General features: G+C 38.4%; 3 protein-coding genes and 1 long non-coding RNA gene across 4 annotated transcripts; 3 read left to right on the top strand and 1 right to left on the bottom strand.

Annotated features, from left to right (window-relative positions):
* The first annotated feature begins 5292 nt into the window (after positions 1-5292).
* LOC124159550 (mucin-13-like) lies at positions 5293-15321 on the top strand. Its single transcript, XM_046535429.1, has 3 exons — positions 5293-5644; positions 8445-9348; positions 13923-15321. The coding sequence occupies exons 2-3, from the start codon at positions 8761-8763 to the stop codon at positions 14088-14090; spliced, it is 756 nt and encodes a 251-aa protein (XP_046391385.1). The 5' UTR covers positions 5293-5644; positions 8445-8760; the 3' UTR covers positions 14091-15321.
* Positions 15322-26411: 11090 nt separating this feature from the next.
* LOC124159779 (mucin-2-like) lies at positions 26412-29463 on the top strand. The gene is made up of 3 exons (XM_046535697.1): positions 26412-26443; positions 27633-28640; positions 29343-29463. Exons 1-3 carry the CDS (start codon positions 26412-26414, stop codon positions 29461-29463), a joined length of 1161 nt encoding a protein of 386 aa, XP_046391653.1.
* Positions 29464-38799: 9336 nt separating this feature from the next.
* On the bottom strand, positions 38800-54722 carry LOC124159551 (acetyl-coenzyme A transporter 1). The gene is made up of 9 exons (XM_046535431.1): positions 54510-54722; positions 53851-54164; positions 53423-53719; positions 51785-51939; positions 49857-50071; positions 47422-47606; positions 45551-45668; positions 41242-41472; positions 38800-39640 (listed from the first exon to the last, which is right to left on the bottom strand). Exons 2-9 carry the CDS (start codon positions 54096-54098, stop codon positions 39470-39472), a joined length of 1620 nt encoding a protein of 539 aa, XP_046391387.1. The 5' UTR covers positions 54099-54164; positions 54510-54722; the 3' UTR covers positions 38800-39469.
* Positions 54723-57209: 2487 nt separating this feature from the next.
* On the top strand, positions 57210-58239 carry LOC124159889. The gene is made up of 2 exons (XR_006865053.1): positions 57210-57343; positions 57889-58239. It is a non-coding gene; the product is annotated as an uncharacterized LOC124159889 (long non-coding RNA).
* Positions 58240-72089: the final 13850 nt, after the last annotated feature.

Below are 72089 nucleotides of genomic sequence, written 5' to 3' on the forward strand. Positions count from 1 at the left end.
GGTATCTCAAATGGGAAATTTCACGAAATTTATGGAAAAATACGTGCGAATTCGCGATTTTTGCAATCCATTACATTATTTTTGATAGTTTGTCTAGCCGGAGGATTTCATACATTCGTTGATAGTGACACGTGAGTTTCGAAACCTCAAGTTTACTAGCTAAGTTTTGATCTATTCGTTTGACTTATTTACCATCTAGCCTTATGATGTCGCATAATCATCCCACTAGGGTGGAACTGTGAGGGCCCAATTTTAGTACGGAGTGTTTATTTTATACAAGGTAATGGGCGCATTCATTATTTCTAAGCATTTTCTTGGGATATATTATTTTCCTGCATTTTTCTGTATGTCTTATCACGCGAGAAATAAAAAATACTAATGTGCGCTGAAGTTTTATGTTTACTTCGGTATGGTATTTATTCCAGTCGTTACTAATATATACCTACGTAAATTGGGGAGTAACTGCATTTTTCAATGGCAAACATTGAATAATTACTGAAAATCCTTCGCCGCCGACAAGGGTGAACGCGAGCATGGATGGTAGCCGTGGCGCAGACGACAATCTTAACTCTGTCGTATATATTTACCTATTTTTCACGAGGCGGTGTGGAGAAAAAGATGTTGTTGCAGAATGATCGAAATGATCCGAAAATTTTATTCGTACTACATGTGCTGAATAAATTTACCAAACGACTCGGATGCTTCTTTCTCTTCCTCGTACGATGGGTTACTCGACGGAAAAATCCTTAAATTCTTCTCCGCTCTCTTCGATGGTGGAATTGTTTGGCTGCGGAGGGTGGGGTTAACGGGACCTTGCTGGATTTGAATCGTGCTTTGGGCTCTTGGTGAGGGTTAAAGTAGTCAAGTTGCACCATTTGCACAACACGATCAAGTCAAATCGATCCCCAGAGGACAAGGAACACGTAAGAAATATGCAGAGGTCAACTTCGGAGCATAACGGAGACGGCTGCGCCGGGTATGTGGACCGACTTTTGAAAGTGACTGTACATCATAAGCATGAGCAGGGTAGGGCTTTGACTTCATTTATCAAGTATATCCTTAGCAACTGCAAACTCCTGCACTGATTAGAAAATTCATTTCAAAGCTTAAAGTTTGGAGAACACCGTAAATTAGATGGTTTTGCAATGATAGATAAAAGTAAATCAGCAGGAAAGGCACTTTTCTCGTCTCATTATGTTTCACTTTCCATACTAAATTTTCTAATTACATCATTAAAATTTAATTATGATACAAAAATTGAACCATAGACTTAACCATAACCAAGAACTCAAACACCATAGGATGGTGATCAATCGACAAAAAATACCTTCAATTATCTGGTCATAGATATCACAACAGGATAGGCGGGAAAAAACTTTTGAAAAAAACGACTACTTAGCGATTAAGATCACCTCCTAACTGTGCTTATCAACAAGTTGACAGTTTACAGCCAGGTGACAGCATCGTACGGTAAAAATATAGTTTGTATGTCAACTAAGAGGTCCGATGTCGATTTTAGCACACTTCCTCAATTGTACCCAAGAGATTATCGAATTTTGGAGAATTCATTTTAAATGACTTGCTGCATTACGAATTCACTCTGTTTATCCATTTTGCTGTGTGGACCGACCTTTGAAAGTGACTGTACGTTAAAAATGTAGTGGGAAATGTACCTAGCACAATATGTAAACAGCTCAATTTACCTGCACTCCTCACCTTAAAAATGTAAAGCAGCAACGAAACCATGGTCGGACAAATAATAACTGGCATGTGGAAAAAGCAAAGTTTTTATTTCTTCAACTCCAACACTAAAGTATGTAAAAGATACAGTGTCCGGCGTGATACGATGGGAATCTTTGATATTCAGCTTATTAAAACAACTTTTCTGTTTCCACACACTTTTATTTTCACCGACCATGGCTTCGGCAACTTGTACCATTATCAAAGTACCCTTGATAGGCCAACCTTGATAATGGCACAAGTTGCCGAAACCATGGTCGGTGTAAATAAAAGAGTGTGGAAACAGACAAATTGTTTTAATAAGCCGAATGAATGCCTGCATACTGAAATAACCAAGTCTGTATTTAAATGCAACAATATAGAACAAGTAACACAATATACGTATCTCGGTATCATAATAGATCAGACATTCAAATTTAGGGAACACTGTGAGAAGATATGTAGTAAATTACGAAAGGCTAGTTATCAAATGTATCATATGAGATTTTTATTGCATATTAAAGTTAAAAAGATGTTGTATTTCGCAACAGCTGAATCAATATTAAGATATGTTGATAATATTTGGGGTAAAACCAGTAGGGTACATAAAATAAAACTATACAGTACACAAAACCGGATCATCAAAGCGATTGCTTACAACAAAAAAAACTATAATAACTTGTCAGCGAACTCAGACTCTCACGATACAAATAATTTCTATAAAAGAATACTACCACTCGAAAAACTTCTAACCTATATTTTAATAATAGATAATTTTTTTTCCAATAAATGTAAAACACTGAAAGACAATTTTCATAAAATGGAAAAGAGGAATCTATACCAATATAAAATCCCCAAATGCTTCAATCAATACGGTGAAAAAAAATGGTGGTTACCGTTCCTAAATTGTTTAACAAATTACCAAAAGAAATGCATGGTTTAACCACATATTCGGCTGTCAAAAGTAAACTTTTGAAGTATCTACTTGAGGACTTTAATTTTAAGGCAATATAAGTTTTTTATCGTTTCTTTTATTGTTTTTAGAAGTTTTTAACCTCTTGCAAATGAATTATGGAGAACCTGCTGATGAGCCTGTTTTGGCTCAGAAGGTCTCCTAATTGTAAAAATATTTTTTATTCTAAAATATTGTAATATCAGGGTTTTTTCTCTTTTATCTTTTCTTGCCCAATAAGTCAAAATATGTGTTGGTAATATAGTGAAAAGCGTGTTGAGAATTTGTAAAGGGAATGTTTTAAATGTATTATATGTATTTTAATATTTGAGCTATGTATTTTAATGTGTTTATAAACAATAATAAATTATTAATAGTAATGGAAAAAAACAATAATAAAGTATCTCCACCTAAACAAGCTTGATACTATTACTTATAATGAAATTTGATTAATGTAAAGAAATGTATTTGAGTTATCGCTGTAGAACTGCACTAGTTTCTATAATATGGTCTTATGGAATAATTCTGAAGACCTGGCTGCAAGGCACGTTAACCCGTGCGAATAAATGCCTTAATTCATGAACGGTTTTGGTGAACCGGAATGGAAAATGATGCGATTGCAATCAGAATTGGTTCTAATTTTTGTATTTTATATAATATATCCATAGACTATTTTTTTGAGATGCGGTAATTGAGCACCGTGTGCTTGCTATTGAGAAATTTTAATAATATCCTTTAATAATTTATTCATTAATAGCCATTATTGAATAATTGAATTAGAAAATTCTACTGACTTTCATATTTAATTTTCAAATTTTGCCGTCCCCTGAAATCTGCCGCCCGGGGCACGTGCCCCCTCTTCCCCGCCTTAGTTGCGGGCCTACAGTCGGCATAAAATGATGCGCTTTGGCAAATTGATGACTTTGCAAATTTATGTTAGAAATAAAAAATACATTGCTATATTCCACACTTTATTTCAAATAGTACGACCAGGGTTTCTGCATATCATGCTATTACCAGACCTGATGACGGCATGATATGCAGAAACCAGGGTCGTACAATTTGAAATAAAGTGTTTAAAATAATAAAGTATTTTTTAATTTTAACATGAAACAGTTCCACAAAGTAACTCCGGAGACCGTGTTTTACATTGCAAATTTATGTCTGGGCTTCAGTGCATGCATTCTATAAAAATGAATAATTCATCATTTTAAAGGAAATTTAATTATCATTTCTGATTAATTTTTTTGTTCTATAAAAAATTCAAAAATGTAGACACGCCGGAGCAATAAATGACCTCGCGCACCGTAAAATTAGCCGGTTTTATCAACTTCATGAACTTTGTAACTCGTCCTTGGGAAAACTACTGCGTCCACAGCATTCACCTTCCACAGAAAGTGGCAAACATTAATGTAGATGCTTGTGATGGCTTTTGCATATATTTAGAAAGCATATTTTATTGTTAATTAACGGAAATGTTAAAAAATTTCCGTAGTGCCGGACCTGGGGCCGTATTCAGTATCTTCAAACCGATCGGTGCGGCACCGATTCGTCGGGTGCGACGTCACACCGACTCCAGGCAAGCAGTGGTGCGATTTTGTACGAACCCGATCGGTGCGGCACCGACGTGAGGACGGGATATCGTCGGTAGCCGTACCGACAGCAAAAAGGTGTCGGTGCGGCCACCGACTAGTGGGTTTCATGAACTCCTCGGTGCGCATTGTACGTTTTATTTTGTTTTCACCTCATCACCGAGTAAATAATGAGGTTTGCTGCAATGTTATCTTTTTCTCCCCCTTCGAATAGGCCACTATAATTCACTGCGTCATCATCTATATTGATTACCTTGACAGACTTCTTTACAGACAGAATTTCTTTACTTCCTCGTCATTACACTTCTTTTGATTACACCCAGCTCCATATTTTTATAACAATTTCCTAACTTGTTCCTCTAATATATCATTTACATTTGCTTTTGAATCCTTCGTTCACGTTCCATGGTATGAGATTTTCGTCTGCTACGATGCCAATGGCATAACCTTCCGTTGATAACGGATAGACGGAACTTACTTAATGACAACTATATTACCAAATCATGAATAAATAGCGATATACGGAACCAATACATAAAAATAGAAACTACGATCTCTCGGATAGTTTCAATAATTCATTCCAGCAACAACAATCTCCATCACATACAAACTTTATTGTGATGTTGTAATATTGTTTCCTTCGATTCTGTATGTACAGCATCACTACCACACATTATATAAGCTTTGTTAACAACTTATCCAATATCGATTATCTTAATCTAACAATAAGTCGTAATTTCCAGAAATAAAAAGATATAAAACGACGACAACAAACTTTGCCAATGAGTCTTCACCTGTTTTTACCCTTCTTTCATTGGTGAAGGCACGTTAGATGACTTCTAACTTCGGATATATTCGGATTTTCCCTATTTGGGAAGGAGTGGGAAGCGTACCGACTGGTTTGAAACCGGACACCTTACAGAATCGCTGAAAGTGCCGTCGTCGGTACGGAAACCGTTGTCGGTACGGAATGATGTCCATTCGGTGGGCTTGGAAGGGAAACCGATCGGTGCGGTACCGACGAAATACAGAATACGGCCCCTGGTGTGCCGTGTGACCAAGCCTTGAAAATCACAAACTTTGAGAGCCCCCTCTTTAGTGAGCCATTGCATTTCAGTGGTTGCTTATGCTTTTATGCAATTACTTCTCAGGCGCTGATTGCTGCTGCACTATTTGCGAGCCTTCTGGGTGGTGCGTTGTCTCAGTTCCAGTGTTCCAGGAGCGGAAGGCAGTGCAGCGGATGCCATCTGGTGGAAGAATGCGCGGAACGGCGGGGACACCTCGCAATTAAACAGTCCTCGCCCGTAGAAAGATGCGTCGGAAGCGAAGTGTGCGATGCTTCCGCAGAAGAGCCGAGGTGCGAAAGTGGCGCCACCTGCAGGTGAGATGGGAAATGCATTTCTCAATTGCCGCGATTTCTCGATTGCCGACGCCGGTGAAAGGCAACAGTTATTTCCACAGGAAAAAAGTGATATTGTGCGATTAAAGTCATCCATGGCACATACCCACCCCTAGCTTATTAAAATAATGAAAATTGTTCACTTAACTTGGAAGGAGGAGTTTAGCAGTATGTTAGTCAATTAGTATGTTAGCCTTGCAGGAAATCATAAATATCGTCCTTGGTATTCAACAAGCTTTGCGTTTTGGAACTACAAGAATTTATGGAACGAATCTTTTAAGCTGGCTATTATTTCCAGGTAACAAGATTTTGAGATTAACCAACCAAAATCTCATATTTTGTAAGAATTTTAATTTTTTAACCCGAGTTCAAATTCGTAATCACCGGCTTTAAACAACCTACAAATACTTCACTGTTTATTTTATTATTTATCTTCATCGCCCCGAAAACAGCATTTTTTGGCCTTTATTTCGCGTAGTTTACAATAATTAACAATGGACAACCCTAAAAACCATGACCTAATTAGAAGTAATCTATCCAGGCGGGACTCGAACCCGCGACCATCATTGTTGCAGGCAGGTATTGTACCCCGCCGCCACCGACACCGTTACTTAGGTGCCGAACTTGTACACACAAAGTCTCTCTTAAACCCGGCCTCAGGAGTGTATCCTTGCTGGATCCTGGAAGGATATTATACCCTTAGTCATATTCTGCGTACATATACCGCGTGCCGGCAATATCTATAGGGACGGAAATGAAAAAAAATGTAAAGAAATAGATAATGTAAACCAATGATTGGTAAAGAAATCACCGCTGGTCCTCAAAAACTCTATTTTTTCTGTGGACTCAGAGTACACCATTACCCGTTCAATGGAGAGTTCTATCCAAGTCTATTACCTATTAATGTTTTTTACTGCAAGATTCAAAAGTGCTTTTCTCCTGGTGATATCGTGTGTGCTTAATTTCCTCCAAGTGATTACTTATTTGTGGTTATACTAACTTAAATACTTTAAAATATAATTGGAACAAGTTATTAGTATTATAACAATTCAAAATATACTAAATATCTTCAAGCTATCAAGAGTTACTTAAATGTGTTCCACTTTGTAAATACTGTTTGAACACTATTTTTGCTAGCCACAAACCCGGTTTTATATACCTACCTCTAATTTTTGCCTAGAATATCGCGTGCTAGCCATAAAATATGAATATGATATTATTTATAAATCATTTTTGTGATAAACGATTTAAGTTTTTCCTGGTGAGTACTTATGACGAATATTTCTCGGGTTTGCATCCAGGTTAAAGCTTTTATGCAAGCCGACGTTTCGGAAGACGACTTGTCTTCCATCCTCAAGGCAGTGTTACTTTATCGAAGTTCCATTTCAAATTTGTGATAGTCATAACCGAAAAAGATGAAAGTCCTAGTCTTTAGCTATGGTTAGCCACGGAGTCATAATATCAAAACAATAATGTGTAAATGCCGTAATAATTCGCATCATTACAATTGATTGTGAAATGCTATTTTATTCAAGACTCTCCAATATCTTCCATTAATAATTCTTATCTTAGAAATCCGAGGATATGAACGCATTTATTCTTATCTTTAAACTCCCAAGAGTTCACAGCAATTACTCCTATCTTCTTATTACAAGTACCTCTTACCATAACATTTTAAACGCTTTCACCCAAGAGGAATATCATTGATCTCGGTAAAGATTAAATGTATGGCATTAATGAGATATACAATCAAAATATAACCATTACCGCTGTTTTTGAACTTAAACATATTTTTGACTCGTAGATATCACACCAAATATTAATTAGTTAGACTAATGTACTATCACTTCCAAACGGCAAGTCTATGATTCACGGCAAGATCTAACGAATCACGCTTGAAAAGAGCATGAAGAAATTGGCAAGGCAAAAACGTAATTTTTTAAACTTTTGGTGATTTTCGAGGAAGAGCAGTTACTGCTTCTTTAATGTAGAAATTTTGAAACTTCGATTTTAATAGCGTGGCCTTCCTCAAAAATGTTTTTGCTCAGACACTACAGAATAATACAAGTCTTGTTTCCGAATTGGGAGTTTGTTTTCTTTCTGTCTGCATTCCAGAGATACTTCTGTTTTGCTTATAAATTCTTCTTTAATGTAAACGTTAATATCTTTGTGAAGTGTAAAACCATGAAAAACTACCTTCTTAGTGAAATATGATTTGATTCTTTCCCGGCGAATTATGTGGGTAAACTATTCTCGGGATTCCCACCGGGTTAGTTCTTTCATGGTGTTTTTTAATGAAAGTCAAGGTTTTACAAGACGATTAAGTAGTTCATTGTTATTTTCGTCTCAATATTTCCTAAAGGATGCCATTTATGGAAGAAAATGTTTATTATTCTCATTCTATTTCGATAGGACAAATGGAGCAAAAACCAGTGCTGTGTTGCGTATCTACATCATCTCATCAAAAGGTTGCGTTTGCTTAGGTATCATCTAATAACCCATCATAGTACCACGCGCCTCGGTATAATTGCCATGGTAATTAAAGAACCTGGATAGCGTAGTGGACCGTGCATCGGCCCGGAAGTCCGTGGTTCGATTCCCGATCCAGGGGAATTTTTTCTCATTGCAAATTCTTGTATATTTCACCGCCGTTCACGCGGCAGGTTTACAAATATCACACAAAATTATTACAGTTTCATTCGTATGACAGCTCAGAGTACATTTATTCATTTGTTGATATTTAAATTTGTTTAAGACCATGTACACGTCGATTCTCCCGCAGGTATAAGCAGTTCTCGTGTCCAGCGGATTCGGATGGAGAGGAGATTTTCCCCGACCCGTACTCCTGCGTGGAATACCACGTGTGCAAGGACGGCCACGCCGCGCATCTCACGTGTGGGCTCGGGCAAGTGTTCGACCCGAAGGCCAGACGATGCGTGGCGGACAAGGAGGGCGTGGGGTGCCCAACTTGGCCGGTGCCTCCTTGCCGGGAGGTCGGTGACGCGTGGTCCATCCCGGCCACTGACTACGCGTTCGTCTGCTTCGAGGAGTTGGGCGACTACCGCGTCCTGTTCCCGCGGGTGATCCCCAAGACGAGGATGCAACATCTGGCGGATGAGCCATCGAGCACTTCGGACGCACCGTCTTCATCATCGGTGGCGACTAGTGGAGCAACCGGAGCGACTTCGGAAGGTACTCCAGCAACCGGAGCGACTTCGGAAGGTTCTACGGCATCTGGATCGACTTCGGAAGGTACTCCAGCAACTGGATCGACTTCGGAAGGAACTGCAGCAACTGGATCGACTTCGGAAGGAACTGCAGCAACTGGATCGACTTCGGAAGGTACTCCAGCGACTGGACCGACTACTACAGAAACAGGTTCTACGGAGGTCACGACGACCGCTACACCAGGCACGACGACACCGATGCCATCGCCTTGCACGAGCGGTGCGGGCGCTTACCCTGTCACCGGAGACTGTCGTAAGTACTACTTGTGTTACTTGCAGCCCGACGGCACGATGGGCCACCGGGAGATGAGGTGCCGCGACGGGTCGCACTTCGACGGAGGGGCGCGGCGTTGCGTGGCTGGGGCTTGCACCGACTTCCCGTCCACGGCATCCACCGAATCCACGTCACCCACTCCAACGCCCATCTCATGCACCTCGGACGGCGCCGTGGCGGACGAGGTAACTAAACACCATCTACTACATCGCGTACCCATGCATAACCGGATTTTCTTGCTCCCGGTTAACATTTGATCCATTTTTTTGTGTGTTAATCATTATTACAGTTGTAGTTTCTACCTTAGACTTATGAAAATAGCTAATTATCTTAGTAGCAATATAGAGTCAAAATTATATTTAAACTCCTTGGCGGATGAGGTACCTAATCACCCTCTAGTAGTTCGCGTACACTTTCTTACCCGGACTTCCTAGCTTCCGGTTAACATTTAATCTATTTGTTGTGTGTTAATCACTATTACAGTTGTAGTTTCTACCTTAGATTTACGAAAATATCTAACTATCTTAGTAGCAACATAGAGTGAAAATTATATTTAAACTCCTTGGCGGATGAGGTACCTAATCACCCTCTAGTAGTTCGCGTACACTTTCTTACCCGGACTTCCTAGCTTCCGGTTAACATTTAATCTATTTGTTGTGAGTTAATCACTATTACAGTTGTAGTTTCTACCTTAGATTTATGAAAATATCTAACTATCTTAGTAGCAACATATAGTGAAAATTATATCTAAACTTCACGGTGGACGAGGTATCTAACCACCATCTAGTAGTTCGCTTACCCTTGCAAAACCAGATTTTCTTGCTTCCGGGTGATATTTCATTCATTTTTCTGGGTTTCAATCAATACTACTGGTTTATAGCCAAGCCAGTTATCCCATGACAGGTAATAATGTTCCAGGAGGGTTAGGAGCAAGGTTGCCAGGCCAGCAATGTAAAAATCTACGGTCAGATATAAACAAAAGGCTTAGCAAAAAAGTCTTAGACGGATGGGGCGGATCCAGGATTTTTTCTAGGGGGGGCGCAAGGGTCTGACTGGCAAACGGTCCTCTCAAATTTGAGATTAAAGACAGCATACAACAATTAATTTGTAGCATATTCTCTTTATTTTAATATGAAAGCTATCCATAGGAAAATATTAATAAGTTGCATCTATAGTAACGACAGTTTTCGAACCACTTTCCCGCTTGAGCGATGCTTTTTTTGTCGAGCGCTGACAAGCGAATGACAAAATGAACAAATGACTGGCCCGAATCGTCCCGACCTTGCCGAGAAATGAAAATCTCGTCTCGACCGCCGAGACGAGACGCTCGCTCAGCACTACTTATCACCCGCTTATTGACATAGTTAGTTAGTTTTTATTTTTGGGGTGCGTCGACAGCAAAGGTCATTTTGCACCACAACCGTCCTTACGTAAAACAAATTTCAAGGCTGTTATGGCACATTATGAAGGGCATTAATATTAAAAATAAAAAAATTGCAAGCATCTGTTTAAATCACTTTACATTTTGTTGAAAACGTTGATATCCTTCAAAAAGGCAAACCCTCCGAGGAATCACCGAGGATATGATTAAGGACACAGCTCATCTCGTGCTTGTCTCGAGGGGATCGATATTTATTAAACTCCGTCATTATGTGTTTCACACTCAAATAAGAATCGCATTCTTCACACCAAGGTGGGTTCTTCTCTTCAGTGAAGAGGTATGAGTGTGTGAGGGCAGTGTGGCCTATCCTCAGGCGTGTGATTACGACCTCTTCTCTCCGGTTACTCCTGATGGAAGAGGGCCACGCTGATTATGCCGCTTTTATAGCTCGGAGATTATTGCTATTAGTCTCATCCCACGGATTTTTCCACTTTTTGACTATGACCCTTCGAAACATTGCCTTAAGGTACGCACCATGTCCCATTTTATTTCGGCTAAATCTAGTGCGTCTTTCGCCGCCTTATCTGCGCACTCGTTGCCAGGTATACCCGTATGTTCAGATACCCACATGAAAGAGATCTTAATTTCCTTCTTTAAGATATCGCTTCTACTGATATTCTTCCGTAAGATATTGACCTTGAATTGATATTTTGATTTCAGCCGTATCGATGTCTCGAATTGTTATTAAATCCACTTTATTTTAGATTCCATCTTCTACCATTCACTGTCAGAACTTTAAAAAAAACACGGAAGTAAAGCGCATTACCCTGCGCGCTCCGAAGTATCCGAAGTTAATTCCAGCCCTTGGACTCACCCCTGACCTCCACGTCATATCCTCCTGCACAACCCCTCTTCTCTGCCTCTCTTCCCCTGCCATTTAAACGTAGGCATATTAATGACGACCAACCATGAGAAAAAAGGTTGTATTTCCTCTAAAAAAATGACACGGAAGTGTTGAAACCGGTGGAGGTGTACCAAATATAAGTGTGTAGACTTGACAAAGTTATCAAATTTTATAATGAACTATGAGCGAATTCCTCAAATCCATCTCACGTACACCTTATGTTATTTTGTCAAATTAAAGTTCGAGGGAGCGTAAAATTGTAGAAGTTTTAGATTTAAAGTACACAAAAATGTTGTCAAATTTCTATTCTAAAATATTCTGAATTCTAAAATATTTCATTGTAGGTATACTGAAAATTTCAAGGAGAGATAGCATCAGTTTGAAAGGAGCAATACGTCTCGTTAATGGGAAAAAATTCGACCGGTCGGCGGAGTGAAGCTCATATTAGACACTTATATTTGGTACATCTCCACCGGTTTGAACACTTCCGTGTCATTTTTTTAAAGGCTCTTAACATCCCCATCCTGCTTAGTACGTAGTCGCGCCATTCATTCCCTCTGTCTCCACGCCGCAACTCGTCTTTGAATTCGTTCCTGGAAATCGCCAGAAATCGCGACCGCGTGCGCGATAATTAAGTCATGAATCGCACTCCACTCTGAAAAATTATCGCAAAGTATAAAGCGTAATTTGTGATTTTTATTACAATTTTGAATTCTAATCGTGATTTTATGAAAGAGTCTAAACACGAGGGAGTTATGTCAACTAGTTATTTCAGTCTCAGTGGTTGTAAAATATTATATTTTGCTTTTTAAAATAGCCCGCTCAAATTAGTCCTAAAAACAGGGGTACCCTTGCGTAAACTCCCAACAATCTGAAAAATTGAAGGAACGTTAGGAATGCCACTTTCATGAAATCCTGAAAAGTCCCCATCGATCCCGTATGTGAAAAAAAACGATTTCCGTATATCCAGCTCTAAAGCATTGATCTTTATGTGTCCGTACGTGCGCAAGCTAAAACGTTGTGTGAACCCAGAAAAATGTTTAAATAAATAAAAGATCGTAGTACTTTTCCAAAAAGTGCCACGATCTTCTATATTATTTCTACTGTATAGATACCTTTTCCTCAACTTATACGCAACCAAACTCTACAAATGAGGCACCAAAATGCACAGAATTTATCAGAGAACATGCGACGGCATATCTTACTTCCTAAATATTGCTACTGTTTCCTAAAATTGGTTTTTAAATAATAAAAAAAAAACAAAAACCGATAAATATTCCTGACGTTATCGGCGCACAAACTGATACATTTGTTCATTTGCAACAATATCTCGCATTCTTTAAATAACTTTTATCAAAATGCGGCTGATTCTACATTCAAGTCTCCTGTTGATACGTAAGTATGAGTCATCATGTGCGTTTAACAGAGGATAGTGTAATTACTTCCAGTACTGTGTTTAAAGAGGTCCTCTGACCTCAATTTGTACATGAACATTTCAATTAAATTTTTACATAAGACCCTGTCTTTTTTTCTGCATTTTAGAATTAGAAACGCGCATATCCCTCTGTGGACCTGCATTGAAAAGAGCGGGGGAAGCCCGCTGGGAGCGGGCGCAGCACGCTCGTCTTTTATTTATTTAAATATGTCTAACTTCCACCAATTGAAGCCTGAATCTGTTGAACCTAACCAGAAAAAAGGGTTTGAGCCTATAAAGTTTGAGCCTAGAGTTATAGTTTGATCGTGTCGCGGGGTGAGACTAACCGGCAGGATGTCCAACCACATAAGTTGTGTGACGTGACATGACGTGACAAACGGTAATGAGAAAACGACACGAAGGACGCACGGACGAAGGAAGTAGCACGACTTATTTGCCGAAACAGGTAAAAGACAGTGCATAACAGGAAATATTTAAGAAAAGAATTGTCACCCACCTACTTTCTGGCTATCCATGAGCACTGATCATGTAATTTAATTATCATTTATCAGCTCATTGATTAGATTAATTGCTGTGTTAGAAGTAGTAACATAGTTCTTGTTTCATTTGTTAAGCTAAATTTCCTTTTTTAAAGTTGTGTTATTTATTTCTTGGTATGTTTAATGTTCGCTTTTCTCTTAGAAAAAGAAATTATTCTTTTCCAGTTTCACTATGTTAATTCCAGTGTATTATTTTAATTGCACTGCTCACCACTTTAACAATTTCTGCGTTCCAAAGGAGTTAAAACTCCTAGAGCAATTAATGAGTTTATTATTATTATATTATTAAGAGTTTTAGGAGCATGAGATGCACCTATGTATTAACTTTGGTTGACATCCGTGCAGCCGTATGGGAATGAATATCGGACATACAAACAGACATTCTCCGTTACATATATACAATATATTTGGATGCTGGTTACCCCAAAAGCCTTTACTATTGGCGAACGTGGATCGCGAAAGCTTTAACAATCAGACAATTTTTCACCTCGTTTTTCCAGGGGTGTTGCAAGTGCTACTACATCTGCTACAACGTGGGTGGCTCCCTCAACTACGTGCACAAGTGCTGCCGCCAAGGGTCTCACTTTGACGGCTCGATGAGGAGGTGCGTGGCCGGAGACAAATGCACCCCAACCACCACCTGCGCCGCCAACCGGGATGAAATATAATCATAATTCCTCCTCTCTTGACCTATGCTTTTCTGCTTTACCTTTTATTTATTGAAGATTTAAGTTTTTTTAACATACAAAACATAAAGGAGTATGGCTACATCTTTTAAATTTTTGTACAGTGTTTTCTTGAACGGCAGTATTATCTACCGCCGGTGAAACAAAATTTTTATCACGAACTTTATATATGTGCACGTATACGATGTATACGATTGTCGCTGTTTTCCAGCACTAAGATTCCATGTCTCTATGTCACGACATTCCTCTCATTACTCCCATTGTACTCCCTGTCTCCAAGTCACTCATGGCCTTTACGGCTCTTTTTGGGCTCTTTTCGTTCCTAGAGGTCTCCATTCCAATATTTGATTGGAATTTTCTGGTGTGATCCAGCCTGTTATCATGGACGAAATTACCCGGTTCAGGGGAATTTTTTCTCGTGCCAATTCATGTATATTTCACCACCGTTCGCGTGGCAGACTTCGAAACATTACATGGCAAAAACCAGGATTAAATAATTCCTTTCTTCCTCATTGCCTGTATCCTTTCCCTGTTCCATCATCTCCATCATTGTTTCACCTTATCCAGCCTACTGTCACCGAAACTGTAACGGAGTTACGTAGGAAGGAAATTATAAAATGAAGAACGTACTTGAACGTCAACCATGTTTATTAGAGATACTCTCTACACTTATTAGAAGGCTTCACTCCGTTAAACCCTCTGCGGACACCTGCACGTTCGGAAATGGTATGGGAGTCGGGTTTTCTGTAGCTTTTTTTAAGTTATAAGCTAACACCTTCTGGATTTCGGTAAAGAGCAGAGTAGAAAATTCAGTCGGGCATATTCCAAACAAATTTTTAACTCGTATTACTCAGTTATAAGTTTTTAAATAATTTTTTAAACATTGTAGCATGCTGAATTGCCTAACTGATTTGAGGCCCTTATTCGCCCATTCAAGTCTCCGAAAGTTTTTGGGTTTAAACTTAAACTTTGGAGGGTTTTTCAGAAACACTAATGTAAGAGTAATTTATGAAATTTTTATCAATTGAGTATACAAATAGTTGATACAATTTGGTCTAAAATCGATAATTTTGTGGGAATTGAATTACTGGAAATATGTATGAATTTAATTGCGGTCCTTAAATATACTGGAATGCACCTTGTGAAATCGAAATCTCTCCCAAGGAGCTCTCAGGTATGAAAAATTCCTTTCTGATAAGTTTTCAGAACAAAATGTGCCAAAAAATTGAACTCTAAGATTAATTAAATTTAGATTTGAGATGAATAATGGTGTGACTGTAAGTATGAGCTGAACGCCAGGAATGTCTGTTGGAGTGATTTCATGCTTCTGATAGAGAACCCTACCTTACCGCTGAAGAGTGGTAATTTAATAAAATCTATGCATTTGTGCACCTAAATATTAAACTAAAAATATCAAATACCCATTATAGTTACGCTAGTTGTTTCAAATGGCATATTTCTATTTAAATTCATTATTTCCAATGTCAATTGAAATATTAACAAATATCTATCATTAATGTGTATTACTCAGGCCCATAGTGTATAATTAATTTAAACCAATAAAATAATTGTATCAAAATATCATATTATTATTTTCTCATGACTCCTCTCCTTCTATTTATGCGGTCGAAATGTATATTGATCCTTCAATTTTAAGTAAAAAAAATAAGGTAAATAAATGCGAATATGTGTTAAAAAAATAACGGGCATTTTTAACTTTCTCACGAGCTAATAGAGCCCAATTGTTAATTTTTTTATTATGTTGGTACACATTCCCTGGAGTATGACAAAAATGTCAGCAGTATTTATAGTTAACTTCGTCTGTGGCAGACTCTAAGGTTAGACGTGTTTTAATGAGCTAGGAAATATTTGGCTCACACTTCATTGCTTGCTTGTGAATATTTGGCTAAACATTTACTGTATACACCGCCCCCTATCTTCGCCAGACTTGGCTCCGTGTGACTCTTTCCTATTTCCAAAAATAAAGGGAACCGTAATGGCTGAAATAGCTGAAGGCTATCCCATAGATTGCGTCTGAGTAGCGCTTCGAGGATTTGAAGGAGCGGTGGCACAAGGGCATAATATCTAATGGGGAATATTTTGAAGCCAAAACTCTGAATGCAGACGAATAAATAAATAATTTTGTTTTATAAAACTTAAATTCCCGTTATTTTCTGAACGCACTTCGTATATTAAGGAAAGTCAACCACCGTCGTGTTTGGCCGTTGATAATACTAATAACGTAATAATATTACTCTTGGCCCCGGCTTGCAGTAATAAGCGCATTGAGGTTTGGGGGCTTTATATTGGACTCACCTTTTGTTTATTGCGCTGCCTCATCAAGCGCTCTGTGTGTACCAAACTTCGCATTTACCTTGACCAACAGAAACTTAAATGCAGCACCCTATTCCAGTGCACGAGGCCAAGATTGAAATGGCGAAAACGTAATTTCAAGACGAGAATTTTCCGGGAAGCCTTGAAACTTAAAAAGCATAGGAACGACTTCAATTAAAATATCGGACAGAATATTAGCGAAACATGGCTTCCAGTCAAGTGAAAGAGGGAAAAACGTCCAGAAAACTCCCTGCCAGCACCCACCAAAATTATATTGATGATCTATAAAGGCGATACAGTCATTAGCCCTGATGATATCTCCGGCATGGCATAGGATACGTTGGTCGTTTTAATATCTTGACGCGGGGTTCTCCAAAAGCCAATAGTATTGACGAATTTGATATATTTTCTATGCTATGCTCCCCTCGCTTCTGTACATACTCCATTGCAAACATTGACAGATAATGGATCGCTATGCACTAACCGCCACGCTGCGGACGTTTTTGCAAACAGAGTAAAATGCGCCCCGAATGTCGACATAAATCAAGCTTATACAGTACGGACTAAGGACTCCTGAATGCAATGCCTCTAAGGTTCTTGCCAGCTGACGACTGATTTCGTTCCTCTTTTGCCTCGTCTGCTATCCAGTTCACTTGTGAACCGGTGGGGACGCCGCGCCCTTGTCATTTTTTCGTCTCACTCCCACGTCGAAGTCTGTGATTGCAGCATTCGTTTGCTATTTTTTTCAACCCACTGTGTGCTACACAATTCTCCTTCGCGACCTGTCTTTTTTGTTACGGATTACTCGCTAAAAACGTAAGCTATCATCTTCAAATCTTCAGTGTATTTAAAGTAGACAGTTTTCAGCCTTTGACTGTCTCAAATTTTAAAATATTTACTTTTTAATTACTCACTTTCATGGCCACTTATATCCTAGTTGACATTTAGCCGCAGCAACAATTTCCTTCTTCTCTTTCTGTCCGTATTTTCCTGTTCTGAAGCTCCAACCCTCTCTAAATAAGATTTTATTTCCTCCTACCACCTCTTTCTTGGGCTTCCTCTACGTCTCCGTCCATTTGGATTTGCTTTTATGACTTCCTTCTTCCCATTTTCGTCTTATTTTCTCAATCTCAACCTATTGATTATTTTTTCATCCATATTCTCTCATGATCGAGACACTGGGAAATGTTGAAAAGGGAATGTCCATTTTCCCTGACAATTTCAAGGTGATATCGTAAGTTTTACGCCAGCAATCCGTCACCAATATATACCGGTTGAGAGGAAAGCATGCGTCCTCGTCAGTGAGAAAATTCTAATCAGGGATTCGGAACATTTACCTCGACCGAACCCGGATCCTTAGAACTCGCGTCCTGCTGCTTTTGACTATCAAGGAATATTATCTCCTCCGTGGGTGATTCTGTTAAGCTCAGCCGCTGTGCTATTCCGCGATTGTTTCCTTGAATATGGCTGGAACATCCGTGCTTGTTCCATCTGCTCGGCCGTCGCTACGTGAGCTGAGGTTGCCCTCGTCTCGAAGAATTCCATGATGACCAGCTGTTGACCTCCACCTGCGGAGACTGCAGTTCCTGATCCAGTGGGGCCTCTCCGCTGATTTGTGGTATGTCACTAACTTTTTGAAGTAGGTTATTTAATCCTTAATAATTTTCGTGCTCTTGAATGAAATGAACATTTTCACTTTTTTTAATAATTTAACGAAAAAACAATGTAACATAAAGAAATTACATATTTCTACTTCCACACCCCTATTTCGATCGACATAGGTTTCGGCACACAATGCCATTTTCAAGCTTCTATCGTTTTCAAGAGTATTTAGACAACAACGAGTCCCACTTAACTGATGGGACCGGGTCGGTAAGGACTTGGAAGGTTGGCGCATGAAGCAACCTGCATCCTTTGCCTTCACGGAACCAAGAGCCGACGAGGACGGGCGCGGACGCGACTGATCAGCCGAAGCTGGAGTCAAACTCAAGGAGCAAAGCCCTATCGGAATTAGGATTAGTGAATAGAATGCCCTGAGGAAACTCACGCACACGTTGGGCCTACCGAAGTTTTTCTTTCGGGATCCGTGGCGATATTTTCCTTTCTTTCGATTCATATTTGGACTCACCGTTTATAAAGGCCTGTTTGCACGGTACATTAACACGCACGGGTTAATGTCTAAATGTATGAACGCGAGAATGAACGCCAAAAGGCACCGTGTAACCACCCAACTTGTGCGAATGCATTCACAGAAAATAGAACCCGTTCTAATTTGGCTCATGCATTCGTACATGTTCCGTTCCGGTCCACCAAAATCATTCACGCAAACGTACAGTCACTTTCAAAAGTCGGTCCCCACGGCCAGCACGAGAAACTACGTTATCCGCCGCGCTCGAACTTCGGGTATTGCTTATGCCTTCTGTGCCTTGAATGGGCCAGTTTGACTTACTCTCACCATCCGCAAAATCTTACCGAGGCATTCTTCTCTATTCCTAAATTCTTCGCCACTTCCCTAACTCCCGGTGCCAGAACACATGGCAAAGCTTAAGTTCTCAGTCACGCGATTCTCTCCGTGATAGTATTCTGAGACAGATGGTCTGTAGTCTGGCTTGTACTCTAAAATACCGAGACGTATCTGCGTCGCAACGCACATATGGAAGAAACGAAAATCGGAATTTACGTATGAAAGAGTATTCTAAAAGTTGCCTCCAAAATAACATTCTAGATGACACATTTAACACATTATTACCAAACACGATCGATGCATATTGTTCTATATATTAGTATTTTAGAAGCACTGATAGGCGCATTCTTCATTCCTAAGCATTTTCTTGGGATATATATTATCCCACAGATTTATACGCGTCTCGTCATACGAGAAATAAAAATACTTATGTGCGCCAAATTATTACGTTTAATTCGTTATGATATTTATTCCAGTCGTTACTAACATTTCCCTAAGAAAATGATTAAATAATGCTTAATTTATTCCAGGTATCAGTAAGTAATTAACACATTCCTTCGTGTTCATCAAAAGTAGGAATGTCTAAATAGTTATCATAAATATATTTCCGATAGATAAAAAACCTTCGGAAACATTAATTACATGACTTGTTTGCCTCTTTCTTACCATTTTAAGGCACATTTAGTGTATGTTTTATCTTTCACCCTTTCACTGAGAGGTCAAACTAAGTCTTTCCCGTTTTTTGTTTGTTTTTTTCAGCTAGAGTCAGTCGTAATTGGCGCCTGGTGATATCATGCATGTCAATGTCCTCTACATTATTATGTATAAGTGGTTTCGCACCAATAATAGAACTTACACTCACGTAATGAATACCTTGTGGCAGTCTTACGGGTGAACAAATACTGATCATTATGCTACAAACAAAAAACTACGCATGCATAGTTTTCGTCCGATAATAATATACTCTGTCGGGTACCTGATGACTATTCTGCGCATTAATAAAAACGATATGTATTATTTAGCTACCAAATATAAAGCTTGTGATGTAGCAATTTACGGTGCGGAAACTTAGACGACGGCGAAAGAGGGACAAGAAAAGAATGAAGGCAACCGAGATGTGAGCATAAAAAAACAACGGGAAAGGTGAGATGCACGGAGAGGAAAAGATATGAAGAAGTGCCATCCTTAGAGGAGAGATTTGAGGTACGGGGGGAGGAGAAGGATGAAGGTAATGATATAGATAGAATGAATGGGCCCTAGTACGAATGGCCGTTACTGTTAATTTTAGTGGTAAGTTCAAGTTGGGAGGGGCGCAGGCGGGGTGATTCGTAAATTCTTTCATGTACTCCAACATTATCAAGGTACCTTTCATAATAATCAAACATACTCCCTTTTTCATTTCAGAAGGGCAGGCAAATTTTGTTTTTTCACGACCACCGTAAATGGTTGACTCACAATCATAATGCCAGGCTGACGTGGCTTGCATTATTTTTCTTAAAAAAAAATACCGAACAATACTAATGTACGAGTATTCCGCAAAAAGAAAAGGACAACATTTCCTACGACGCATTGCGGCGTGAAAGCTTGCCATTTTTCTCAATACCCATAAATATCTCGCTACATCTTTCACTGAAAAATTATATTTATCTTCAAAGCAATTTTAAGGCAATCCCATTGCTCATCTGAAAAATATAATGCAAAAATTATCTTCTCTCATAAAACAATTTCTTTGCCGGTGGTTTTTCCAGGTAAAAAATTAAAATATTTCTTCTTTTATATTAACAGGGTGGAAATAAGTTACGGTATTCAAAATGTAGGCACCACCCGCACTCCGAATAAACTTAAATTTGGGGAGTAACTGATATTTAACTTGTAAACATTGAAAAATGTCTGAAAATCCTTCGCCTTCGAAACGGATGAACGCGAGCATGATAGTAGCTGTGACGCAAACGACAATATTAACATTGGCGTAACATATTTTCGTATTTTATCAAGACCACGTCGAGAACAAAATTTGGAGTATTATGCTCGAAATGTTCTGAAATTTTTATTTGTACTATATGTGCTGTATAAATTCAACAAACGACTCAGATGTCTCTCTCACTTCCTCTGACGATGTGTTACTCGCCAGAAAAATCCTTAACTTCTTCTTTTTCTCCACTATCTTCGATGGTGGAATTGTTTGGCTTTGGGGAGGGGAGGGGGGTAGGGTTCTCCGGGACCTTCCTACCTCTGAAATCGTGCTTGGGGCTCTTGACGAGGGTTAAGGTAGTCAACTTGTACCATTTTCACAACCCGATCAAATCAAATCGGTCCCCGGCGGACAAGGAACGCGTAAGCAATACGCGAAGGTCGACTTCGGAGAATGACAGAGACGGCTGCGCCAGGTATGTGGACCGACTTTTGAAAGTGACTGTACATTAACTCGTACGTGTTAATGTACCGTGTAAGCAGGCCTTAATGCACGAAGATGAGACTCCGTAGCCGAATAGGTCTATTCTATGCGAGATAGTTGTGGTAAAGTTGTAGGAGGATTGGAGTCCGAGATAATCATACTTTTTTCAATTTTTTAGAGAGCTAATGAATTATCATCGCAATTTATGTAGATGAATCAAGAAAAAGCTAATACTGAATTTTCTTAGCGACTGAAATTATTTAATTTAACGTTTTCCTCCGGGGTAATCCGCATTGCGAAAATTTTCACATCAAAGTAAACTTAAGAGCGGCAATGCCCGAAAATAGCGAAAATTCCAAAACTCATACTCAAGGGAAGATAGAGGATTTCTGTATACTTATTAATAGGTCTTTCACTCTGACCCGAAATCGCAACCAATGAAATTGTTTAAATTACAATAATTGTTAGAAGAACAATGCAGGTAGGAATGAATGACGAAAAACGAGGTGCGCATGTAAAATTACGCTCGCTTTCGCGCAACGTCATTATATCTTTTGACCAGCAAGTATTGTTTTTATAATCTTTGTAATTTTTTTGTAACTTCCTCAAAAACATATTTTAAATTTTCAGTAATTTAATGGTCCGAAGGCCGTGATTTTATTACTTTAAAAAAAGTTATTTTTAATAAAAAATTAAATTTTTTATTTTAATATTATTATATTTTAAAACTGTGGTAGACTGCGTGAATGAGTATAAAATTTTATTTTACGGCGCAACTTAGCTTTCCGAGCCATTGACTCCTTTTTGTTTTCGCAAATTCTATTCCGGGTCAGAGTGGACGATCGTATTAAGAGCTATGCCCACAAATAGACGCTATCATGACATCACGACGGAATTGTTACATCGTGATAGAAAATTTCAAAAACATATAGGTCTTACCAGATTACAAATTTTATCGCTATTTCTTCCCATTCATAGGCTTATCTAGTTCACACAGCGGCGATGTTATGTGGGCCTGTTCCATTTAGAATCTAATGAATGGTGTCATGGCCAAGTAAAAAGCTCCATTGTTGGCAAGTTTTTTTTTTCTTCTTAGTTTCAAGATAAATAGAAGAAATGCCCATATCAAAATAGCATCAAGGATTTTTCCTTCGGAACATTTTGACTCGTGTTGACAGGGTGAAATACCGCGACTGGAAAAGTTATGAAACATTTATAATTTTCTTACGAAATTGTAGTGAACGTGGAGGAGAAGGAACGACGAAGTACTGGGCATGGTGGGTGAGACGAGGTAACTTCCAGATGAGACACGGAGGAGGCAAGGCTTGGATGGAGCAAGTAATGATTGTGAGGGGGGGGGGGGGGATGTTGACATTAGTGGTAAACGAGGTTGACATCACGTTGGGTAAACGAGGGAGAGGAAAGATGAGAATAGGATTTTTTTATGGAATAAAATTGAGTCGGCCTTGCTGTGAATGTGATGGGAGGGGAAACTGCTTCATAAATACTCCAAGCAAACCTGTTTTTATCTGTTTACAGCTTTAATAATGATGATTTGAGTGCGTAATCTCATATTTCTCGGGAAATATTTTACAAAAATGGCGCTTAGTTTTTCATGTATAACCAATTTTGTCGTTCACTTTTTCTCGAAGTATAAAACTCAATGAAAAAATCCGGATTATGGAAAGTAAAGATGAGCAGCGGCAAAAGAATATATTCATTATCATTCGGATGTAACAATAATATTTATTCTACTTATTCATAATGTGCAAAATACATATAAACAATAATTAAAGCAGTAAAGTAGAATATAGGTACCCCTTATAAGTATAAGTACCTGAATAGAGGTTGCCATCATCTCTTAAAGCAGCGGCTGGTGCTGATTTATAAACGTTAAAAATATACATAATAGGAGAAATACTTTTTGTGTGTGCTGTAAAAGATCGGAACAGAAAAAATAAAACTCAAGAATAATAAAAATAGCAATGCAAATACAAAATAAACCATGAATTTAAAGAGGAATAGATATTTTTTTATAAAAACTTGTGGAAATGATAACAGTTAATAATGAAAATACAAAATAAATAACAAATGAAAATTATCAAGATCATACTCGTACAACAACTTTTAACTATTTTTCAATATTTTCACTCTCTAAGTAAATAAGCCATTGTTTTAGTCAAGCCAGAAACAAAGCCATTGATTTTTAATTCAATATTTAAATCGGGAGGGAACAGAACAATTTCGGTGCAAGAAAAGTTTGTGTCTGTTTGAAGGCTTCATTTTTTCATATCGTTGCGAAAAAAACTGCCCTTGACTATTCAGATGGAATTTTTTTGTCAAGAGCCGTTAAAACTTTTATCAAATCCGCGGTTGAATGTCACGATAAAAAAACTATCGCATCGCGATATCCGCTCTTGGGTGTAAAAAGAACTGCCCTAGAAATGTCTCAGCAAGGTTCGACCTTATATAAAAAAATACAACTGTCATTGATGGGCTTATGGTTCCACTTCCACCGGCTATTTGTATCGCAATATAAATTCAAGAGTATTTTTGATCGGCAGACTAGTATTTCCTGAGGATTGATTGATCGGAGACATTGTATTAAATTTCCTAGAAATTGAAAAAGTGAACCTTCAACATCATGATGGTCAAAAATCGACATTTATTGGACGTGAGTACCTCTATCAATGCCTTTAAATGTAAATGTCTGATTACACGGTTCATTAACACGTGCGAGTAAATATTTTAATTCATGAACGATTTTGATGGACGCTAACACTTTGCGTGCCATGGACGTAATATTACGTCCTGTTAATCTTTCTGAAGATTGCCATGGACGTAATATTACGTCTTTCCATTAAATTGGCTTTGTATGCGTGAAGCCGTAATATTTTGCCCGTGGTACTTTTCTAATTTACTGCTTACGGGTTCTGTTATTTCAAAATTCAACTGCTCGATGGAAAAAGAGTTCACTTTATGTCTTGAGGACGAAAAGTCCTCTGTAGCTACCGGCATCCTTATCTTAGGCCACATTGTGAGAAAATTCTTTTGATGAAAGAACCGTTCGTTGAGGGTGCAGTGACCCTTTTTGTCATCTAGGATTTATAATGCTTTGCTTGGAACAAAGCTTTTTTATGACTTACATGCTTTAAATAGTTCAAATTGAGCGTAATAAAAAAATTATTATGCATGTTATGGCGGTACATCATATGTTGCAACTTTTTTATTTTTCGAAAACAGTAGGTTTTCATTGTTAAATTATATATATTTAAAAATTAGCAATAAATGTTATGCAACTAATTCATAAAGAAGAGAAACGTCCATTTTTACCGAAATACGCATCAATATAAATATATTTTTGATGCTAATGTTTTAAAAAATGTATGAATTTAGTAAAAATGGCTGGATTTTTCAGTAGGATTTTAAAATTCGCAGCCGGCACTCAAAGTGTTAACGGAACGAGTGCAATCCCATGCACCGAATTAGAACTGGGATATATTTTCTGTCCTTGCATCCGCACAAGTTGGGTGTTCACGGGGTGCATCTTCGTATTCATATATTCATGCAATAACTTGTGTAAGTGTTAATATACCAAGTAACCATTTATGACTTATGGAAAGATTTTCATGGGACACTGGACGGCTATTTGAACATTGTAAATTCTATCAAAACAATTTGTGAAGGCATTTAAAACTCCCGAATAGAGTTATTTCATTTTCGCCATGCGTTCCATTGCAAACACAAAATTGTGAAGGTGCGAATAGGTATTTTTAAAACTTCTGGTGTAACTCTATGGGAGGTTTTGAAATTCATGCGATTAAACATGCATTGATTCACTCTGATTTAATTAAAACAGACCCATTCTGCTCTTAATTAATTATTATCTTGCAGACTATTTAACTTACAATCAATTAGTCTGCAAGGATGGAAGTGAACGTTTTTGAATGGCATTCGCTGAGAAACGCTTCAACTCATTTTTCTATCGTATAAATAGTAGTAATCGCCAAATATCTCTTGGAGAAACGGATGATGTTTATATTGGATTCAATGCGTTTTCAGTTGGCCGCCTTCGTCATAATCCTTCTCGGCTTCCAAGGGCTCGTGGCGGCAAAATACCCTCAAAGTAAATGCCAGAAACCAGGAAAACAGTGCAACGGTTGTCAAGAGATTTACAACTGCGTGGAAAGAGACGGGTTATTCGTCCTGGATAGGAGGGTGGAGATGTGTCCTGGTACGCAAGTTTGTGATTCGTCAAAAGATGTCGCCACATGCGATGATAATGCAGTTTGCAGGTACGTTAACGCCGTGTGGAATATAAATATTCTGCGGGCTTTCACGGTGAACTTCAATTCTATTGATCCCTATTAACAGAATTTCTAAGAGTTTTATCATCCAAAAATTGTATTCTACAGGCTCTTCTCGCACACATTCGGTTCCGTCCAGCAGCGATAGTGTTCGATTCGATTCGGTGGCGTGCGGCATGTGTTTGCACCTATGCGTACGGTATATACATATTCGGTACCTAAATAGAGGCAAATCGCAATACACAGGTTCCTATTGGCTTAGCTTATGCCAATAGGAACCAAAATTACTAGTGATGTTTAGGACGAAAGTTCGCCATATTTAAACTACAGAAACTTTGAGCCAAGCGCTCCGATTGGCCGCGAGATTGCCATTGTTGCCGGAAGCCTCCGATACATCGCGATCTCCTGCAGGCAAAGTCACGAATATTACAAAAGAGAATTTTCAAGTCTCATAATGTGTTGTCAACGACCGCGCATTTAAATGGGTTACAGAAGTCGCCACTCGCGTCGCTGACGGACTAATTGATCCGAGTTTCACGAAGAAATTATATATAGTTAGGGGTATTAACCGAAATTAAAAATTATGATGATGTTATTTAACAAATTCATAACTTTTCAATGCTATTCCTTACAATTACAAACATTAAAATAGAAAATATTGAAAAAAAAGTGGATCGCATCGCAATGGTAACCGCGCTGCGGACATTTTTCAAAGGCGATTAAAATGCGACCGAACAAGGCAACAGAAATCAATATTGTGTGGGATTGAGTTGGGCATCCTCTATGGCAAAGCATTCGCAGTCATGAGTGGCCCAGAGCATGGATATGGACATTGGTGTGCTGGATATAGTGTTTTCGCTTCCCACACCGTGAGCTCGGGTTCAAATCCCAGCGGTGGCAGAGAATCATCATGGTTTACCCGATCCCTGCATGAATGAAGTGTGGAGGACATTTGAAGCGCAACACTCCGTCCGTCGAATGGGACGTCAAGCCGTGGTCCCCTTGGCGCCTTTCGTAAAGAGCAGGCTAATTCCGACGCCTGGATTCTTTCCATCCTTTCTTCCATACCCTTCTCTAATGGTGCAAATGGCCTCAGCTGTCGGTCGCCTCCTCCAAATACCTTATCACACCTTAAATGAACAATCGAAGAGTCATTGGTACATTGATTTCCTCGGACTTCATTCGAACTAAGGGTAACATCAGCTAAAACCCTGTTCTGTCATATAATGTTAGTAGAGCATATTTTTGTCTTGTTGCTAAATAAATAACACTAAATACGCGAAGAAAATTGCAAAATAAGTCATAAACCCGATCGTGTCAGACAGTGGCGCAGGGAGGGGGGGGGGGAGATAACCCCCCCCAGAGCTCAGAGAAACTTTTAAGATTAATTGATCCATTTTACTTAAATTGATTAATATACTTATAGAAGAGTGTAAAGATTAATAATATATCCCTCATAAAGACATAAATTTCACCATTTTGAATCATTTATTGTAAAAAATTTCTGGGGGACGGCCTGCGCACCTCCCGCTTAACCTTGCGGGTATACCACACACCCCAGGTCTAGTGTTGCCTAAAACCCCCCCTAGCCTCATTTCCCAGCTGCGCCCCTAGCGGCAGATGCAAACCTGATATGAACAGCGTGAATGCGAAGAGGTGAATTCCTTTCGACGGCCACCGAAAATGATTCGTAAGCGTACCATGCCGAATGGAACCGTATGTGTGATAAATTTGAAATCTGAAAGGACCGACACATTGTTCAGTGCACAGTTGGAAATTACTTTATTTGTCATCCTGAAATCTTCTAGACAATGGCCTAGTTAGTATTTAATACTAAGTTAAGCAACCTAAACAAAAATGACCAAGACTGCCAAAATACGACTGGATGTAAGGGAGTGATGCGTAACCTTTGAGTAAAAAAAATTATTAAATAAGAGTAATTGTGAAACTGTTAAATTTGAAGGCCAACATTGATATACCGACTGATATGCCTCTTTACACATAACAATATGCTCACTCCGCAGGTACAAAGCCTTCGAGTGTCCGCCCACCTCGCAGGAGACTATTTTTCCAGATCCATTCTCATGCGCAGAATACCACATCTGCGCGAGCGGCAAGTCGCTCAACTTCGTGTGCCCACACGAAAAGCCGTTCTTCGATCCCAAGTTGAAGCAATGCGTGAAGTCAACTGCGCAGGGGAATGATTGCAGGCAACCCCCCGTTCCCGTGTGCAACAGGAAGGGTGACAAGGGCACCCTGGAAGGAACAAGTTATGCGTACGAGTGCGTCGAAGACACCAGTCCGTATCGCATCCTTTATCCAAAGCTAAGTCTCATCGTGAAACAAGGAATTGTATTTTCAGACGAGGCATTGGTGTCATCCGACATGCCACCACCTTCAACCATGGCAACTAAGGCACCCACTGTGTTGCCACCTTCAACCACGGCAACTAAGCCACCTACCAAGCTACCTCCATCAACCATGGCAACTAAACCCCCCACTGCCCCAACATCATCAGCACCAGCAACCAAGCAATCCACAGCACTTCCTTCCACACCAATGGGTGGATCCACAATGGAGCAATCATCCACGTCACCAAGCCAACAGCCATCGTCCTCCCTCCCTCCAACATTGTCAACTTCTCCTGGATTGTCCACCACGCCCAAGCCATCACCATGCACAAATGGTTCAGGAGCATATCCTGTTCCGAACGACTGTCGCAAGTATCTTCTCTGCTATGTCTCCCCAGATGGCTCCATCCAGCATAAGGAGAAGGAGTGTCGTGATGGCTCACACTTTGACTCTGGGGCTCAGAGATGCGTTGCTGGATCTTGCACCTCTTTTCCTACGACAGTGTCATCTCCCTCAACTGAAGTGACGACGGCAGTGCCAATTGCCTGCAAGGCAGATGGCATTCTACCTGACAAAGATTGCTGCAGATGTTATTACGTCTGCTACACTGTCGGGAGTACACTCGACTATGTCCATCGCTGCTGCCGAACTGGATCTCACTTTGATAAGGGGTTGAAGAGGTGCGTGGCTGGGCCTACGTGCACTCCAGTGGACAAATGCCCATAAAAACTCCTCCTCAACTCCATATCTGAGGAGATGATCAGTTTATTATAGGACTTCGTGGAGGCACAGTGATGAGGATGTTAGCTTGAAGAGGTCAGTTTGAGGAAGAGGCGTTCTCATTAGGGGACGATCAAGTATTATGTAAGTGCCGTTTGGGGAGGGTGGGTGGTTATAAGGTTGCTTACTGATGGAGACAGGTGTAAGGGGGCAGTGACGTCGTGGCAAAGTTAGCAGTGTCAGAATGCACCATCCATAACTTTTTTTAGAAGTGAAATATTACTCTGCGTGTTATTTATTGCAAGTTATTATTTTCATTTTATTACAATTTTTTTGTTTTATTATTTTTTTATTTATCCTTTTGTTACAATTGGTACATAATCTTACCCTTATCAATAGTAGCTTCAGTTATATTGCAAATGTGTGCGGCATTAAGCTTTGTATTATACCCAGTTACACCATGGCAAAATTAGCAGTGCCAGAACGCACTTTCCTTTACTTTCTTTTTATAAGTGAAATTTTACTGTCTTTCCTTTATTACAATTTATTATTTACATTTTATTACAAAATTTTTAGTCTTGGTTTCGAATGTATAAATTTGAAATTTTGAAGTAGAAGCAAAATCGATAAAAGTGTTATTTGACTATTATGTCTTTTGTCAGCCAGTGCCGGTACAGCATTCCGGCACGTTCCATCACTATTACACCTCTGGAAGGGGGCATTACAGCATTGCTTGTGCAAGACAAGGTCTCCTTATCAATGGAGGAAGAAGTGGTCGTGTAGTGTGTATCGTACGGAGCACAAAACCTCCAGGCAGCATATATTATTACGTGTATCTATGATAATTAAGCAACAAATACCACTTAAGTTCTTCAACAGTGCCTTTTTTTACAGTGCTCTGGTGACATTAAAGAAACACTTTTCATATTTTGTAAAACAATTAGTTATCTTTTTATGAAGCAAATATAAAAAATTTAAGAATCATGGGTAAGACCGTGGGTAGAGGACCAAATCTTACCTTTGCTTACAAGAGGGGTTAAAAATGGCGAAATATATGCTCAGGTTTATAACTCTTGAGATCTCCCTAATGTATATTAAGGATGCCTGGGGTGTCACATTGTGTCACTTCTGATTCCATGTCAGTTTCCGCAGTTACACATGTTACCTATGAAGTGCAATGAATTGACCAACAATCACAAAGATGCACCAACTTTATTTGAATTTGCTTTGCTTGGTGATCATAATCATGAATTATGAGATTAGATATATTGATCATTAGCAACGATATTCACGCTCCTCAAGTAATGCCTTTTTGGAGCTCATTTTGCCACACCCAAGATCAATTTGCACATTACTTCACACCTGAAACTTTGTTCCTGCCAAAAATTTCTGAATGTACCTTTTTTTACAAGAAATAAAACATAAAATGAACATGAAGAAGTGGCTTAAATGATATTTTTAAGCTTAATTTCCTTGCAAAAATTTTTGGTAAAAATAAATCCCCACAAAATGAAGAAAATATCTTCATTTTCAAAATATGGATTGCTTACTAGAAGAATGTACTCCTACAGAAAGAAGGACTAGTGATACATATCTGGTGGAAATAGAGTGGAAATAAGTGCATGGCAAGTAAAATGGTCAGTATAGTGTCTCAGCATTGAAATGTAATTTCAAGCTAAGTTAAAATCCTACATAATTATGAAACTCCATTGTCAGTCATCCACTCCAAGTCAGGGGTTGGATTCATGAAACACACAGAATGCACATGGTCCACACACAATAGCATGCCAACAGGATATCTGTCATCATAAGTGGTGGGCCAAGTTGCAGATGTTGGGCCATTTTGAATGGCTCCAGCCGGTTTGACCAACGGGTGGGACACACTAACTCCCAGTCACAGCGCATAGGTCAGCATGTTGGCGCACCAAGTTTTGTTATTGTTTCAGTAAATGGCGACAGATACTAAACAAAGAAAAACGATATTTTGCCATCGAGCTGGGAGGGAGTTAGGTAAGTTCAGCAGTGGGTCATGTCACAAAGAACGTGATAATTTATTTCTACCCTCACCTTGGGTTATTGACAAGGCTGAGCTACAAAATTTCTATTTCCCCTCAGCCAACCCTCTAATCTTCAGTTGCACTTCTCTCTCAAGCTGGACATTAATCCTATCTCCCTTTATACAGCTCTAATCTCTTCTTAAGCCTTCTATGTTTGACTAACAACTCTTTCTCCATCACAATCATTGGCATATCTGTTCAGAGGCATCTATTGGGGGGGGGGGAGGGAATTTCCAGTGTACAAACCCGTTGAGCCCGGGCTATAACACAGCTTTGCCTTGGGGTGTAATGTATTCGCTCGTAAGTGCATAAGCTAATTACTTGAAAAAATCTGGAGATAGGAAATCCTGAAGCAAAGTTGCAAGAAAAATATCTCAATAACCAGTGTTTTTAAGTCTAAGACAATCTTCAATGGAAAGGGGAAGAGGTGTTAATCTGCCAAGGACTATATGAGCTTAGATGACTAATAACATTAGAGAATGATTGTCTAATTGAAAAATGGTTTCCAAGATATTTTCCTCTCAGCTTTTATTGATACTAGGATTTCCTATCATCAGGCATATTCACATAAGCCAATTATTAGCTCAACTCCATAATTTCAGCTAAATATTTCATACAGGAATTTTCCCCCATCTTACCTTTCTCATGGGCTAAAAACTTGCTGCAGTGGAAAGGCTTGAGTGTTCGTATGACTCCTAGAGCTGCACTGGCAGAATTAATTCTCAATTACTCCTGGTAGGGCCACCCATGACAGATAGGTTGAAGGGTAGGAGCCAGGCGAAAGGTAGTCCACGTGATGGTGTCATGTAAAAAAAAACACTGCTGAAATGGAACTGGGAATCCCTAGCAAAGTACCTTTTCCCTGAAAACATGGAGTACAATCAAATGTGTGAGGTTAGCATGGTTCTTAAGGTTGTCAACATGCAAAAGCCATGCAGAAACCTATCATCGACAGTAGCGGCGTAAGAAGAAAGAAGAAAAGAAAACCAAGAGAATGGAGAAAAAGAGGGCAGCAATGAATGTGGGGACATGGAATGTGAGGGCAGAGGATTTGATTTGATTTATTTCTTTTACTTGGCCCAGATGAGGCCACTATCCGGCCCCCCCTTCCTCTGGACCAGGGCTCTCTTTACAAGGTTATAGATACGGAAATGAAGGAATGCAGTCATCAGTAAAAAATGAATATGATGGTAGATAATTTATATTAATATGTAGCTAGGCCACACTGTATATTTTTGCCAGCTGTTGGATCACCTTCGTCCTTGCATTCAGTTGCATGTCTGGTCATCCGGCAGGGCATTAAAAGAGTGGGCAAAGGATCCCGCCATACGCGAGGACCTATTACGATTGGGACCAGAAATTTGTTTCCCCCATGTCCCGTGTTCCACGTGTGGATATTGCTGAGCAGAGCCATGCTGTTGTGGATGAAGGATGGAACACAGTGCTTCCAAATTTTCCACCTGGTTTGCAGGACTGCAAGTGTTCGACGCTTGATTTTCAGCCACCCTTCACGAGCATTAAGGGGAGTCAGATGGGCCTAGGCGCCCACGCGGAAGGCGTACCGCATGCAGGCATTTTGCACCACTTGAAGCCTTTCTCCCACTGAGGTCCGAACAGGGTGCTAAGCAATAGTCAATGTTGGGCTGTAGTGGGGACTTCACAAGGAGGAATTTTATTTTGTTGGGTGGGCTGAAGTGCATACCTCTTGGCCTTTGGTGTCCCCAATGGATGCATGAGGGGAGATAAGGTATGGATGGAGTGAGTGCTGGGATGTTGAAAGCAGTGTGGAGGGAAGAATGTTGTGTAAACAATGGAGAGGAAGAAAGAGATTAGGATTTTAGATTGAATGAAAGGGAGTAGGTCTTATTTTAAATAGAAGTTGGAAGTACATGATGGAAGACTGCCTGGCTGACTGGCAGAACAAGAATCATAACTGGGGGGAGGCAAACCAAGTGGTGATATTAATTTATGAGATTATTTCCTTATTATTAAGAGTTATTCCCAAGAATTTCTCTCGAACCCAGTCCCTTAACTTTGAAGTCAGCCTCGGGTCGGGATTTAAAGGTTGCAGGGCAGGTATGGGTCTGGGTAGAGTCTCCTTCAAAAAGAGAAAAACCCAAACTGTTTGTTGTAGAGTCTGACATTAAGATTCCTCTTCTAGGGCAATCATGGTTGGACGTGTTGTTGCTCAGTTGGAGGGGCATGTTAAAGATAAACCATGTCAATACGTCAGAGGATCTGTTGCGAGCAAAGTATCCTTCAGTGTTTGATGGGGATTGTACAGCAAAAATAAGTTCTTTTAAGGCCCACATGAAGTTAAAAGAAGGGTGTGTTCCAATTTTTAGGAGAGCTTATGGCGTGCCTTTTAAAATAATAGAAACATATAATTGAAGTTCTAAAATTCAGCATATTTCAACAATTTCCTGTCATCAAAGGCTATCATCATCCCCTCCTCTGCTGGCTCCAATACCTTAGCTTCGGTTTCCATTATGGCAATTGCCAAATTTAAGAGTCTTTTCTGCAGGGGTCAGTGTTGCTGATGCACACCACATTGGCTTTTCTACCCCATCAATCACATGGCAAAAAACAGCCCCCACTCCATATGGGGAGGCATCAGTGATTAAAACCAATGGAAGTTGAGGTTGATAAAATGTCAGAACGTTGCTATTAAGCAACAACTCCTTGCTTCAGGAAAATGCTGATTCTTGCTCTTTGGACCACAAAAAGGGGGCATTCTTTTGAGTTAACTTATACAGGGGACTTAACAAGGTTGATGACATAGGAATGAATTTACTATAGAAATTGAACATACCTAGGAATGACTTTAGCTGCTGAATATTTTCAGGAGAGGGGCACTCCATAATGGCCTTCATTTTCCCTTCTGCTGGTCCGATCCCAGACTCATCAATAAAATGCCCTAAATACATGATACTCTGCTTAAAAAATTCACACTTTTCAGAGTTAACCCTTATACCAGGTCTGTTCAAGCGATCTAAAACAAGACCAGTTCTTTCTTTACATTCATCAAAACTCCCCCCCACAATTACCACATCGTCAACATAGCAGTATACTCCCTCCAATCCCTGCAGGATTGAGTCCATCACCCCTTGAAAAATACGGAGCACTTGATACATCGTAGGGAAGGCGATGGACTCTGTAGAGACCAAACATGGTATTTACGGTGAGTGATTCTTTGGACTCTAGGTATTGGAGCCAGCAGAGGAGGGGATAATGGTAGCCTTTGATGATGGGAAATTGTTGAAACCTGCTGAATTTTAGGACTTCTATTATGTTTCTATTATTTTAAAATTGTACATTTGTAACATGTCACTTGTTACTGCCTTATGTAATAACCATTGTTATCAGGGATTGGAATTTTGTATGTAACTTGGGGAAGGGATGAAGTGTATTTAAATGTGTGTGTGTGTGTCTATTGTTTTGTAGATGTCACCACTGGTCGAGAGTATTTGAGATTTTATGTAACTTCTCTAGCGTGAGGTAGTGGGCGCCATGTTGTAATGGTACTGTGTTGGTTGTGAGTGTTACGTACGATATGAGAGCAATAAACGTTTATCTAAATGGACTACGTGGTTGTTAATTCGGACCTCCTCTCCATGGGAACACTTCAAATAGTTTTTCAATGATATATCTTGTTGCATACTGCAATTATTTAGTCTGAAATGTATTCTTAGATATGTTCTGTGCGTTTGTAATTTTAAACGAAGTTTTAGAGTTTAAATTATGGACTTCTGGCCTTGTGTTCACTAACTTGTTTGTTATTAGCACTAGCAATCTGTTTAAAATTCCACAATGCTTAGATAAATGTAAGTAATTCTTTTACAAGAGTAAGTTATTGAAAATCAAATGCAACATTTTGTTAAAAAAGACTGGTACAGCTATAAGTTGACCGTGAATTTATGCTACGATAGAGTTAGAGGGCCTAGTCCAGTGGCTGGGATAAGGGACGGAAACCCCATTGAGCTGGGTCCCAAATCTGAGGGGCAAAAATACCCAGGCAACTCATCCCCAAAAAAAGCTCCATTCAGAGAGGTTTAAAATATTCTCATGCAACTCGTAGTATGGAAAACATTTTCCAATAGTAGGCGCCAGCAGGAAAGGGCTAAAGGACTTTGGCCTAACATAGGGTTTCCTTCATAAAAGAAAATGAAAGGCATTGATTGTGATTTGTTACCCAACACAAGTGTACTCATAATATACAAATTATTTGATTACAGATATCCTAGTTTGGATGAATGTTAATGGTCAATTTTAACCTGATTTGAAAAAGGCCAAATTGGTGCCCATACAATGTCTGTCCATGTGACGTTAGAGGGACCTAGATTCTATACTAGTAGTCAGGAGTTTTACATCATCTGAGATTAACCCTCTAACTGCCAGCCCATTTCAAGTGGGATGTGCGAAGACTGCCAACTGGAATTTGCTACATTTCAGATTGAAAAATTTTCAGCTACTTAATTTTATTTAATACGTCTAGATTTTTTTCCCAATTCTTAAGATATAGATTCTTCTATTTTATAACCATAGATAGATTATGGGGGTTAACATAAGTTACAGCCGTTGAAAAGGCCACAATCACAAAAAAAAGTGAAATAATTTGGGCCGATAAATCGGCCCCCGGCAGTTTTCACTCAACCAACGAGGGTCAATATTGCGAAAAAATCATTCGCCTTGACCGGGATTCGAATCCCGGTCAAGGCGAATGATTTTTTCTCTGTGGATTTTTCGCACAATTGTGCATTGCGGGTGACTCCCGTAAAAGTTATCACCGTGGCCAGTCCCGGTATACTTAAATTCGAGGGTCAATCTATCGGCCCGGTGGCAGTAAAAAGGTTAAGAATGCATGCATGAGGCACAGAGCAACAATAGGGAAACATTTCTTAATAATCACTTATAAAAATTGCCTGTCGTCAGAAAGTTTCCTTCGTTTGATAGGTTATTAATAATCCTTATTAAAGCCAGGCTGCTAGCTGGGTACTCTGCTACCTGCTAGCAGCCTGCACGGTATCAGCGCTGAAAGCCTCGCCCCAAGGTCACCTCACTCTGTAGCAGCGGCAACCTGAATGATGTCACATGGGGTTTTCCCAGCATTCCTACTTAGCCATCGCGTTTTCGCATGCTTGAAAATTTTGACTTTTCGTTTAAACGCAAAAAATAGATATTGTCATTTAAAAATCTAAAAGCATGAAATACACACTCCAGGAGTAATAATATTTCAATTTAGGCAATCAAAAAAAAAAATAGGAAACCACCCTATTGTCTCCAGCTCCCCCTCAGACTCCACCTTTAAACTCTACAACCTTGACCTGCACATGACTTCTTAAGGCTTCATCTACATACTACCCCACCAACCGCCTCAAAAGGCATGTGGCAGGAGAGGATATACCACCAGCCGTCAACAGATAAAAGAGGATATGCTCTAATGGAGTCCCACATGGCATTTATGTAAGTCCTTTGTTGTTTGAGGGCAAAAGGAATCCCTAAACATAATCATTCAGCCTCTCTTAATTTATTATTTCTGTTCGACCTGGAACTATAGTGAGTTTCTAATATGATGTTCTCCATGTCGCTCTGAAATTGATCTATTCTTAATAGCTCAAGAAATCTAAGCTTATTGCATAATCTCCATGTCTCAAATATGTAGCTCCCAGCCTAATCCATTTAAAATCTGTTTAAGGTTTTCTGTATTTCTGTACCTGTATCTAACCATGAAGGAATTTAATAAATGCAAGTCCCAACTTCGTTAGAGCACTTCATTTTTGTTAGCTGTAAACGGCTAGTGTCCTAAAACCCCCTGCCACGCGCCTTTTTAGGCGGCTTACGAGGTATTATGTAGATGATGTCTCCAGCAGCTTAATCCTTCCTTCAACATTCGTCAATCGACGATCTCAACTTTGAATGAATGACCCGTCTCAGATATAGGCCTCGTTAGGGCAACGATTTCACTTGACTTACTGTTAGTTTTGCGAAACTACGCTGTTGAAAAAACGTTGAAGAGCGTCTACCGGTTCTCAATAACTTATAGCTGTAAAACTCGACTTTGAATACAATTTGGTGGAATTTGTCAACCACCATAAAAGAAGGCCACATGAAATTTTGTAATTTTACGCACTTAAATCAAACTTAAAAGGTTGTTAATTTTAAACAAAGTTAATTTGCGAATGTAGTTAACGAAATGGCAATTTTTATGTCATCAGCTCACCGTAAAGCCTTAATAAAATTCTGCCTTAATGAAAGGAATCATCCATAAGTGAACCACCATTTCTTTGCCCTCTGCCTAACGTGCCCCCTTTCGTGACCTTGTTGGCCTTATACCATGCTCTTAAGTTCTTATATGTGAACTAATTGGTAATTGGCTTTCGTATTTGGGTGTCATACAGTGTATGTCCTCATCATCCCCCTTGTCCCCACCCCTAGTATGTTTGCTTCCCACCCCAACTGTAACATGTAGGCGTTTTGGTACTTTGTTGATGTTCGAAACCTAGAGGACGACGGTTATCCGTTGCAATACCGGTCAGCATAAGTTTTATTGCGGTGTGGAAAATTATTAAAGTTTGTGTATTCTTCTATCATCGATTTGGAATTTCCATAAAATGAAAAAATCACAAATTTCTTCAAAATCACAGTTTTGCATGAATTAAGTACACCGCATGCATGAAATACCATATTGAGAAAGGTGATGAGTTAAACCATTATTTATTTACGTGGGTTCATTTTTAGCTACAGTAGGTAGAACCTCTCTTAGTCGGTGTTTTGCCGTTAAATAGTCAACAATTCAATGAAAGCCTTTGATGGGATTGGGTGAGGTACCGTTCGAATTATGTGTGGCAGCTTCTGTTTACATGAGGTGATAGTATCAACGTTGCATCAACATAATCAAGTATGTAGTTAAAATATAGAGAAGATCGTTTATTGATTAAAAATGTCTTAAAGGGGCATAGCTAAACTTGGAAAAGTCATTGCTTGAAAAAATACGAATATCTCTGGCTAGAAGTCAGTAGAAAGGCAAATGGTAATGCCTGTTGACAGTCACGGTATCCATCTAAATTGCTAAAATGGAATACGTCGCTTATTTAAATGATATTAATTGATTGTAAGACAAGTTGTGACCAACGGTGCCTTGCATTCTAACACAACCGGCCAGTTACTTCCGTGGAGATTTAGATCCATGAGACAATAGGGTAGTTTCCTTCATCGAAGAAAACGAAAGGCATTGATTGCAATTCGTTACCCACCATTAGTTTATTCATAATATACAAATTATTTGGTTTTAAAATTCCCGGTTTTGTCGAATGGCAATGGTCAATTTTAACCGCATTTGATAAAGTCCAGATTGGCGCCCATGCGATGCCACTCCACGTGACGTGACAGGGACCTAGTTTCTATACGAGTAGATAGGAGTTTTACATCGTCTGAGGTTACCAATGCATGCATGAGACACAGAGCTCAATGTCTTAATAATCACCTATTAAAACTGGCTAAGGACGGAAAGTTTTCTTTGTTTGATAAGGTATTGATAACCCTTATTTAAGCCAAGCGCTACCTGCTAGCATCCTAAGTCGTATCAGCGCTAAGAGCTTCGCCCCAAGGTCACCTCACTTGCGGCAGCGGGAACCAGAACGACGTCACACGGAGTTTTCCCAGCATTCATATTTAGCTGTCGCGTTTTCGCGCGCTTGAAATTTTCACTTTTCATGTAATCGCGAAAAATAGATTTCGTCATTTAAAATTATAAAAGCGTAAAAAATGCACTCCAGGAGTAATAATCTTTCAATTTAGGCAATAAAAAAATAATAGAAAACCACCATATTCCTCGCCTTTTCCTCCTTCATCTTCTACGAATGTTCTAGGACCTAGCCCCGGAATCAGCAGAACTTCTCATCCTTATCCGTATGAATAGACACTACTTGCTGCTTGGACGTACATCCAAGTGTTATTGCATAACATATCCTCCCACCATTTGTACATCAGGAAGTTTATGACAAAAAGGGATACTATGGGTCAAGGTTTCGCTGAATTTGATTCAAAAATAAAATTTACAGTATAATTTCAAACATTTTTTCATATTTGTATGGGAAAACCTTATTAAACAAGCAACAAACAAATGTAACAGAACAAAAGTAAAAAATGCAGACCAGTAGGCACATTTAAAATTTTTGACATTACCATACAGTTGTAGATTTATGGGAGGAAAAAACTGAAATGTCAATTGCCTCTCTTATACATCTAGTTTGAACTTCTGCTCAACTTTTCTCCAACATATTTTGACACTCAGAAAATTATATTAAGCGAAGTATTCATCAATAGACATGATATTAAATTTTATGAATACCAATTCTAATAAATAATCCCATTTGGCTAAAAAATTCTCCATGAATAACACCTCTCCAGTTCACGCTCTACAATGATTCCAATGGTATGCTTCTAAAACAAATGTGTGCGTATTCACAAAATACAATCCTATAAAAATGTAGCAAAACTCAACTCTTAAAGAAAAAAAAGTTCATTCAATTACAAAATTGAGACCGTACGCCAAAAATTTGTTTTGGACCCTCAATAGGCACTTCTTGAGGCTACTAAAAAAAATACTTCCACTCAATGTTTTTGTGTTGCAAACGTTTACACAACAGTGAAGTTTTTCACAAGTGTCAAAAAAAAAATTTTTCGTGTTCCACAAAGTTTCATGCCACCATCAAACAGATTCAACAAGATAATTAACGTCCCCTGCTAAAAACTAGCCAGGACGAGTGGTCCTTTGACTGGAGAGAGTTTATCACAGGTCGTCCCCAAAATAGCCATAATACTCCCAGCACTGTACACACAAATGTTTCAATGAAGTAGCCATCGATGAGGGTAGAGCAAACTCCAGATGACCTCTCACACACCTGTAAATTAAAGTAAACACAGTTACATAAGTCTACACATTTCACTCCATCGCCAGCAATACACAATTTGAATCAAAATAATAGTATGCAATGAAATTTCAGTTAAAAAATTTCAGTTTCAAAAAAAGTTATCAGTGAAAGCTTTTTTTTCTATTTTTACTTAAAGTTGATATAAAAATATGTGATTTTGTAGTCACAGAAAATATTGGCAATACTTATACAATTGTACAATAATTACACATGCTTTCCTTCATCTCTCTGCAAAATAATGGTCAAGTAAATCAAGTTATAACATGGATACTTGATGGTGAAACTCCAAGTTAGATGAAATTAACATAATCAGCTTTGTGATGTTTCACAGATTTTTTATTGACCTAACTTTCAATGGCCATTAAGGGGGCAGAAGATTGGTGGGATGTAATTACTGTAAATCTCCAAAGATAGTCCCAACTATTTCTGGGAAAGAAATTGAATGGGGAAGATATTTAAACACAAGGGACTTGAGGGAAAAATTAAGGCAAACTGTTCCTTGCCATTATGGTATAAATTATGGTGCAGTGGATGTTTACAATTGCTATTCTATGGTTTTCAAAGGTGACTGAACATTGTTCCAATACTGCATGTAACAAGAGACTATTAATAATGAAAGACATTTTGTTTCTTCCACAAGTTTATTAAAATTTCTATTTTATTGCCAGTTTCGGCTATTGTGCTAAGTATGTATACTTGAAGTATTTGATAATGGTGTAATAGCCGAAACCAGTAATAAAATAGGAATTTTTATAATCTTGGGGAAGAAACAAAATGTCTTTCATTATTAAAACAGAGCCCTTCCTCTACACAAAAGCTTCAAGTTTTGATTCAATAATGAAAGACTAACGAGGAAGTCCTAAGAAGGGTAGGAGAGAAGAGAAGCCTCATGAAAACCTTAATAAGAAGACGGAACATCCTTATAGGCCACATCTTGAGACATGATGGCCTGATGAAGACAATCGTCGAAGGACAAGTGGAAGGCAAGAATGGAAAAGGAAGACCCCGGACAAAATATTTGGAACAAGTAAAAAGAGATGTGAAAGAGAAGAAATACGTAGGTGTGAAAAGATTAACTGATAGGAGAACTGAGTGGAGAGCTGCATCAAACCAATCCTAGGATTGTTGACCAGTTGATTGTTGATGATGATGATGATGATAAATGAAAGACTATTTACACAATCACGTGCACAGGTTCAAATACATATATGTATACCAAGGGTGAAATGTGTATAAAAACATAGTTTGCCTTTGCCAGGATTCCAACATCCATATTCAGGTCAGGTATGCTACCAGTTAGCCGTGTGTGTGTGTGTGTGACTGCGTACAGAGTCACTCGTTACATGGATCACTTCATAAAGTAAAATGCTGTAAATTCATTTCAAATGAATGTTTTGATTGAGAAAGGATCTTAAGATATTAATTACGATGTTAGGCACCATATATGCACCAACATCAACATCTTATGCATCCATCGAATGATGAAGACCTCTAAGGTTGGGACAGAATAAATTAGGCTTATAGCTAGAACTAAAGAATTAAAATTTCATTCAAAAACAGCAATAACTCACGGCAACCTCCTGCTCTGAGCTGCAGTCAATACCCTCTAGTTGAGAACCATTAGGCAGTTTACATGCAGTCCATGTGAGCGAATCAACCATCCACAAGGCCAAGGTGGAAGGCCAGTTCCCTCCAAGATTAGACAAAGTGTTGAGCAGCGTCATGTACGTGCCTCCAACGGCGGGATCGCTGACACGAGCGAAAAAGGCCATCACTGCAACAAACATACTGTACACAGCCACCTGAAAAACAACAGCCAAATTCAGTACAGTAAAAATCCTCATTTAACAAACCTCCTGCAAGTTAATGTTGAGAAAAAAACTATAGCATAGATAAAGGCTATAGAGGGATAAGACGGTCAAATCTGCATGCGGCTATATTCTTATTTAGGATTAGGCACTCGAAAGTAAATACATTACACCCCTGATTATCTGGGCTAATGATGGGGAGAGGCGAAACGAATAATCGGTAAACACGAATAATCCAAGCTTCACCATTATTTCATGTGATTTTCATAATTTACGTAAATCAAACAATCTATTATTACTTACACGAATCGTCTATTATTTTAGATTGCTTTACAAAATCGCCAAAAGCTTTATCTTCCTGACCGCGATCTTGTTTGCAGTGAATATGTGATTGTACTATTATTCCTACTACTAGACATAATTCCTGGTTTCCGAAAACCATACACCCTTGGCTGCGAGGTCATGGATTCAGAAAAATGGTTTGCACGAATCCTTCAAAAGTACCGCACGACATAGGAAACCACACTGATAGGAACCATGCCATCTAGTAGCGTCTCGCAGAAGTTGCCCGGGATGCAACTGCAGTGGGACACAGATACATAATCACTGAGCCCGATCCTGCACCGTGATGTTTGGAGAAGAGGAGCACGGAACTCCTCCCATGAAGGCAACGGGTGCACAATTATACCATTGTGCAGTAGCCGTATTCCACCGCAAGTGAGGCCATGGAAATAATTGTGCATTGGCGATATAAAATTTGCAATTAAAGATTCTAGGTAACATTTCTAAAGTTTTTATGAATGATTAACCATTGAACCTTCTAAAATAAATCGAGAGTTTTTTCCCGACCACTGATCGTCGTCTACAATGCTGCAGCAGACATCCAAGGAAACTTGAAACATTCCTTATCAGCGAGTAAATAAAATAATTCCCCCAAAAGAAGTGATTCAAATGGAAATACTTAACCCAGTGTAGCATTGTACAGTAAAACCTCTTTACATCATAATGGAGGGGACCAAAATTTGGGCAATTTGATGTATGGAGGTTCACTATTGAAGAGAGGTTTCAGTGATAGACACCATTTCTTCATATCCTTATAAATGAAAGGCAGTACTTTCTTTTATACCATTATATTTATGTGTTTAAACAAACATGCATGCATTAGTGAACATATATTTATTATTCATTAATTACAGAAAGCGAGTGCTATCGCATGATTTTTACCATGATTCAATTATGTGATCTCTCTTAATTCAACAGTCACTTAAAATGATGAGGATAGTTGGATACCTTTTTTCTTATTTACTGTTAAGTGTGCTCTCATATGGAACAAAATGGGGGTAATTAATGATTAACGTGAAAATTACAGCACATTACAGGTGTATAAGAAAAAAAAATTAACGTGAAACATTTATCGCTGAAAATGCCATTCCATGTACGTAATCAAGGCTGCATTAATGGGCTCTAGTTGTCTCGGTACGATATGCAGAGGTAGTTAGGCCATCTCGGAGGTGTCTCCTTGGTATGATAAGTGGAGGTTTTACGAGATAAAGAGGTTCTCTACAAAGAGGTTAGCCTGTAAGTTTACATGTAAATCTGATGGGACAATAGGGGTGGTATGAAGAATGGAGGTTTATGATGTATAGAGGTTCACTACATTGATTTTTATTGTATTTAAAAAAATGCAAATATCTTGGTGATTTTGCCTCCGATTTCATTTTTTTATTAAGATCACATAAAACTTCGAAGGGCTGTGAACTCATGCATGGATAATCCACCACTCGGATAAACCACAGCCGGATAATCAGGAATCTGCTGTAATTAGAAACCCCTTCAGCGAAAATTTTAGATGCTTATGTGGTCCTACAGGTCTCTCTTCGTAAAAATGTTTTTTTCGAAAAAAATTTCCTGAGTAATCCTTTGCTTTAAAAAAAATCTGTAAAAATTCATGAGCATATATGTTTATGTCCATAAACACTTTGATTTTTTAAAGACTTTTTGAATCAAAATTGAGCTTGGGAAAAATATTTGAATTTTTTAAAGCATTTTTAGGTAATGTAGGCAATTTTTGGAAAACTTCTACATAATTATTATATGTATATTTTTTATTGTTCTTTTGAATGGCTGGGTTAGATTCACCATTTTCACTCTGGAACATCCCAAGAATTAAAAAAAAAAAACAATTTTTGGTGTTTTCCCCATGTTTTTAGCAGATAAACTCAACCGCATATCAATTAATAATGATTTGTTACATATTTTTTCATTTTTTTGAATAATAGAATCAAGTATTCTGTTTGAGCTTTAATAAAAATATAATCATACATCTAAGCGAGTTCTCTGAATAAATGCTGCACGGGGTACAACTGCTATATAAAATCACTGAAATTGAACTAGCATAATGATTTCTCAATAATTAACACGAAAGGTGATTGCCCGGTAAATACGTTTTCTAATTTAAGCGGTGAGAATGAAAATATCGGAGTGAAATTTTTGCCATTGTATAAAAGTTACTGTATATGTTCTCCCTGGCTTATCCAAATTTACATCAAGTGGATATTGCAATTCAAACAGGTAGGAATTAACTGAACGCATTGTTTTAAGCCAAAAGTAATCACAACAGGAAATCCCCAACTATGCTAATAGTCGATTGCGAGTTTCAAAACCAAGAAATATGCAAGCATTAAGTCATAAATTACCGAATAATAATGACTAAAACAGGAGCCATCGTAGGGCGTCGCCTGCGGCGAGGTGAGGGTACTTGAAGGACTCGATCGCTCGGCAAGAGGAAGGGGAGGCAGCGGAAGCATGGCAAGGGGAGGGGTCGCGTAGGGGAAGGAGCGCCCTACCTCTTTCTTCAAAGCTTTGAGGTGCTTGATGGACTTGAGGGGAGGTAACAAACAACTCAGGAACGCACGAGATAAGCAGTAGCATCTTGCAGTCGTGTGATCTTGTCACTTCTGTACAACTCTGAGAAAGTTCAGTTTCGATTTCTTCGACTGGGGATTCTGGTCTCACTTTCTTCGATCGTGCCCATGCGATGCTAATTTTTTTCATTGTTGAATTTTGGTTTTGCCTAAGTCCACCAAGTGCCTGTCGTGTTTAGCCTTAAGTTTCGGCATGCAGTGTTCATATTTTAAAAGTCTTTTTACTCTAATCGGATCTGTTAATTATTCTATTTTTTTCATTCTCAATGAGAGTTTTATTTTATCATAATTATATCCTCCAATATGGCAAAGACAACAGTTACAATAGACGATAGAACTTCAACTACGTACGTTTATTAATGAGTGAGAAAAACGAATCACCCACAATATGTATTATGAAATACAAGCTTTTAAAAGGTAGTCTGATTTTGGAAGACCTGAATTCTAGTGATTTTATTTTTTTATTGTAAAAATAATTTTTGACAAAAAATACGAAAGTATATAAGTAATATACTGTTCAGTTAAATATTTTATTTATAGGTCTAGAACAAGATACAAAGTACGTACAAAGTTATTTGCTCCATGCGGTGCTTTGGCTAAATCTAATACATAATAATATTGGGTGGTTGTCGGGCAGTAGAGGTGATTGTAGCTGTAAAGTGGTTACACTTTGTACATGCATGGAATATTATCTGCTAGCTTCCATGCAAAACTGTGCAACATTTTAATGAATCAATTCAAAAAGCTAAATAAAATGTGCCATGTTTATGGAAATAACGTCATATAAATTCTAATCTCAATAACCTCAACACAAAAATACCTCTGGAGCACTGAGTGCCTTAATGAAAATTCCTCCAGCTTCACTATGTCAATGAGTTCATAAATGCCAACGCTCTGTGGTTAAGTTTGCCACCATCTTCAGGATCCTAACTGACATTTTTAATTCATAAATTCAGTTTTCTAAGAGCTAGTATTTATTGTTGACATTTAGACACCCATTGACCTGGTCTGAAGCTTGAGTTAATTTCATTTATGCAACTATGTACTCATGCTATGCGAGAAATCTCGACTGCCCAAGTGTTAAAAATATGTTGGAACAAAAGCACAAAGAATTACAAATGCCACAGAAATTTCATGCACAGACTCACCTGGTGGAAAGAATAACTAGCGAGGAGGAGAATGTAATAATATGAGGGAACAGATCCATTGTGTATGAGAGATGGAGTAATCCACACTATAAATGCTGCAAGGAGACCAAACGCTAACCTGAGGAGAGAATAAGAGACAGTTTTTTACCATATAGAGGCATTACACTTCAAAATGAATTTATACTGAGTTGATTACACCTCTTCCCCCTAAGCATATAGAGTAGATTCCATTTACTGGGTCCACCGGTTACTTGGGGCAGCCGCTTAATTGGGGCAGATCTTGAAGAACAGAACCCAATGGCAGAATATCCCAGAGTATTCTCCGCTTAATTGGGACAGCATGCCGCTTTATTGGGCCATGAGTCAGCGACATAGACTCTATACTGGCGACTAAATTAAAATTTTTTGTTTTCAGAATACTATTTTTTTATATTTTCCTCCTTTGATTTACTCTTATTTTTCACAAATACGCCTATTCTTGCCCTATTTTGAAAGCTCTTGTTGTTATGCTATCCGCACGAGGATAAGATTTTTCTTTAATAGGACTTATTAAAAGACATTCATTCAGTGTCGCCCGAGGCTGTGAAAAATATTTGAAACTAAATTGTTATAATTCTTAAAAATGATAATAAATTAACTTGAATCGCTGATTTATTAATCAAATTAATAGTTTGAAAAAAACTTATGTTGCATTATAAACATTCCTTAGTTTTTTTTTTCATCATTTCAACGTTTGTTTATGCCCATAGACAGGATAGTTCGCCTAATTGGGGCAGCCGCTTAATTGGGGCAAAGTGCAAAAGTCCCGATATGTTCCAATTAATCTTCGGCAACCAATGCCTTTACCCCAAGAGGCAGTAACCAATGAGCACCCTCCATTTGGCAAAGTAGAGCAACAAGCCATGACTAATAACAGTTCATGGACCTCCCAGAGATTCATAAAACCAGATTTTTTTAAGGAGAAAGGAGAATCAAATTTTTTTACACTGAATTCTATTACAAAAAAATCATTAAAATTCTTACTAATCCATTCTAAGTAACTTTTCAATGTCAGTTCTCTGTTTCATTTGCATCTCCATCCCATGTATTCCACAAGCCATCGAAATATGCATGCGGCAGGGGAAGTTAAGGCACCAAGACAGGTGAAAATTGGAGTGTACTGGATACTGAGTTACACCTACACAGCATTCTTTTCTGTCCTTTACTCTCTGGGGGAACACAAACTCCCATTCCCATCTCTTTGGCAGTAAGAGTAGGTGGCGTTTCACGTGGAAATTCACACAGTTATTTTGTAAGGAATCAGATGATGCCTGATGTTATTTGATCTAGATACAATAATGCCAACAACGTTAATCAAGACAAAGGAATAAAACATGCATAAAGTACAAAAAATAATTAAGTATACAGCTTGCTTGCCCCAGTAATAATTTCGGCTGCTGTGATTTACAATTTTTTGAACATGCTAAAAAATGAACCTTTCCAAGATATGTAACAATTTGACTTTGAATAACTTGACAGGCCTGGACAAATCATCTTAGGCAATAACAGCAATACGTGACAATACGTGATGTCAGGGGCAAAAGAGGCTCAACTGATGCCATAGTGAAATTAATAAATTGACTTTGGAGATCAAGAGTTATCTTCTTAATTTGAGCAATTACATATATCTGATGTAAGCATTCCAAAATATTTACCATTATCATTATTAATCCAGTAATGGGTTTTGATTCCATTAGAGATTCTCAAACCATGCACAGCAAACACCTCCACATAACAAAATGCTTTCTTAATCACAAGAAGTTTGTCATAAATAGGTTTGACTGTAATTATAATGTGAAATACAAGTATGCCACTCAAAAAAAACAACTTACCTATAGGGCACTGCTTTCAAGTACAAATCCATGGGACGTGGCCCAGAGGTATACTTGCTAATTATCAAGGGCAAAACTATTTGTAGAGGAACCAAAGGCACAGCCAGCATTGCTAACTCTTCTTTTGGGACGCCAGCATCCATTAATTTTAGGCTGGTAACAGCATCACAAGCTGAGAAGCCAATCTAAAAAGAAATAATCAATGAAGGAAGAATAAACAGACAATCAATTATTTAAATTGGTGAAAATCATGACAAACAAAATTTCCGGATACGTGGGTAAACCCCAGAATTCACATTGAAATTTGCTTTTCCTATGCATTAATTTGCACTGGATATCCTGAGCTATTTATTATATACTTTCCCCAAAAAACTGATGCACATGTTAAGTGCATTAATCTTTGTACAAACCAACCTGAAAAACAGAACTGCACTAGAAAAGTTTTATTCTAAATGAGCAATTGGTGAAGAAAACAGTCCGCAGAGCTGTTTTTCGTGGGTAACAAGAAATCCTCAATTTTTTGGAAGAATATCATATTTTATAAACTAAAAACTATCCATATTTCCTCCCAACCATGACTCAAAACTAGAAACAACATCATCGACTACCGAATTTCATAAAACTCAGAAATGCACGCTAAGGATTTTGGCCAGCTGTGTATGATATTATTAAATTAGTGATACGATTAAGGTGGGATACGATTAATGTCTTATATTGATGGCTAAGTTCTAACAACACCTATCTCAAAAGTAACAACTTTTCAGGAGAGGAAAAGAAACGATTTATATTTTTAACTGTACACTGAAATTGAAAACCAAAAATTCATAAAACTGAAAAAGAAACAAACATTTACAAACAAAAAGTTGTTTTTTTTGCTTTTATTTATTTATTTCAAACGTCATTACACTTTGTTTGAGATGCCTGTCTCAAACCGGCCAAATTTTGAGATATGTGTTGTGAGAACATAGTCATCTATATGCAAAATTGGTTTCATGGGTTGAGTGCGAGTAAAGTAATAAACAGAAGATTCAAAGGCATAACTTTTGCATGTCTGCACTTGTTGCAATATATGCTGCAGACAAACTCAAATATGGCATTAAACTGGTGTAATTTTAAATGAATACGTGTCAATGTTTTTTTTAGATGGTTGGTTTCTGAGTCAATTCAGCATTGACTCATTTTCGGTGGACGACAGTTTTGGGCGCGTTCCAGCCTTTGTGTTCAATATTTTTGGGGTTTTGGACACAAAGACAGGAGCTGGAACATGCCCAAAACTGTTGTCCACCAAAAATGTGTCGATCTGGAATTAACCCTGAAACCAATTATGAATTTAATCACCATGGAAGCCTCCGCAATAGTTTTTTTTGGTACTATTTATTTAAAGTACCAATTTTACCATTGTGAAGTCAGGAACTGTCCAGTGCTTTGCCCATTTTGCTTCTGAAGCATTGACAAGGTATTTCGTAACTGAAAATTGTATTAACATAATGAAAAATTACAACCTTCAATAAGCAATTAAAAATACATGTGTATAATTTTGGGGAATGCATCCACCTACGTACATAATTCTCTTCACACGTGCGTTGAAAAAAAGGCTGTTGTGCAGCTATTAAATAGGAATGGACGGATCTAGGATTTTTTTCGAATCAGGATTCGGATCGGATCCTTGATTTTCGGAGCCGGATCTTTCGGATCGGATATTTTCGGATCCAAATACATTTTCATATTTCTACTGTTAAACAAAGTGATTATTCAAGTACTTTCCTTCATAAAAGGAAACAAAATATTGAAAAATCATGAATTTACAATAGATTTCTTTGAAAAATGAAGTTTTTTTTTTTTTCGATTATGAAGGGTTTTGACATTAGTTTGAAACCCTCTAATTTGTACACTCTTGTTTAAAAATTGCTCCCCCTAGTTATAGACCCCACCCCTAACGAAGACAATGATTTATGGTCCTTGTGATTTTGGAAAAAAAAAACGGGAAGAAGAGGCACAGGCTGATGAACGGCCGAGGGTGGTTTTCTGAAATCTGCGACGTAGTTACTTTTGACATAGTTATTATCCTATTCCCCCACTGAGATTCCCCCGATGATTGTTCAATCTCTTGGGAAGAGTCACAGTATGTGCCAGTCGTATTTAGCCTTTTTTATTTTCCATGGCTGAAATTCTCCTACGTAACTTCGGATCCAGATCCGATGTCTTCTGCGACTTTGGGTCTGATATATCTGATGACGGGCAATGTCCGCGGGTATTTGGATCCGAGGTATCCGATCCGACCATCCCTGCTATTAAAGAAAATATTAGAGTTTTCACAGCACCACTTATCATAAAAGCCTGCGTATTTATGCGTCTCCTGAGGTAGAGCAACATGTTGGACCCCTCGCTTTTAGAGTAACCTCTCCGATTCAAACTATCAAAACTTATTTACTTACTTTACTAGTTAGAAGAATAAGCATTGTCGATTTGATGGTAGGCAAATGAATTATATCCCAGAGGAGTTTATATGTTTGGCGAACTCCAATGTTTGGGTGCTCACTCCTTATTTCCACTCCATCGTCAATCGAAGAACTCGTGTTCAACTCTCTTTTTGTCAGACCAACGAGTGTAGTCGTGGCTATAAACACCATTCCCCAGAAGTAGAGGAAACCTGTAAAGAACAAAGGCAGAAATCAGTCAGAACTTCTATATAGATCTAAGTATTATGCACTCCATCTAACACTTGTACTCTGCTGAAACTGATCTCTAACAACTCACACATGCAAACATTTTCCTACAGAAGAAATTAATTAACGTAAATTCAGTTTGATAGCAATAAATTTATTCTAAAAATCATGTACTCAACATGCAAATAAGATGAAATAATAAAAAAATGATAACAATTCATTCATAGACTGCAAATGAAAGGACTTCAGTGTTAGAAAACTCAATTTAGGTTTACATGTCTTTGACAAAATTCCAAAAAGCTATACCCTTAAGCATTAATTTTTGTGTTCAAGTCAAAATAAAGCATAGTCTCTGGTCACACATTACCTCACTGCTCAGCAATTATCCCAATTAACTACAAACTAGAATGGCAGAGCTAATTCTATTACAGTTTTCATGAAAGTAATACATAATAGGAATGCATAAATTTTTAAATAAGAATAATCATGTAATATGCATGGTTTTTGTCATCAATTGTTGTGAAGCCCATTTTACATATGATTTTTTAAAATCCAGGTATCCCTTGCTTCACATGAATTCGATAAGCATGGTTTTTGTTTGGGATGAGTCGTCGTCACTTTTTTTCAATTCCAATTCTGATTCTTTCAAATCCATTCCCAATTCTCAATTCTGATTCCACCGATTCTTATTCAAACTAACAGATGGGATATTGGTTTTTCAGTAGCATTGCTGTCATTTAAGTAGAAGAATTGAATGAAATAAGATAACAAAGACAATAAAGTGGCCCAAAAGTACACATTGTTGATGCGTAGTTTTCCGCGGCGTTGTCTATTATCTCTCTATAAAGTACAGATATTTATTAAAAATAGCAAATTAATATTTTAGTGATATATCTTCAGCTTTAATAAAATAAAAAACACTTTAACTTATTTGTACATGTAAATGTGTTAAATAGGTTCCATAAAAGGTATGGCTACACCACACAAAGTGTAAAGAATACAGCCTTAAAGAAACCTCTCACTTATCAAGAAATTTGCCTAGCACGATACACTTCAGGAACATATCTACATGTATAGTGTTATAGAGAGGGACAACTGTACTTTCGCCGAGTCGCCCACTTTGCGCTATCCAAGCATTGTCAACCATAGTGAAGCCCATTTTATTCTAAATTTTTTTCAGTGATACCTTGATCTGTCTTCTAAAAGAGATATTGAATTGATTGAGCCTGTGATTGAAATTGAGTGTGAAGAAGCTGTCAAAATATCCACAGAGAGGTCAGCCCATGGAGACCCAATGTGTGCCACCTGCAATGCACTTCTTACAAAACACAAAATTCCTTTCACGCCACACTTCACCTGCACCATTCAAATAATTGGCTCTTAATCTCCGTTCTCGGACAGTATTCCCAGGAAAATTAAACATAACTGGGGGTTTTAAGTCCCAAATTAAAGCTCATGAGTTGTATGCTAACTTCTTCCTGGTTAATAATATCCTACTTCATTAGCTTTTCTGGCAAAGAAATCTTAATGGAATTAAACTGCATGACATATTTCTATTAAATTCTACTTACCCACGGACTTTTTAAAGAAAATGACAGAAATTTTGATTCCCATTAGGTCTAATATCTTTTGAAGTGAGTAGCTTGAGTACATAGTAAAGACAACATTTTCATTTTTCTCATATAAAAGTAACTTACTTGACAGTGTCACAATTCCCTGTGGGGATGGCTCCGACCTTAAGTAATTGTTGCAAAACTCTGCTGATTCCAGAGCCATAAAAACTACGTAGCCAAGAAAGTAGCCAGCGGTTTGCCCAACACTGTTGCAAGTAGACGCATGACCAACATTGCTCCTGTACATAGAGGAATAAAGTAACAATAAAGTTTATACCTGCCCTTAAAAAAAAGAATACAACCTTTATTCATGAATATGATGACCACTTCTCAATTGATGCAGGGAGCTAAGCTTGTCATAACTGCATACTCCACCAGCCATGAAAAATCCATAACTATTTATGAACATATGCTCCTTAAAAATCATATCAAATGAATACGAACATATTTCGATATGATGAAAAATTTCTCAGCATTCCCACCTGGTTTTGTTTTGGGTTAATTCTCCCAACATTTCAATGGCTGAGTCTGCCATAGTCTTCAGGGGTTTACTCTTAATGGTACTTTTTATGACCATTGAAACGTTGAGAGAACTAAACCAATACCACACCTGGTGGGAATCCCGAGAAATTTTTCATCAATCTATATGCAGGGAAAACCTAAAATTTTACATATTTCGATATCTCCGCTGCACAAAAACTGGTAAATCGCCCACTGAATCAAATCCGCTCATCTACGAGCCCAACAACACGAATGTGCTCAGCTGGCAGTTGCCAAAGCACAACCTATCACCTCCAACTCTCCAAGCTTTGGAGGTGAGCGTTTATGCTCCGAACACTGTTAGCTGAGCGCATTCACATTGTTGGGCTACTAGATGAGCGGATTTGATTCAGTGGGCGATTGTTGAGCATTTGTGCAGTGGACGTATCAATTTATAAATTACAATTACCAATTTTTCAGACATTCCACAGGAATGCCATTAAGGGGCTAAAGGGCAATTCACAAGATTTTGGTGATGAACAGGATTGTATTTTTAACACATTGCGTACGGATGGCGAGAATTCTTGTCATTTTTTTCCTGAACATTTCGGACGGATGACGAAGATTCTTGTCATTTAGGCACGTCAACCTAAACAATTTTAAAGCGTATCGCAAGCGAATACGTATTAAGTATATGCTTTAAATTGTTTAGGTTGACGCGCCTAAATGACGAGAATCTTCGTCATCCATCCGGAAGGTTCGGGAAAAAAATGACGAGAATTCTCGCCATCTGTACGCAATGTGTTAATTTATTTTCTGACAAAATGGAAACTGTGACGTATATTAATGGTACAGAATAATTCAACGAATTTAATCTGAATCCTGAAGATGCAATGAATGTATTAAGAAACATTGGCAAAGAATCTGGTGATATTTTACTGTAACTTGAAATGAATCTCAGCATCAATTTAATAGCATTGTGCAGATTTCCCTCTGCCTGCACCAAGCCATTTCCATAGTGATAAATTCAATATCATGTAAGAATAGTCTCAGAATAATAAAATTTTAAATTTTTCAGCAACTGAGAAAGTTCTCACACTAGCACAAGGTAATATTGCCATCGCACAATACCTTCTGATGAAGACCACGTAAAGCTATCATAATTAAGTGAGCTCTTGATAGAGCCAGGCATTCATAGTTTTCATGGGAATTGTGAGGAAGAGACAAAGTAAACAGTATTACCTTTTCAGCATGGTTAGAGCCCATCCATCCACAGCTATATCCTGTGTTGCCGCCAAGAAGTTAAGGCAGAAGAAAATGAATGTAAGGAGAGGCACATTAGGATGGCTAGATTTCGAATGCTCAGAATGTTCCATCCCATCCTTATGATGGGCATCGCCAAGCCACGATTCCACATTGAACGACAGGTACCACATAAAAACGCCAAGTAAATACTGAGATGGTATAAGCCAAGTTTTTCTTCGACCGAACCTCGGTGAATAGCAAGAATCCACAATTGGAGCCCATAACAATTTCAAACTGGAAAAAGACGATCACACAAGTATTAACACGACTACAAAGCATGACAGGAGTGAGTAGGGGAGGGCTTTTCTCTTAACAATCACATTATGGTGTCCATTGTAATGCATACAGATCATTTTCAAACTAACCTAAACGGCCAATACACGAAACTGAATTCTGCCTGCTGTTTGTAACTTGCACCACGGTTCTGTAACACCATAGGTATGGCAGAGGTGAGGCCAATTGGAATTCCTTGAAGAAGATAGAGGAAAAACAGAAGAGCAATGTTTCCAACGTCACTTCTTTCACTAAGGGATCCATCGGTGCCACTGCTTTCTTCATCTGAAATTAATGGTTGGGCAGCATCGCCTCCACCGGCCCTCCGCCTGGGAATCATTCTGCCGAAACTTCTGAAGCAATAATATTAACGAGGAGTTCTCCAACGTACCTAATTACGTGTTATCTGAAACAGAATAGCATAACACAATCACATCAAATCTTAATTAACGATAAGAACATCTACACAAAAAAACAACTAAATACATAAGTGCCATTTCTTGGCTCACGTGAATTTATTTGAATTCAGCCAGAGCAAATTTCCTCCCAACGATACGACGAAAGAATAACATTATGATATCATCTTTTTCCACAAACAATAACATTGCAACACCATGAAAAACATAAAAGTTGGAAAGCCACGTTTCAGCTGGCTATCAAAACGCCCACCAACGTATCGACGACCCTTACCATTCCAGAAGAAACCCCGAGCAAAAACGAGAACTCGTTTTAAATAAAATAATGAATTTACCTGCTCCCGCGATCCTTTCCAGCTGATATTGACAATGCACACACTGAGCACCATGGCCAATGAAAATCACAATTTAACAGACTCAGAGCCCTACGAGTCAATCACCAGCCTTCTCTACGTCGTTCCTTACGTAGGCGTACACAAACTTGCAATGTTTTTCTATCATTGCATATTGCGGCCACGTTGACCACCATTCTTGATTGTAGACAAATGAGCGTCGAAATTAAGAAAGCCGCGGACTCAAAATTGTTTTTTCTTGCTTCAATCACATGCGAGGTATTTTATCGAATAAGTTCGTCATTTACGTCAAAATTTCTTATATTATTTAAAAAGTATATACAAAGAATAATTAGATCGACATAGAATGAAAATTTCGCCTCTATTGCGCCGAATTCCGCTGTAGCAAACCTTGTCACACAATCACAAGGATAATCATCATAATTTAGGGTTCGATCGAATGTGAGTGATTCATGAAGGAAATCCCTCTGTTATGCACACCTTCTGTGTCGTTAGTTACCAATTTAGTATTCACAATTGACACATAATAATGACTTCTTTCTTTGTAAGGCTTGACTGTGGTATAAATATGCATTACTTTTCATGGCTGAATTGATAGATAATTTGTAAAAGTAGCCTTAAACAATGAAAAGAATCTTGGGAACTAATTCGATTTAAGGCATAGGCTGGTAAAAATAAAATTTATACAATTTTTTACCACAAGCATTGCCAGTTCTTCCTAGGATAATTGGACTCAGTACGCTTGCATTTTGCGCAGATGTGGCTCCATATAGCTGTGTAGGTTAGTTTCACGCGCCTTTGTTGGGCTTAAGTTTTGGGACAGTTCGAATTCGAGGAAGTCATAATTTTTTTCATTTTGTAAAAGAATTATTTTTAATGTTAGCATAATGGACACAGTTGGCTCAATATATAAATAATACCGATTTTTCAAGCGACCAACTTAATTAAAATATCGACTTCATACGCTAACACATTTATTTCTAAGTAGGTGCATTCACAGAGAGGAAATAAGAAGGGGAATTGGAAGAGGTTGTATCTTCGCTTCCTTTCGGCTAATTACTGTTCAATATCACTTGAGAAAAATTACTATACTCATGTTAACTACAATTCTCACTAAATAACCAGATACCCTCGCAGTTAAAATCATTTTGATAGCCATAGAGTATAAAGAAAAATAATTATAATTTTCAAGAAATCTTCAATAATCATAGGTTTCAAATTTATAGTATTCGATTACAAAAAATATGGGAATTTACGTGAATGAAAGCATGAACGCTTTCCTCACAGTGGGTGTGCGAACCACAATTAGCTATCATGACCAGGTGGAAATTCTACCATTCTTCCCCCGAAAAAAAAACATCGTTGTCAAATCTCGGATTAGCTAGTATAATAACTTTGAAGACATGGGTGACCATTATTTCGGTCATAAATATATAATTATTATAAATTCAAATGTATAATTATTTCCATTCCGTGAATAAATCTGTATAGAAATGAAAGTGTTAACTTGTATAGAGCCATAATTATAATAATGAAGTCGTGTCAAAAATTCGATATTAATTTTTTCTTGAGTCACCTGGATAGAGTACGTTGATTTTAATAATTCGCCCTTTTAGAAAATAAAAAAATAATGATTTCTTCGGACTTATATGCCCTCCCAGTACTTCACCACATCTACCGCGCATAGAATAGACCTTCCCAGATACAGAGCCACGTAATAGAGGTATACGGTGAGTCCAAATATGAATCTAAAGATACGAAAATCTGGCTACGGAGTCAAAAATAAATTACTACGGCGGGTGGTGGACGTGAGTTTCCTCAGCGCATACAATCCGCTAATCCGAAATCCGTCAGGCCTTCTGGGCCTGGAGTTCGACCGAATGGTCATCGGCAGATCGGTCGCGTCCGACCTCGTCGGCTCCTAGACAGCCCTGAGAAAAGACGTTCGATAATTTTCGGGCGTATTGTTAGGGCAACGACTCAAGGTAAATAAACAATCGGTGGACGATTGTTGAGCGTTTGTTCTTGTTGTTTGTTTGTTGAGCAATGGACGATTGTTAAGCGTGGACTTTTTTTGCAGTGAAGGTATCCATTGGTTTTACACCATGTGCAACAATTAAAATTTGCTTTCCCTTCGCAACGAAATTCATTGCAACCTAAACGATGCCTCCGTGCCATGGAAGCCGGCTTTCTGTGCAAAACCAGGGAAATTCAAATCTCCAATGAAAACCAACCTTAGCATCATGATTTCTAAAGTACGCACAGAAATGATAATACTACTTAATATGTTTTAATTTATACCGAGGGACATGAAATAAATTTCTCGTTGTAATTTTATGCATTTGTCATCTTGTTCCGAAGATTTGCCTCGAAATTTATAAATAGCCAGAGTGCATGTAATAGAACACAAATCGATTAATTTATAAAGCGATTGCGAGTGCTTAAAACTGAATGAACGGCGTTAATGCGTATGGGGTGAGTCACTTTCGCCACCCCCGCCTTCGCCGACGTTCTTTCGCTCCCTCCCCCTATATCCTCCCTCTCTCGTTCGCCCAACGACGCGTAAACCGAAACTCACCCGTCCGACTTCGTGATGCACTGCGACTCATTTTCAGTTCAACACTTTTTGACTCTGCCTTGGTCTATTCGTGCCAGGTTACACCCCCTACATTCCTTACCAATTCCCCGTCCTCTTACAGCTAAAAGCACGAAGCGATGCACCGCCCTCCGTTTTTCCCCTTGCATTAGTCCTCATTCTGTTGTAGTGAAGTTCGATTGGCGGTGAGAGATGGATGGCCTACTGCTGCAGAGTGGAGGTATGTCTTTAATTCGTGCCTAATATTCCGTGCTGCTTCCGCCTGTAGAATCATTGTGTTCTGCGCGTTAGTTACAAAATAACAATATACACCATGGCAATAAGATATAGTCAAAATCAATGCAGTTTTTGTCACACGTATTTTTGGGGTTTGGCTCTCTAGATCCTGCAGCAAGGACTGGTTACGCGATACATTATTACGTACAAACCAATATGTGAATGCTTGTGCCGAAATTGTACGTGAAACTTTACCAGTTAACCACCCATCTTTAACGAATGTATGATCGGAATATTGAATCTCTTCCAATTTTTTTTTTTTTACAAAATCGCGCCAGTTTTTTTTTCATGAGAACTGTTCAGAAATATACATGAACTTATAATAGCTAATCTATCACGAAATCAGGTTTTCAATAATGGCTTAAATTTGTATCCATAACATGCATTTCCGCTGTCACCATTCCTTCTTTTCATATAAGCGGATGTATAGTGTCGTGGGTGACATTTATTTTTTGGGCTATAACTTTAGGTTCATTTCTTGTATTCCAGATTTTACGAGAGAGGAGTGCATAGTTAAATTAATCAACTATTTGGAAGGAAGGAGGCTTAAAAACCATCTTTTATCGCTTCCTTTCAAGACGTCAGCAACACACAGCGTCGGCCACACTGTCAGCAGAATGAGTGTCTCAAGGAAATAATAAGGATGTTCCTGCTGTGTTACCCATGATAGGAGCGAGTGCTCATTAGTTATACGGTGAAGTGAAAGTGTCAAGTTTGTGTGGAAAAATTCATGGTCAGTAGTGTGTTGAATGTGAAGTGTTGGTGAATATGTGTGTACTTCGGGGAATCGCCGATGGACAGCTGAGCTCTGCCGCCGATGGACATGTCATCGAATGAAAGGTAGGGAGCCTTCTCCTCTTGCACCCAATGTGAAGCTTAAATATGTTGAGTTGTTGTTACTTGAAACCAGACTAGATGCTGCACCCGCTATTTTTTGACGATTACGCTAGTCGGCGTCTTTTTGAAAACGTAAAATTTTCCGTGATATTTGGTTTTATGGTTTGAGTTTGTGCTATTGTAGGATAGAATTGAAAAAATACAGATATTAAATTAGTTCAATTGATTAAAAATTCGATATTTGCCCTCAAAATTATTTGTGAAAATACATTGATTGGTAGAGGTCCTACTTATGTTAGTTTAACTACGGTGCCATGTGATAAGTAACTTTCTAAATCTCCGACACCATGTATTTTAATTATTATAAATTAAAAGATTCAGCAGACATACGTCATCCTTAACGGTTAAACGGTCAGTTAAAACTAAAGAAATCTTCCATGATTAAAGCACAAATGGTAGTATCCACACTATTTTATTTATCACTTAACCGACCATGGTTCCAAAACTTGGAGTCGTTTTCAAGTTTTTTTCACCTTGAAAATGACATCAAGTGTCGAAACCATGGCGCTTATGTGATAAATAAAATATTAAGGGCATTACCGTTTGTGTTTTAATCATGGATATATCATTATTCCACAAAATTAAGCCGGAAACGATTTTATACGTAAAGAAAGCTTAATTCTTAAAGTCTAAAAAGTTATGCGCATACCGAGTTGACATGGGTTTAGTGAAAGTTGGGTGGCAGAGAGTAGAACTGAATCACAGCATGAAAAAAGTGGGTTGACGTGAGTGACGCATTTAGTTGGGGGAAGTAGATAAGCTCCTTCCCTCTTCCCACTGCGCTCTCGTAACATAGGCGTGCTAACCCATGTTAGACAAGTGATTATGTGCGTACCCAGCGAGGGGCAGGGGGGGCAGCTGCCACCCCCCCCCCAGAAGCAAAAATCGCAAAAGTCTTTAAGCAAAATCAGCACTGAATTGAAACTAAAGTATTCAACAAATTTTCTTTAAACCCGCGAAAAATGATATGTGTTAGTATAAGATATGTAGCTAAAATAAAACTTTTTTTCAAGGAAACAATCTCATTAACTAATATAGCACTGTTTTAATTTTCTTGAAATGTTGGTTTCATTCACCTTTTCCACGCTAAAATGTCACAACTTTGCTTGCCCCCCCTTGTAATGATCCTGGGTACGCCCTTGGCAGTTACGTCGGCCGTCTAGCCCCTATTTGACTGGACCTTTGTTCGATTTCACCGACAGTGGATGGATGATTTTCTAGGGCTTTCTTATCTTCCTCTTAAATAATATAATACAAAAAGGTGCTAATTCTTTGAAATCAGGTAGCGTCATTTAAAAATGAATATTTTCCGTTATAGCTGGTGTAAGTGTTTTAATTAGTGGTATCGCGGGACTAATACTGAAAAGAATACGATTTGTCAGATTAGTTCAATTGTTATCGACACCATATTCATCTCTTATACTTCTTTGTGGCATTATGAAGCATTTTTAATGGCTAGACCTAGTTTAAGTACGATGCCATTGAATATATAGTAATATTTGCCAACTGAAGTGGGTTTCCTTACACTCCAACAAATTCAACACTTCTCCTTCGTTATTCTTAAGGATTAAATTTCCGTGAAAGCGTCAAGGAGAGCAAGTTATGCGCGAACCGAGTCGACATGAGTAAAAATGAAGGGGGAGAGAATTGAAAAACTGAATCATCGCAGGAAAAAAGTGAGTTGATGTGAGAGGCGTATTTAGTGGGGGGATATGGACAAGTTTTTCCCCCATCCCACTGCACTGTGAAAGCATATACTCGAAAACACATTTAATGTAGTGATCTTGGCTCCCATAAACACAAGCCACGCAAGATAACTTAAGATCTCGGCGCTATCGATTACTTCCATTTGTTTTCCAAAGATAAATCCCTCATCTCTTACTTATTCATGCACTCCACCAGTGGCGCCGACTCCATGGGACCTGAGGGGGCCCGAGCCCCCTCAAAAATTCCTTATGGGTGTGAGTTAAAAATTGTCAGACTTCTCGATTTTCCCCGGAGTGCCAGAGTGTCCAGATATCGAGATTCGAGTTATCAGGGTTCTAATGTTGATAATATGACTCTTCTTAAATGTTTAAAAAACTTAAAACTCGCTACTTATAAAATTTCCCGGGGCAAGATCCCCAGTTTGGGTCCCCCCAATATTTTTTGTAAGTTGGCATCACTGCACTCTACAGGAGTTAAATACTTCGAAAGCGTATCGGAACTGAAGCAAAATCAGTGCATTCTTATAATACGTTCTAATTTACGTTAGCACGTTCAACCAAGCAAAGCTCTCTGTCAGTTTGACTCAAGCTAAAGGTTTACACATATCTAAATAGGCTCTCTCATCCACTCAATTTTACGATGACTAATACGACTGATTTATGCAATACTGATAAGCAAACCTTGCAGGACAAGCCGCTTCCGTGTTACTGGTGAAAAATTTAGCAACACTATCATGCACAAAGACGTTTCTTTAAATCCACGAACCCGTTTAATAAACAGAAAGTAATAGAAAATCACTACGGTGGGGGTAACTATAGTGTGAAATTGGCGAGCGATGATGCTGAAATCATATAAATAATACCCAGACTACTTTTTCTTGCCGTATAGACGCATTATGATGTCGAAAATTGGAGTTTCTTCGATCGTCAACGGTTCCACCAATATTTTACGCATATACACCACCTCAGAACCAAAAAGAAATGGGCAGAGCTCCTAGAGAGCCTAGAGCCTAGCTTGCACCATTAATTGACTCTTACGGTGACTATCTTTTCGGGACAATGTAACAAAAATTTATAATTATTTCAGCAAAATATGTTTAAACTAATGCAATATGCCATTTTTAATACGATTAATAAATAATAAAAGCAACGAATCTAACGAATTTATTGATTTTGGCCATGGAAAACTAGTCAATTAAGATGTGGCATTACTTACCTCAAGAACGAAGCGACGATGAAGACCAACCATCTATACTGCCCTCAATGTGAGAAATCGTATCCATCAGAAGCTCCTTATATATTTTTCTTGAAGTATTACATTTCCCAGAAAAATTGTATCTGGAGTTGATAATACTGCTACTCGTGATAAATTACTCCTGTACATTATGAATCCGTAGCTTCAATAACATGTTCACGCACCTTAGTCATTTCCGCTGCTTCTTTTCTTCGTATTTCTGTTGATTGTATTATTTATCGCACTCCATCCTCGCATTCCCACGGAATGAGGCGGTGACTTCAATGAACGCATACATGGCGGAAGTAGCCCAGAATAATATTTTAAACCTGCACAAATATGATTTCAGCGAAAGGACTGTTGGTGAGGGAATGGGGGGTGTGTTTGCGGAGAAGGAGAGGGGAAGTGTTGGATTGGAAGTGACAGTTGAATGCAGATTTAAGAAGATCGTTTGACTGTTCTTCCTTCATGGAGAAATGCGATGACGTCTTCTGCAATCGTACTGACCTTCGGATATGTTTGGAATATTCTGGAACATTGTTCCACGTGTATTTTAATTGTTGGCTGTTTACGAAATTTCCCGCCATGCATTCAGCGCCACCGTTGGAACAAATCTTTTTTTCCCTCACAAAAATTATTTACCGTGGGATGTAGTTTTTATAATAATATCGAATATCACCATTTATTAAGTCATTTTTTCGGATAACATTTTAAATAACCACACATTTACGATCTTATGTGGTTTTCGGACTTTTAATTGCTTTATAAAGATAACGGTTCGAATGTATCGTGACGTCACGGCTATTCGTCATGTGACCAAGTGTGTGTGTGTCAGAAGGCCGTCCCCCACTCTGGATTTCACTTCGCGGCAAGCAGTCTTGGGGTTAAGAGGTGAGTACCTAAGCTATTATTTTGGTGATACGTTTCATGTCATTGCCCATTCATTTTCAGTTTCCTAAAGTCGAGTAGCATTATAAAAATGGATTTATTCAAATTTAAGTTAACGTTTTAAGACTATTATTTTGAAAAAAAGCTTTTTTATTAAGCCATCTATCTTCACCTTTCAGCGTATGATACCATGTGGAGAATGTGCCTTTGTTTAAGTTAGCCGTAATGTTTTAAAGCACGCCCATGATAGAAAAATCTCAGTTTTAAATCCTGGTATTATTTTAGCACGCCACTTGAGAGATTTAATGGGACCATTACTCCATTAATTAACTAGTTTGATCCCCCTTTTATATGTGCGAATGTAATAGTTTTCGAGTGTAAGATGTGTTACTTCTGATAAATGACATTTCTATCCGGACTGTCTCAATTTGAAGTGCTATAGGTAACCGGAGAGTAAGTTTATTATTTTGTTTACCGTGTTTCAACCTATTATATCCAAATATCAATTCTAACCTTTATTTTGCTGGAACTATGTTCTTTATTATGAAGTAGCGTACTTTTCGTAATCCAGTAACTAAACCGTATTATGAAGGTCAAACGGAGGAATGTAAACGCATGGCCGTTAATTCGGGGTGCTATTAAAGTTGCTGAATAGTGAATCATTCCCGCCGCACTGTGTCGTTAGTGATTACGTGCACTGACATGTCAAAATTATGTCATAGAGATTGCTTCAGATGCTTGTCACTAACCCACATTTGACCTTCATGAATTCCTTTTTTTAATAACACCTCCGTTGTTAGTTATTCGATTAATAGTTCTAAAATATATTTTAAAAACTTTACGTGATATTTGAGTCTAAGTAACTGCAATCCGCCAATTTCACTACGATATTGCAAATATGCCATATTTCGAGCTTTTATCAGTTCTGTGTTAACTTTCCACAGTGTATCCACTCCTTTATAATTGGTAATTACATTTGATGAGCGATTCTCCCACAATGTGGATAGGTGAAAAAATATTTGCGCACGACATTGGATATATAACGTATATGTTCACTCGGCATTTCCTTTCTTCCAAACGTTTCCCTTTCGATGTCGTTAGCATGAACTCCTGTTGTAGCCTCCCATTGCGCCACCATCCTTAAACAATGCTTCTTGTTAGCTATAATCTTTTAGTGTTTCAATATTTCCATCCTCTAGCGCGAACTTTGTTTTAATTATTTTCAGGTTTCCACATAATATTGGGGTAGCGGATCAATTCCGTGAAATTGGTGGGGTTTTGTGGGAGTTGCGATGAGATTACATGGAAGGGGAAGCCTGGGGAAAATATGGTAAGTCAATATTACTCACTTTATGAACAATATTTTATATATCTTAAATCATTACGGTGCACCGACCTTTAGTTCCTTTTTGCTTAATTTTTTAGCTACAGGCTAACAAAACCGTGTGTAGTTCGAAAAACATAATTTCTTTTGGAATGATCATTATGTAATGAATGATTTTTTAATAATGTTTTAGGTGACATTAGGGTTTTATGTTATCAATAATCAGGTATATTACTGGTTTGATACTACGAGGCGATTCTGCCTATGTCGGCAATCACGAGAAATTCGGAAGAAACTATACTCAGGATAGGAAGTAGCTGTTTTCGTCGGTCATGTTCAATTTTGTGTGATTACATTCGAATATTATTTAATGGTATCTCGTGGAGAGCGATACAGTATCTCAAATGATTTTACCTTTTGCCACTACACATCCCATGCATGATTAGAATTCTTTTGCTCACCATTTATGATTTCAAAAAGTTTTCTGTGGCGAATGTGAGCCTGAGGAATAAGCGTCAAATGCGTAGGTAATTTTTGGATTTATTTTCGAAATAAACGAAGTATAAACTTATTCATGTATACTTTCGCCGTCTTTTCAAGTGACTTCAAGAGGAATTCGGTATGTAAATATAAATCTCATTATTTGAATCAACTCATCGCGATTTATGACACTTGATATTTTTGCAGACAGTATATCTGCTCATCATCATCATAAGAAGTCTAAGAGTTGTTTGACGCAGCTCTCTATTCCACTTCTCTATCCGCTGGTCTTTTCTTAGTGCCATATTTCTTCCCTTTTGGATTCTAGATAGCCGGTCCCATATAAAATCACTCGTGGCTGTCCCTTACCTGGCAAATGCTTAGACATTCGATTTATTCTATTCCATTCTGTAGTCTATGAGCAGCCTTTGAACCAAAATTGCTTCTGTTCCATTGCTTTTTATAATTCGGAATTGGTCTCCATCCAGGAATTCTTTTCTACCTTATATTCTCGTGTAGATGACTCTCGTCAGTTTCTTCGATGTGTCGTTAGTCAAATGGGCCTAAGATCCTTACACTTCCCTGGGCTATCATCTATTTCTGGAGCCTTATTTTTTCGCAGGTCTCATATTGCAGCGTTAAATTCTTAAGATGCTTGCCCCCATGCCATCCTTTTCTACTTCAATTTCTTCACGCTAGTTAAAAACATTTTGGGCTATGTCGCCGCATCAATTTCCGGTAGATCCAAACGTTTCGATGCTGGTCGCTTTTTCAAGGAAATATGAAGTAGGAAATTTTATTCATATATATATTTATCTATGCCAGAGGGTGGGAAATGGGAGGGGGAGGTTGGAAGAGTAGATTTTTCGGTGTTTTTCAGAATTACGGGTTGTCATGCACGACTTATTTTAAGGCCGGCGCGGCGCCTCTGTTATAATTGTTGCTCTCTTCCTTAATTGTTTCAAGGGCATATCCGACGAGTCTCTCTGTTTAAAACCTTTCACTTTGGTTAGAATTTTTTTTCTTTCGATTGCGTAGCCCAGCGCTGCATGTTCGCCCACCTCGGACTTAGTTGACTGTCCAAGTCGAATTGCTCTATGGTGTTCCTTTAGGCATGTTTTCACTAACCTGCCTTTTTCCCCGATGCAGTTCTTCCCACAGGTTTGACAGGGAAGGCGGTAGACCCCTTCGATTTATAGTGGAGTTCTATCCATCAAGGTTTTTAAGAGATGTATTATGTGCACTTATTTTATATTGGATACTGTGGATTTCTTCTTCTTCTTTCGGCAGGATATTCTTATGCAGAAGTTTTTATTATTTCGTCATTATTCTCTTGTATCTGGGGATTGGGTCTCAAACGATGTTTTGATAAGGGATTTCCGTTAGTAGTTGATCCATCTTCTTATCGTAGTCCTCTTTCTCTAGGATGTCCGTCGCGTTGCCTTAAATCACCATGCTGTCGTTTTGTTTTAATTTTTTGACGTCTTCTCTCTCTGCCATGATGATATTATGCTTTTTGATTTTGCTTCTCATTCTGAGGATTCGTCAGGACCTTCATTCTAAATCTATTGGTTGGCTCGCCATCCGCAACCCGGTGGACGCACTCGGTGGCTTAAAGCTCAGTCGCGAGCTTGCTTTGCTTCCTTATTTCTACATTCTGGCGCGTAGCTAAGAATTCTCTTCAGTTGGAGCTTGGTTGCTATGCGGGTTGCATTAGGCCGGCGATTATATTTCAAAACTCTGATTTAAGAATCCGTGGTCTCGAAACATGCGAATTGGTGATAAAATATTTTTTATCATTCAATTTTGTAAAAGAGGCATTCTTAACAGCAACATAATCTATGCAGATGACTCAGGGAAAATTTAATACAAGAGTTTTTTAAACGAAAAAAGTTATTCAGCTAAACGTAGCCTCCGAGGAAATCCGCATTGCGAAAAATTTCACATCACACTAAGTAAAAATAGGAGCGGTGGTGCCGAAAAATTCCAAAACGCGTCCTCCAGGGAAAGCAATTATGTCAAATTAATATGCACTTCCAGTGTAATTAGCCCACCTTACACACATACGCGCGGAATGCAACCAACCGAAAGTCAATCTACAAAATGTGGCATTAACTTCGTCGTAGCTGATTGTCAAAACCAAGATCACTTATATCCAGTACATATTTCAGCACCCACATGTGGTCATAGGAACAGAGAGTTGGCTTACTTAAGGTTATAAGTGGCAGCGAAGTTTTTCCTACAGGATATAAAATATACGGATGCGATTGACGCGATATTACAGGTGGTGGAGTTTTTCTACAAGTAAAATCACATTTACCCATCACCGCCCATGAAATAATACCATGAACCGCCCATGAAACTGACGTTGAAATAATAGGTGTACGGCTTATAATTAAACGACGAAACAAAAGGTGTATGCTCTTTCAACCCTTTCTCGACCGGATTGCTTCTGGGAGACATTAAATTTAGAGATTTCTCATTTAAAAAAAGTAAGAATAGACGACCAAATCATAGTAACTGTGTCAGCTACATATTTCGCCATTAAAATTACAGCAAAAAATAACAGGTAATTTAAATTTTTCCTGAATTGAGGTGAAAATCTATAAATTTTTGTTGTTAATTAGAAGCAACATTGGATTGCTATTAGTTAATAGACCTTCAAACTCCAAAGTTGATATTATTTACCATTCGTAAAATTAAACTTCCGCATTTACTTTGAGAGACAACAAAAGTGTAATAATTATTGGAGGAGATTTTAAGCTCCCATCTATAATTGAGGATCCTTATATTATAAAACCGAATTCAAGGAGTGGAGAAATCTTACTAAACGCACTAGAATATTACTCACTTGCAGAAGTAGTTGACAAGCTTACGATGGGAAATAAAATATTAGACATTTTAGCAGTAAGGCATCCTAAGTTGTTAAAAAAAGTCGATTTTATGGGCAGGATATGTGATCACATTAATTTTTACAATCTTAAAAATTGTAGTAGAGGCGTCTGTAAAACCAAAAAGGAATATTTATTTATATAATAAATGCAACTTCATTAAATTTGGCGAAAGACTTAATCAATCATGCATGACTTTGTGGCTAAAGCATAAAATAATATACAGAGGGAAGGTAATACATGCTTATTTCAAGTAGTTTGTGCCACAGGTTGCACCTTTCTTATAGATAATATTTTAGAAATGTTTGTCTGAAGGAAAGATGCCAATAGACTGGAAAATCGCAAACGTTACACCGTTGTTCACCATGACACAGGGAAATATCGACCAATTTCATTAACATCGAATTTAGGAAAAATACTCGAAAATATCATTGTTAGCAATATCATGACTTTCCTGGACAATCGTAACTTCCCACATGGTTGTCAGCGCCGCTTCCGGAAAGGTAGATCTTGTGCCCACCCAGGCCCTTAAAAAATATGCAAGCTTTTTTGTACTGTCTCATTGTCGCGTTCGTTTTGTATTATGAGGTATCCTTGTGCACCCCCTCAGAACAAAATCCTGGATAATGCCTTGCTTGTGCCCCTCCTCCAGAAAGAAATCCGGGATCTGCCCCTGATTGATAGATTTTAAGAAAACTTTTGACATGGTACCTCACAGCAAACTTTATACAAATTACTGTCATGCGGGCTAAACGAAACAGTGGCAAGTTAGATACGCGACTTTCTGAGTAGTCGTAAACAAACAGTAGTTCTTTACGGAATTAGCTCTGATGAAGTTACAGGTACTGTTGGGGAACAAATTATCCCAACAGAGTTTGAGCCGCCACCGAGGGAGTCATTTTCTGCCTTTGAGCCTTAAAAGTAATTTCACCGTATACATAACAAAATTCAACAGGATGGCTCACGCACTATCTAGGCCTGATTAAAGCTAAGCCACTTCTCAGCGATTACATTGTAATAAGCTGTAATTTCCTACGAGCAACAAAATTCTCAAATTATATTCAGAGAAAACAAACATCTTCACGTACCGACAGCTGGTGTGAAGTGCTGATGTGAAGTGGCAGCTGAGTCAGCATAGCTTTGGACAAAACGATAGGATTTTACAATTTTAAACATATTTTGACAGGATAGGAAGACGTGACATCGTAGGACAACATGTTTTGACAGGAAAGTTTTATTTTCACTCGCTCATGCTATCACGACATATAAATGAATTAAATTACTGCTTTCGTAAAAGCAAAAACATACATTAAGCTGTCCTAAGGAAACTAGATGTGATAGAAAGAATCTAAGCACAGATTCGGAATCAGCGCCAAAAGTAAGTTCAAGATCATTAACAGCGTCTCGAGAATAAAATCTATGTTGACCAGTGATACCTAAGCAATATTCACTTTAAAAGGCTTGAGTGCGTCAATTGCGACTGAAAGTTTCCTCAATGGTATGCAGTTGATTGCTTCAGATTTAATTTACGAAACACAATTTTCGAGGTAAATTCCATAGATCATAGAACAAAATTAAAATTTTATTTTTTCCTATCCAGTGACAAAAAAACTTATATTTTCTGCAATTTGATACCTAACTTTCTTTTCAATTATTTGAAAACCAATTTTGTAAAATTAAAACAATGCATGACATTTTGGTGTAAAAATAACCCTCCCTGTTGCGTTTCTCCGAGTAATACACGGTACTTCAATTTTTATTCATCCTTCGCAATATTTCCACTTCTGTTAAGCCTGCCTCCAACAAGCTGACAACTTTTTTCGCCTGCTGACAATGGCATCTTAAATCAAGATAGGAAAATATCCTTCTCGATCGAAAGAAAACCGCGTTCTGGCAATGTGCACGGCAGTCCTTCCGGAAAAGCTAAAAATTCTTCAAAATCAACTGCATTCAAAAATACGTGGCCCATCGAATCTTCTCGTTGACTGTTTTGTTTACCTCGAGGGAAAGCTTGCTTTGGCCCGTAGTGTTTTTTTTCGTTTCGTTCAGAAAGGCGAAGGAAGGGGGAGAGGAGCGTTCCCAATGTGCGCACATGATGCCATCGAATGCGCCACAATTCTACGGAGTTCATCCACTGTAGGTACTACTCAGTAGTCGGTCGTGTATTTGGGCAACGAAGATAGGGAATGGTTTGTCTTGTTTGAATTTCCCTCAGTGACTAAAGAATAACAACCCACTGGAAAGGAAACCCTCTATCCCGCGGAGCGGTAGTGGCGGCATAAATTTTGTTGGGATACTCTTTCCCCCATAGTACATTAAGTGTTCCGCAAGGAAGCGTAATCGACCCACTTTCGTTCATAGTATGCATTATAATGACCTCTGTTCTCAAATTAGCAGTAAAATACGTTTATTTTCTGACGTTTTGAAACGTAGATAGTCATCATTTTAATGCATTCGTTAAAAAATGCTATATTAAATTTTTACAGAGTAATCCGCATAGGCAAAATTGATGTCAAGATTGCCACTTTTTATAAATTAAGAAAGTTCGACTACTTCAGTTCGAACCCTCCAAGAACTTAACTGCAACTACCGCGCACAGAATAGACATACTTAGCTACGGAGTCACATGTTAGTGTCACATAAACACACATAAACACATTTATTAAACAGTACTGTCACAGTACGACTCACGTGAGTCGAAATTTTAATCTAAAGATGGCAAAAACCTCGCCACGTATCCCGAGAGAAAACCTTCCGACGGCACAACGTGAGGGTGGTCGTGAGCTACCTCAGTGCATCCGCTTCCGCTAATCTTAATTCTGATTGTGGTTTTTCTCGTGGAATCTGACTCCAGCTTCGGTTGCTCAGTCGCGTCCGCGTCCGTCCTCGTCGGGTCTTGATGCCGTTAAGGCAAAGATAAGAGGTTGCTTCATGCGCCAACCTTCCAAGTTTCCACCGAACCGGCCCCATCTGTTAAGTGGTACTCGTTGTCTAAATACTGTTGAAAACGACAGTAGCTTGAAAATGGCTTTGTGTGCCGAAACCTCGGTCGGTCGAAATAGGCGTGTGGAAGAAGAACTATGCGATGTCATTATGTTATATTGTTTTTTCGTTAAATTATTAAAAAAGCGAAAAATTTCACTCCATTCAAAAGCACGAAAAATGATTGAAGATTTTAAGTACCCTACTTCAAAAAGATAGTGACATACCAAAAATCAGCGGAGAGTCCCACTGGATCAGAAACTGCGGTCTCTGAGGGTGGAGGCAATCAGCTGGTTACCATGAGACGAGGCAGACGGCGACCGTTCTTAGAGACGAGGGCAACCTTAGCGCAATAGCGACGGCCGAGCAGAACAAGCACGAATGTTTCAGCCATATTTTAAGGAAAAAACACGGAACAGCCAGCGACTTAGCTTAACAGAATCACCCACGGAGGAAAGAATCAAGTATATATCAAAGAGGATCCTGAAGGTTGTCACCTACCGCCCATTTTAAATAGGCTTCCAAAAGTATAGATAGGTCGCCACTCGCGTCGCTGATGGATAAAGTGATCCGATTTTCACGGGGAAATAAGGGATAATTAGGGGTGTCTACCGAAATTTACATTCATGATGGTGTGATCTATCAAGTCCGTAAATTTTCAATGCTATTCCTACACATTCCAATTACCAGTGGCGCAGCGAGGGGGGTTTTGGGGGATAACCCCACCCCCCCCAGAGCTCAGAGATATTTTAAAGTTTAATCCATTTTACTGATTTGGATCAGTATTACTTATAGAATAGTGATAAGATTTATCAAATTTCCCTCAGAAAGCCGTAAAACTTACCATTTTGAACCATTATTCTTCAAATTTTTCTGGAGGAGCGTCTCCGCAACTCCTGCTTACCCTGGTGGGTATGCAATACCCCCACACCCGCAAGTATAGTTGCGCCTAAAACCCTCCCTAGCGTTAATTCCTAGCTGCGCCCCTGCCAATCACAGACATCACACTGCAAAATATTGGAATAAAGTGGGGGGCATTGCCCTGGTAACTGCTCCGCGGACATTTTGGAAAACGCGGATTAAAATGCGTCCGAACAGAAATGCGCCTTCTTTAGGATGTAATTGGCCCTCTTCCAAGCACTCCCCTTGGATAGAATACTCCGTGAGAGCCAAAAGCGTCCGGACGTGTACGTTCGCAGAGCCCGGGCCCTGAAGACGGGAGCAGGATGGCTCCCGAAACTGTTGTCATCCAAATACAACCAACGCAGCTGAGGAACCTGAAAAATCAGCACTGACCATGAGCAACGCCGCGGAAACCTACGCCAGAATTTCATAATTATTTTAATTACATAAGATTGTCCCTCCCCTAACTGACAAGGGGAGACCACGTACCTTATTCCGCCTTTTTCAATGCCGTATTTTTTATGGCATTCGGAATGGCGAACACATCTCTGAGCTGTTAATGGTTCCATTGAATGGGCCTTAGTTTAGCTGTAATTAATTAATTTCCTAGCGGTATTTTTATCAAGCGTTATATTATTCCAAAATAGCACCATCTTATTATCAGGATTCGTTGGTCTAGTGGTGAGTGCATCTGGCTCTCTCAAGAGGGGCCTGGCTTGAATGCTATGTCACGGCAGTACCTATATTTCGTAGTTTTCATTTAGAAAATACGGCGATAAGTTTTTCACTAATGTTAATTGCATCAAGCATAGGCATTAGAAATTTTTTTATAGATATAGATAAGTATAAAACATAGATAAGTAGATATCTAAAAGACATCTACAGTAGATATTAAATAGACATCTACAGTAGATCTAATAGACATCCACAGTAGATATCTATTAGACATGCTGCTGTTTTGACAATAATATATCTAATAGATATCTACGATAGATGTCTATTAGATATCTATTTATCTATCTGTATATATCTAATAGATGTTTATTTTCTGTGCGGGGCTTGCATTGTGGGAGTATTTAGATGTAGATTTAGGTGAATTTAGGTGATCGAAATAAAAAGGTATTTATTACATTTTTGTGGTATTTACGTATGAGCTCTGTAAAATGTCAACACACCATCTACGTAATATCGAGGTGACCCTAATGATTAGTGATTGATAAAATGGATGGATTTTCCAATCCTTCACATTTTAATTCTTACATTTTCCTATTTAAGAAAAATGCTTTGTTGCATATAATTTGAATTAAACATTTAAAAAATAATAAGTATTTATACTTAATTCCATTCTATTTTACTTACCTCTGCAGTGGTGGCAATTGTAAGGT

Source organism: Ischnura elegans, chromosome 5 (genome assembly GCF_921293095.1).
Source record: "Ischnura elegans chromosome 5, ioIscEleg1.1, whole genome shotgun sequence".
Classification (NCBI taxonomy): domain Eukaryota; kingdom Metazoa; phylum Arthropoda; class Insecta; order Odonata; family Coenagrionidae; genus Ischnura; species Ischnura elegans.

What these genes read in the sequence shown, in the direction of transcription:
- LOC124159551 (XM_046535431.1), bottom strand. Translation starts at nt 54,098, where the DNA reads ATGATTCCCAGGCGGAGGGCCGGTGGAGGCGATGCTGCCCAACCATTA. An exon ending in GCTCTAACCATGCTGAAAAG is followed by an intron (nt 51,940 to 53,422) that starts GTAATACTGTTT and finishes CTCTATGTACAG; the next exon opens with GAGCAATGTTGGTCATGCGT. An exon ending in TTATTCTTCTAACTAGTAAA is followed by an intron (nt 47,607 to 49,856) that starts GTAAGTAAATAA and finishes ATTTCTTTTTAG; the next exon opens with ATTGGCTTCTCAGCTTGTGA.
- LOC124159779 (XM_046535697.1), top strand. Translation starts at nt 26,412, where the DNA reads ATGAGTGGCCCAGAGCATGGATATGGACATTG. An exon ending in GAGCATGGATATGGACATTG is followed by an intron (nt 26,444 to 27,632) that starts GTGTGCTGGATA and finishes CTCACTCCGCAG; the next exon opens with GTACAAAGCCTTCGAGTGTC. An exon ending in TTTGATAAGGGGTTGAAGAG is followed by an intron (nt 28,641 to 29,342) that starts GTGCGTGGCTGG and finishes GTCTTTTGTCAG; the next exon opens with CCAGTGCCGGTACAGCATTC.
- LOC124159550 (XM_046535429.1), top strand. Translation starts at nt 8,761, where the DNA reads ATGCAACATCTGGCGGATGAGCCATCGAGCACTTCGGACGCACCGTCT. An exon ending in ACGGCGCCGTGGCGGACGAG is followed by an intron (nt 9,349 to 13,922) that starts GTAACTAAACAC and finishes TCGTTTTTCCAG; the next exon opens with GGGTGTTGCAAGTGCTACTA.